Here is a 71656-nt window from a genome sequence, read left to right as displayed (position 1 = left end):
TTGTTGGACTGTACCATCAGCACTGCTCCTAGTAACCCCCCCCCCCCCAATGGACAATTTCACAAACTGCACTTTTACATGTCTGTGCATTTTACATTTTTTCATGTCTGTGCAATATAAGTATTTTAGATATACTACTACTTCAGTTCAACTGTTAAATATTATTATTAATTACAGTTCCATTCCATTTAGGTTTAAGAGGGACAGGTTCCTGCTATTGCTCAAGTGTAAGGGGAGGTCACACTTAATACTTGCCACTTAAGCCTATAGGAGTTGTTTTCTTTTTCTCCGATTTTTTAATAAGGCAAATACATTCCCTGTATTTTCTGGTTGTATTCTTATAAAGAGACTTAAAATATGATGTTTTTATATTTTTGTTTTTACTATTTATTTTTTCAAAAATGTCAAATAAATCAAATTAAATAAATGTTGACAGTAGCTGCGACATAAACACCAACTAACATTAGAAATAATAAGGAGGCAGTGACGTGGCACAGGATTCAGTGTTTTGAGTGGATTGCCAATAAAGTAGACAACCTTTCATTGTATATGTTACACACTGAATGTAGACAACTTTCATCCAGATGATTATATTGTTCTGAAAACGCATCACAAGGACAGTCTAAAATGAGTATTATCCCCCGTTGCTGATACTCTGACTGTCTTTACTGAGCTAACTTTCTTCAACAAAGGATTACAGCGCCAGTCACTAACATAAGAAAGCTACTACCGCCACCTAATGGAGAAAAAGAATATCGCTCAGAAAATCGATACAATAACACTTCTGCAACTAATAGTATCCTCTAAAATGTCCAGGGTGCTACATAGTCATTTGTACCAAACTTACTTGCTGTTAATTGAGCACTGCAGTGTTAGCTCGGGCATCCCTTGATACAACATCAGAATTGTGGGATTGGCTGTTATACAGCTGACGTTTTCTCATATGATATGAGACGTGAAATACGAAGGCAATAACAGTACTAACAAGCACTTCAACACAGAGTTCTGAGTCTACAGCCTATACACAATGGGAGGATCATGACTGTAAATGAGTAGCTATGTCTGCCTGAAGTACAGTGATGTGGGTAGAATATCACTAGGCTATGTGTAGGCTATTCTATTTATGTAGGGTCATTTTACAGACTTTTCCGACTCAGTTTGATCGTCCCAGTTTAAAAAGTATTTCCTTGTCGTAATGTGTGTCATAGAGGCTGTAGCCTAGTGGTCAACATGTTCGTCGAGTCGAGAAAAGAACTGATACATATGTTATGGTAGGATGTTAGGTTGTTTTATTAGTGAAACCAAAAGTAACCAGCTGTTTTGAGTAAACCCAAATCAAAATGGAACCTGCGTATCACAGGACGTGGCTCACACCATTAAGTTAGGTGGCTGAGTAAGTTTTTACTCTGGTATGATCGAATTTGACGCTCATTTTAATATAGCCTACTTTCATATGCAATCATATCTGCCGCTGTTAGGTACGGAACTCAGTTAGCTTGAAAGCCAGTTGGGACATAACACCAGCGTCTAAACAGCGAAAGAAACGCTCCGAGATGCGGTACATTATTGTCTTTGTGATGTTTGTATGTACTTGTCTGCTTCATGTTTAACAGAAGTTTGCTAAAGTAAACACAAAAAAACATACAACAGAGAGGAACGGCTTGAGCCTTTATTTGTTGATTGGTCACCTGAGTCTTTGGATAATCATGTTCATTATTGCACTTTAGCCTGTACAAGCCAATTGTTAATTTGTATCTTAAGTACGTGTGTGTTTTTTAATTGTTGAGTGTTTTTGATTATTATTAATGTTATTTATATGTGCCTGTCCTTGTGATGTGTGTATGTCTGTCAGCTCCATGTTTAACTAAATGTTTGCAGATGGTAGTAAATGTTTGTCTCTCGTCTTGTCTCGTGTTCTCGCTCGTAGATCTGTAACTTGTCGTGGTGAGCGAGCTTTAAACTAAACAGATCTTATTTACTTGTGTTTTATATGCATTGCCTTTTAAATGAAACACATTCTGGGTGAAAAATAAAAGTTGTAAACGTATTTTGGAGTCTCTGTGTGCTTGGGTTTCACAAAGGGTGGGAAAGTGTAAAGAAAAAACACACCAAAGCAAAAGTGAGAGTGCACTGAATACATTCTTACACCCTTTTTCTTAATTCGGCCCAAAAATGTAACAATTAAACACTTTTCCACTTGATTATATGAATCTCATCAGCTACATCAACTCAAACTATGAAAATAATAAACAAAACATTCAGCAGACCAGTGGAGTTTGATAAACTAGGCCTTGTACATGACATTTCTGGAAATAAAACCTCCCACCAGTGGCCAGCAGATGGAGCTGTCCGTTTTGATCCTTTCTGATCGATCTGATCGAAGTATAAGACAAACAGCAGAAAGAAGAAAAAAACATAAGAATAAGACAAACAGAAGAAAGAAGAGGTGGTGGTGGTGGTTGGAGATGTTCATATTTTTATTATTTTTAAGTTATTATAGTATCATATAATTTCATTATTATAACAAATATTTCAAATACTACTCATGTTATTTAAAAATAAAATACAAATTAAAAAAAGAAAAGGAAACTGATATTTATCATTGCCACCCAATGGATGATGCGCAAAGCAACACTGCCTGACCCAATATACCGAGGGGACCACATGAAGCCACCTGAGCTAAGTGTTATAAAAGCAGAACTGGTAGCAGAGATGACGGCGGCAGCAGCAGCAAAGTCTGAAGTCTTTTGAGGTCGAGTCCAAGTCGAGTCTGACGTCACAGTTTAGTGAGACTTAAGTGCAACTCGAGTCCGAGTCCCCAGCTCGGCTGCTCACTGCACACAGATGACTTCTGTCACTGTAGAGAGGAGGAGACGGAGGCACAATGACAGAATACACACAGGACAGAGTTTTTCCACCTGTGTTAATATGTTTGGAGTGGAATACTTTTGGTTTTACTAACAGCATTGACTTCGTCACAAATACTCTCCATATGTGGGTTTCTCTGGTAATATTTGTTTTTGTTATAACTCAATATATTAGTTAACCTCTTCCACTAGAACCTGATCACATTTCATTTTGTGCTTGCAGCTTTCTGCTCGTCCAAACTCTCCACAAAGACACAAAACCCTCATTTAAATACTGCTGTCTCCACCCTGTTGCACCTGTTTTCATTTACGCAATTATTCTTAGTAGATCACCCACAAAACGCACGCAAACGGCACACGCAATCTATTACACTGTGCACGCAATTTAGTACCCCCAAATGTTTCCAGCTGGGAAAATGTGTCTTAATTGCGTCCCAGCTATGATAACTTGAGTTAATGGATGGAAGGATGGAAACACTGTGCAGCATGGATCAGAGATGCATTTTGTCCTGGTGATCAAGAAAAAACTATAAACATGTAGCAACTCTCCTCAATTAGAATAGGCTATATTACTATTAATATTACTATTACTGTTTAATGTTGTGTATATTTCTGACTGTTATGCATCCACAAGATATTCACAAATGCTTTTCATTCATTTGTAAATTCATTTAATGTATTCACAGATATTATTTTTATTTGTGGAATTTGTTTGTGTATTTGCAGATCCGTTTTATATTTGCAAAATATTTTTGTGAGTATACAAATCTTTTTTTTATATTTATGTAAGGTGTTTATATTTACAGATTACATATTTACACACAGACAGTCGATCTGCACACACACATCATTATAAAACGAATTTAACTCCATACACCCTGCTCTCTCTCCCATGTTTCCTGTCTGTCTACTGCTAAAATAAATAAACTGCAGTATACAGATGTAGCCCAATGTGGGCGGCGTCAAATGTTTAACATTGTACTTGTAAGCATTGTACAGTAGGCTACTGTAGTACAGGGAGTGGCTCCAGTCAGGTGCTACTCGGCTGAAAACTGACGACGCAACAAGTGTAAGTAGAGAGACTTTCGTAATGTATTTTAATCAAAGTTATCTTTATGACTCGACATCGATACTATATAAGAACTATTAACTACACTGTGTATCGTTTAGTGTCGTGGAAATGTAAAGATAAATTCAGAGAATACACATTAGGCTCTTCTTTCCTAATTCCTGGTTTAAACCGAAAGTTCGTGTACCTAGTGTACACAGCAACCCCTTTTTTTTCTTTTTTGTTCGCTCTTCCTTCTTCAAAAAATCAAATGAGTTATTCAGAGATAATAAAAAAGTTTAATAACACTCGCTTCTTGAGCTCTGTTGTAAAATATGTATTAGCTAAATCAAATTGTACCTATTTTCTTTCTTTCTGAGCTTTTGAGTCACATGTCTTCTTCTTCCTCATACTTCTCATAACATGTTCTACTGTTTCCTCTTATCCAGTATTCACATCTGCCAGTGTCATGATTTCCTGTTATTGGTAGTAAAATCCTGGTTGTTTAAATCTGAGTCATCTTTTGAACTTCATAATTTTCTTCTCTCTTCCTTCCTTTGCTTCTTTCAATCTCTGCTTAATGATGCCATTGATTTTTGTTTTGCTTATGTAACTGTAGAAGCCTCCTTTACAACTTCATCTGCTATTTCATTTCCTTAATAATATCATCATAATAATATCACTGTCACACCCATCATTTGAATTGTGTACAGTGTTTGTTGTACTTGTATCAAAATGTCTGCTCTGCTAAACCTATCCTATAACTGAAACCAGTACCTCAGTTTTAAGAACTGACTCACACAAATCCTTGAAAGACATTTTCAATTTAGAATCTACCAAAGATTAATACAACTGAGAGTAAAACGTAAAAACCTATTTTCTCTATTTGTAGAATCTTTGCACTCTTCTCCATTTATTATTAGACTCATAATGAAATTCTTCTGCTCTCTGCTTTTTTCTAAGTTAGTGAAATAGGACTTTTTAGTTTGCCTGATGACACATTCACTGTGTTGTTTGTCCACAATTACTGTCATCAACATCATTTAAGTTAAAGTTCTGCTTTTTATATGTTCAGAGTGAGTGAAGGAATAAAGACAGAGGAGACAGAAGTGAGGAAGAACTGCGGGATGTATCATCAATAGTGTTGAAACCCCCCCAGACCATCCCCCTTCGTCTCACCCCGAATACCCCCCCCCCCCCCCTCTTTCTAATGTTCTCTCTTTTTGCTTTATTACAGGAACTGGGGATCTGCACCACGGACCAGACGCAGAGACAGCTCCCCCACCCAGAGTCTCATCCTTCCCCGGTTCCCTTCCTACACTCACCTAGGAGACGGGTACAGCATCCTGTGCCTCCTCATCAACCTAACACCCGGCTCCAACTCGCACCCACACTACATCCTAAACCTCTATTCTTTTCTTGTCCCCCTCCCCTACATCCCATCCCTTCCCCCATCCCCACGACCCTCACTTCTCCCTCCCTACCCTACGACCCCTCGACCCTAACCCCAATACATCCAACCGACCCTCACCCCTCATCCCACCTCTTCAACCTTTCGACCTTCATCCCTTTCGACCCTTATCCCCTCATCCCTACCCACCTACCCTCACCCCCCATCCCTACCCTTCGACCCTCACCCCCTCATCCCTACCATCAGTTGGCGTGGTCTTTGTTAGTGAAAGAAGAAAGAGAAACACACAGAGGCAGATGGCGTCTGATGGAGACATGAACATATTCAAAGCAGGAGGCAGAAAAAACTGGTACAGTCTGACTTACACCTGTATGTAGATGAATTAATGTTCCAGTAAATATTTTAAAAAGCACAATGTTTTATCCAAATGTGAACAAAAGTCAATGTACAAGATTAAAATCTGCTATAAAAGGACTTAAAGATCTTTTACAGATCAGTACTAACACTACATAACTACTCTATTAACATGATGTTTCCTTAAACTGTTAAAGGATGTTGACCTCAGTAACTTTAAACACAGAACTAAAACTGACAATGGTTTCAGTTATTAGAGAACACAAAATGCTGATTCATCATTTATCTGACTGGTTCATCTATAAATCAAACTGTTAAACTGTCTTAATTTAACTTTTAGTTTGAGTCAATTCATTTTCAGTTCAGGATGATTTGTACTAAGGTGAACTAGAACTTTTAATACAATGAATATGTTTAACTGCTGTCTGTTAACTAAATGTTAATGTACATGTTCTCTTCTTTGTTTCCAGGTGTCCTCTATTTGAATTAGGATTATAGGTTTCATCTCATTGTGGATATCACTTACAGTCTATGGAGTTGATGAACACTGCTAACATGTCATATGAAAAGTGTTGGAGAAGAAAACCTTTGAACACTGTTCTCACATTTCTGGTAAGAACATTTGTGTCAGAAACAACAATCTTCTTTTCTCTTACCATCAGTTTGTACATTACATTACTCATCTTAAAAATGTAGTCTTTTGTTTATGTTTCCCTCACACACACACACACACACACACACACACACACACACACACACACACACACACACACACACACACACACACACACACATATACAGAAAGACGCTCATTCAGACATAGAAAAATGAATTTTAGTGGGAAAAACATTAAAGGTTAGAAGTTAAAAGAAAGTTGTGCAATTCAAAGTGTTTCGTTGTGTACTGGAGAGGTAATGTTAATGTCTTGAATTACAAAAAGTCTAATGTTCATTGTGTCTCTGTTTACAGTTAATCATGATGAATGTCTTCAGTGTTCTTAGCCACACATGTCATCATGCTGAGTACTTAATTAACCAAAGATGCTGTCCAAAGTGTCCTTCTGGTAAGATAAAACTAAATGGAATTTTAACTTCTTCAGTTCTTTTTGTTACACTGTTTAGAGATTCAAGTACTTGGAATTATAAATTGGTGAATTATAAAGTACAAGAATCAGAAAGATGGAAAAAACTGACTTGATGGTTTTAATTTGATCTGAGAGAGAGAGAATGTTATTTCACATATAGTGCTCAAAGCATTATAAAAATTGAATTTGATCATCAATCCAATTAATAGACACAATATATCACACAAAATCGTAAAAAATGATTTGTTTTGGTTTGTTACAGGAGGTCGAGTTAAAACAGATTGTACAGAGTTCAGAAGTACATCCTGTCTGTCCTGTATTGATGGAAGATTCATGGATGAACCAACAGCACGTAGAGAGTGCTTCCCCTGTACAAACTGTGATTCAGGTAAACTTGTGTTTTCTATCATTAGTAACAGATACACATATAGAGACAGTTCAATAGTCTGATATTAAATATGATCCTTGACTTGAGATCAGAGTTATGTTTCTCTCTGCAGTTTAAATCTCCACAAATTATATTTTCAACTGATTAAAATGGATATGTACATTAATGTAAGCAGCGAGGACCTGTCAGGTGAAAATACTAGGAGTATTTTTTTCACTGTAAATACCCACAACATGTCCTTCCCTATCAGGATTTTACATCAGGTAATGATTGGGTAACATTATGTAGTAAAGGGTAATAATAATGTAACTATAGAGTTACCTTCTGGAGTGATGTTAAACTAACCAGGGGACTAACCTGTCTCTATGTGTCAGCTCTGTGATAAACTGCTAACATGTGTAGGATGTACTCATCTATCACCCAGTGTCAGCTGCAACCCTTTAAATGAATAAACTGTATAGCTGATGGATGGATGGATGAATAAACTGAATTGTCCAACACCCCAAAAGAGGATATGATGTCATGGTTCTGATATTGAGTATATATTGAGCAGAGAAATAACAACATGTAAACAATGTACATGAGTGATGCAGCACTTTATAGTCTGGTAGTGTAACTTTGTACTAAATATGATGATGGAACATTAATTAGAATTATTTAAGGCAGTTTTTATTTATATAGAGCATTTCATACACAGTGGCAACTCAATGTGCTTTACATAAAAACAATGACTGATTTCCAATTAATAAAATCATGTCACATTTCCTTTGGATGACATCATTTCATCATTTAGCTTTTCTCTAGTAGATGTATTAGTTACTTCATGTGTAACCTTGATGTGTTCACAGGTTCTGGTTTGAGGATAAAGACATCATGCACAACATTATCAAATACAGTTTGTGAACCTCTGGATGGATTCTATTGTACAGACTCTGATAAAGACAACAAACACAACTGTATAGCAGCACAGGAACACACAAGCTGTGAACCAGGACAATATATCAGCCACAAAGGTTGGTTTTCCTAAGTTTGAAATGATAACACCAAACATTCTTTAAAGAGCAACTTAACACAAGAGTAGAAATGTGTGCACTTTAATAGTTTTATGATTTCATAGAGGAATGATGAGTTATTATTGTGCACAACTGACACATGAAATGATTCAGCCAGCAACATAACTCATATTAGAGTAGGTATAATAATAATTAAATAGAGGTGAATTATAATTATGGTTGTTAATAATCTTAATAATGATTGTGTCAGGGTATAAAGTATTTTAAGGTTAAGAGACTGAGATGCAAACACAAGAAAACACAACAAGTTCACTTTTAGTTACAAACACATTTATTACTAATACTACATCTACAAGTACTAAACATTATAACATTTTACTAACAAGACACAAGAGAGAAAGAAAACTGATACACAAGGTAAGGTGTATCCTGACCTATCACCCCTGAATATAATGACTCCATTAAAGTCTGTCCAGTGATCAGTTCTTGTTACTGTTCTTTAATGATGCTCGTCAAAGAATTGAAATCTAAACAGTCAACAGTTTGTTGAAAGTGTTTTTTTAGATTCACTTCATATCTGTTGTATTTGTGCAGGAACGGCCTTCACAGACACTGTGTGCACTGACTGCAGTAGTGACACATTTTCAGATGGGACATCTACATCTTGTCAGTCACATACAAAGTAAGTGAAACAACAGATAGTCAAAGTTATTACAACTGCAGTAAATGTAATATATCTCTAACTGTTCCTGTGATGTGTTTCCCTCCATTATTCCAGATGTGAATCATTAAATCTTCAGCTGATAAAAGCAGGAACTGCTTCAACTGATGCAGAATGTGGAGAACATAGTTCAAACACAGCAGTAATTGTGGACCCTGTTATTGTGTTTGTTGTGTTACTTATCACCGGAGCATCTCTACTTGTATTTTTCTATCTCAGAAAAAAAAGTTCTCAAAACTCAGGTAAGATTTGTATGAATTAAATAAACATCATAGTTCTGTAAGATGATCATACTTTTTGTTACATCATAATGTTATTAAGATGATTTAATCATTGATATTGTTTTAATATAGGAGCAGGAAGAAATGATGCAGATGTTTCCACACAGGTATGTTCAGAATCACAAACAGGTTTATTGTTATGTAGGTTTGTACAAAGAATTTGACTTGATGTTGATGTGCATAACAATCAAAACATTGTATTACTCTTTTTAACAATGAATACAGTTTATCATGCTGTATGTTCTCTAACTGAGGTCACTCATTTATTATTTCATTCAAAGGAATCTCCGAGAGAAGAGGAAACAAAAATGTTATCATTGACAATAGATAAAGGTAAGACAGTGATGTATTCTTTGAAATGTTCCTGACTTACACTCTGTGATGTCTTTACAAGTCTGCATGATGCTTCTGCTTTAGATAAATGTATTTCTATCCCCAGGTTGAAATGTTCACCTGACATCACTGTCCAGGATACTGGAGCCTTTCCTCAGACACACCAGATGCTAACCTGTCACCAGTCTATCACATACAGAGCAGCTCAATCAATCTTTATGTATACAGTGCTAAATCATTACAAACGTCATCTCAAGGCACTTTACATATAGAGCAAGTCTAAACCAGACCCAACAGTCCTCCATGAGCAGCACTTGGTAACAATGGCGAGGAAAAACTCCCCTTAAATGGGAAGAAACCTAGAACCAGGCTCAAAGTGGATGGGGAGAGAGAGAGACAGAGAGAGAAGGAACGTTTTAAGCCTACTCTTAAACTGAAGGTTCTGCCTCCCATTCTACTTTTAGAGATACTAGGTACCATAAGTAGGCCTGCATACTGGGAGCGCAGTGTTCTAGTAGGTACATAAGGTACTATAAGCTCTTTAAGATAAGATGGAGCCTGATCAATAAGAGCTTTGAACGTGACGAGAAGGATTTAGAATTTTATTCTAGATTTTACAGGAAGCCAATGCAGTGAAGCTAAAATAGGAGTAATGTGATCTCTCTTTCTAGTTTTTGTCAGAACGCGTTCAGCTGCATTCTGGACTAGATGGAGAGTCTTTAGAGACTTGTTAGGACAGCCTGATAACAGACAGAATGTGTCTGATTTTTGAAATGTTACGTAGATGAAAAAAGGTAATGATGCATGTGTTTAGTCTGCAGGAGGAATCATGCACACAGACATAAGGAGGATGTACAAACTGGTTCAACACAAAACATGCCATTTCATTGTTCATGTTGTTGGTCTTTGTTAGCATAGTTTGTTTGCATGAGACAAAATCAGGCCTGCTTGCAGTCGCTCAGTCTGATGAAAGGCACCAAGTCAAACAAAAGGACTCCAAACCCAAACAACTCCCAATAAACTAGAAAAAAAAAAAATCCTCAACCTGTGCTTCCAGCTGTTCACAGGGCTGTTAGGAAGTGACCACTGTACATACATTAACTGTAACCAGGTCACACAGTCTGCTTTTTGTTCAGAGCACAGCAGATTACTGAGTCCATTCATTTATTCATATATTCATAATCAGTATTCTGACAAGAAAGTTTTTCAAATTTCTGAAATGAAATGAATTAAAAACACTAATTAATGAACTAATGACGAAAATGAATCATATGTGTATTCCTTGAATTAATTGTATGTATATGTGTAAAAAGTGTAAGATAATATTTATTTTTATAAAAACATGTATTATTTTTGTACTGGATTTTTTGAATGATTTGAATAAAAGTTAATGATTTGATAAATATATCCTTCATATGTTGTGTACATTGGGAGCTACATCCTAATATGTAGTTTGTAATGTTTACATTGCTTTAGATTGGGAGGAGTGATGCTGATGCTAGTGTAATGTGAACATGGAATTCAAAGAGAGCATAAATATACAGAGCAAAACAAATGAATAGAATGAGAAACACTAGTCTGTGTCATACTGAGAGAACATTTTTACAAGTCATAGTATTTAAATCCATGATATTCTGTGGATATTACTCCATGTTCAGCTGTTTCATTATAATGGTCTTCAGTGGGAAAAGGCTCAGTATAGATTTCTGTACTGTCATATCTTCCTCTACATAACCTGTATATTAGTTCTGTTTGGATCTTGCCTCTGTGTCCATTTTAGATCCTTTAACAAGTAAACGTTTCTGTCAAGATCCACTACATGTGGCCAGTGTAGCCTAGCAGCAGTTACATTTACTTTGTTTTTTATTTGTCTTATTATCTTATCTATTTAGCACTTGCTTCTAAATTTGAGCTGCTGGAAAACAAGTGAATTTCCCCTGTGGTGATCAATAAAGTTTCCTTCATTCAATCTAACCTGCATGGTTTCCACAGGCACAAACACTCCTCTGGCACCGGTGAACGTCTAGGTAATGGACATTGAGATGCACATTTTCAAAGAACATGTCTATGCAATATAGGTATTTTGAATATACTACTACTCCAGTTCAGTTATCTGCTGTTAATTGGGCTCTGCAGTGTCAGCTTGGGCATGCCTTGACACTACATCAGCATTGTGGCATTGGCTGTTATATAGTTGATGTCATCTCAAGACGTAGGCTACAACACGAAGGCAATAACAGTACTGACAAGCACTTGACAGAGTTATGAGTGGACTCATCTACAGCCCAGCAAACTAATTTTGGTTCTCTAAACATTATGAGAACGTTTGTTTTAAGTTGTAGGAACGTTTTTTGAACGTTGCAACACAACGTAGTATACTGGCATAAACGGCAAGTTTTTCTGACCTAACCAGAAGGTTGATCTGAGAATAAGGAAGCAGAAGCTGATACCCACAGAGCAGATAATGAAACTCTGTTCTTCTTTCTTTGGTATTTTCTTCCTTCTGTCTCTGTTTAATGTCTTTCTCTCTTTCTCTCTTTTTCTGTTTGGAGCAGCCTCTGTATTCTCCCGTTTTTTCCCCAAAAACATTTTACACAAAAAATGTAATGTTGTAGAACAGGGCCTTTGTGTGTGTGTGTGTGTGTGTGTGTGTGTGTGTGTGTGTGTGTGTGTGTGTGTGTGTCTGTGTGTGTGTGAATGTGTGTGTGTGATAGATAGATAGATAGATAGATAGATAGATAGATAGATAGATAGATAGATAGATAGATAGATAGATAGATAAATAGATAGAGGGAGAGAGAGGGAGAGAGAGAGAGAGAGAGAGAGAGAGAGAGAGAGAGAGAGAGAGAGAGAGAGAGAGAGAGAGAGAGAGAGAGAGAGAGAGAGAGAGAGAGAGAGAGCTCTTGTTTTTAAACACAGTGCACGCATTGATAACCTCATACACAGTAACATCCAACCACTGGAATGTCATGGTTAGTATATTGGAGTCTAGAATATATTGTATATAGTCTTACAAAGTGCTTCATTGGATATAGGTCATGAGTTATTGTTTGCATCACATGATCTGCTTCACATTTGATTGCAGCAGGTTGAAAGTACCAAAAGATATGAAGCTTAGCGAAAGTTCAGTCAGAAGACTCAAAACATACAGGCATAACTGGTAATCTAGTTAATGGTCAATGTTAAAGTTTTATTAGTTGTACTGTAATTATCATTGTATATATCTTAAGCTAAATTGATATAACCTGTTCGTAATTCTGTTATCGATTTTTAATGTCTCAATGATTGAAAAGAAAAGAGAAAACATAAGATAAGGAAGAAATCAAGTTTAATTTTGTTTAGTTTATTAAAATTTCAATCAAATGATAATTTGTAAATATAGAACAAGAGTGATTTTGAAAAAAGAAAAGTATTTGAGCTGTGTAGTGATTATTATTATTTTTTGGCTTTGTGGGTACAAGGCCAGATCCTCATCCTCATCTTCATCCTCGTCCTTGTCATCATCCTCCTCATCACCCTAGTCTTTTTCACACTAGATGCAAGTTAGTGAAACGTGGATGCTATTGAACAGCCTTGGGACTAAGAATTAGTTTATAAGAATGTTATTTACATTAGAATAGTGAAGTTATGACCCGCCCTGCTCTGCTGATCTAATCATAGAAAACAACCGATCTTATAACGTCAGGTCTGTAACTCGCTCAATGAGCCTTTTATTCATAGTCAGCAACAAAACTGTAGTTTTTTTTAATTAATTTAATTAACTATTTATTATCATGCGTGACATCTGCTGCAGGACAGCACTGTGTTCACAAAGTTGCTGCTATCTCATCGATTGTATAAGCTGCTGCTGAATTAAAGTTAACTATAAATGTAAAAACTGTACTGACCCTGTTTTATCTGTACTGATCATGATTTGCCCAAAACGTACTAAAACTTAAAACACTGTCTGCTGTAGTACACAGTCTGCTCACTGTGCACTCGTTAAAAATGAAAATGAAAAAAAAAATTTAAATTATAAACATACAATAGTCTACTGTCTGGTGTTTCATGCTCGACAGCCAAGATTAACTTTTGAAACAAAAACAAAATAATCATCAACCAATGCATTGTTTGAGGGCAGAGAGAGAGAGGGAGAGAGAGAGAGAGAGAGCGGGGGAGAGAGAGAGGCAGGGGGGGGGGAAATCAGCCAATCACAGCCTTCTAGCCAGTAAAAAGTCACGTTACTATCGTGCACTGTTGCTGATTAGTGATGGATTTCATGATTCGTTGTCGAGATTCAGTTCCCGTCGGTCAGTTCAGCTGGAAGAATCGGTTCATATAGTTCGTTCATTAGTTCGTTCAGTCGTATTTCCGGTACAACGTTGTTTAACAGTGAATCATAATGCACGGTTCTCAGCTCCTCGTTCTCAAACGATCGTGCTAACGGTCAACACAACACAGTAGTTCAAAGTAAATACATAGCTGCAACTTCATGATTATGTACAATACAACAGTGGCTAATGTGTTTACACCTTCACATTAAATGTACATGTATTGAAGGTAAATAGAGAGTAGACTCCGGCTAAATCAGCTAATTTATTGTCTTCATTTTTTGTTCACTTTTAGCAAGGGCTACTAAATAAAGAAATAAAGACCCAATATGCTGACAAACATGTTTAAAAGCTTGGCAGATATATTGTAACGAACTGGGCCACGTTACTGTTATGTGTGTTATTAAAAAAGAGAGATTATGCCCAGATACTTAAGTCTGTTCATATCTCTCCTGTCGGTCTCGTTCAGTCAGTCGCTCCGTTCAATCATCTCAGTCGGTCTCGTTCAGTCAGTGATTCGCTCTCAAGATGCGTTCAAAGACACTCAGGAAAGCTAGCATTTAGCTTAACATTCGCTAACACCCCGAAATAGTGTGCTTCAACAGAACAGTATCCTTCCTGAGTGTCTGTGAACGCAACTTGAGAGCGAGTGACTCAACAGACAACCTACGATTGACTGGCTTTCTCAGTCCCTCTTCACCACTCTGATAACTTAACAGTGAACATAGCGAACGAAAGAACGAGAGAGAAGTGAAACGGGGAATCAGGTCAGTTTGTTCGTTTTAAAGAGTCGTTCGTTTGAACTGATTCATTCGCGAACGGGCCATCTCTATTGCTGATAAAGAGGAGACTACGCCACAGAGTAAGTAGACACCTTAATAACGTCTTTTGATAAGTTACCTTCATGACTCGACATTAATGTATGAACTATTAACCACATATAATTAGTGTCGTGAAGTGTCGCGGAAATTTAAAGATAAATTCAGAAGGTTCAACTCAAGTCTCTTATCTTATAACTCCTAGCTTAAACCGAAAGTTAAGCCATAGCCACTTTCGCTCTCCTTCTTGTTCATGTTGTTGTTCTTCTTCCTCTTGTTTCCTTTTATGTTTATTGGTAAAATGTATCGGTGCATTACCGCCACCAACTGGTATGGAATCAGAATATAATAGTATTTACAATGATTTAAAAATCCTCATATCTCTTCAATCAAACGAGTTACTCTGAGATAATAAAGTACAGTTAAATAACATTCACTTATTGAGCTCTGTTTTAAAATATCTATTAAATCATATTGTGCTTTTTTTCTTTTCTTTCTGAGCTTTTGAATCATATCTTCTTTCTTCCTCACACTTCTTTCTCTTATCCAGTATTCACATCTGCCTGTGTCATGCTTTCCTGATATGACTAGTCTATTTAATCCTGTTTGTCCAAATCTGAGTCATCTCTCCTGTTCCTTCCTCCACTTTTGAACTTCATCCTCTTCTCTTCCTTCCTTTGCTTCTTTCAGTCTTTGCTTAATGATGCCATAGATTTCTGTTTTGTTTATGTAACTATTAGATCAACTTTAGCTGCCATTTCATTTCCTTTAACACAATAATAATATCACTGTCACACCTATCATTTGAATTGTGTACAGTGTTTGTTGTACTTGTAACAAAATGTATGCTGTGCTGTAAACTACTTAATGTTGAGCTTGAATCTGATCCAATGATTCCTTCTATGGTCATGTGACTTTAATGCTAACAGCATTTCTCCTGTGTGAACTGAAACTTCTTCACTGATCCTTGACCCTGCTATAATATGAAACTCTGACACAGTAAATGCTTCTTACTTTATTAACTGAACTCTTTGATGCATCTGTGTAGATCTGGAAATAACTGTGGTATCCGTCAATGTATTCCTGTATGTTATGTAAATGATGATAATGAATGAATAAACTCATTTCTCATTCAAGTACTAAACTTAATTTCTTTCATTTCTTATAACATTTTCTTTGTCTTATTAATTGAACATTAAAAATCCAATTAATATGACCAATGTTCTATCTTGCAGTATATTTATAATGAATTCCACATTTTCTTCCTCTTTTCCAGATTGCCCCATCTTCCACTCAAGGTAAATCCCTCATCTCATTCTTCTTTTAATAACACACTTCCCCAAGTAGTCCTTTCTTATTCTTACTTGTATGAATCTTCCTATAAAAAGTTCTTAATCCATCTGTATATTTGACTAATTAATAATACTTCTCCCCACAGCATTATATTTGCTGTCTCAAGATGTTATTACTCACTAATCAATAGTCAGTTCTAGATTTGCTCTCACTGTCAGGCTTAAACATGAGTAACCTTTTACACTGAGATTTGAACTTCTTCATACATATGCAGGTATTTGTCAAACAGGTAATATAAAATATAATATAACAGACTGCAGAGAGAAAACACTGCTGCTCTGTCAGTAATAACTGTGCACATTGATTAGTGTCAGCACACAAACTCCATCAAAGGTCACTGCAGCTGTTAAAGCTGCTGATCCAGCTGTGAACAGATGCAGCCGTCATCAGAAATATGATATTGCTTCACTTCATGTGACACTTCAGAGTTCAGAAGATCATGTTTGATATTCGTAGCATTAAATAATGCTGTTAGATAAAATACAACCATCAACATCATTTAAGTTAAAGTTCTGCTTTTTATATTTTCAGAGTGAGCGAAGGAATAAAGACAGAGGAGACAGAAGTGAACGGTCGAAGGAAAACAAGGAGAAAATAAACAACTGATTCAAGAAAGAAGAGAGTGCAACTGATTCTACATTTAAAGAAAAAGGAGAAAGAGAAACACACAGAGGCAGATGGCGTCTGATGGAGACATGAACATATTCAAAGCAGAAGGCAGAAAAAACTGGTACAGTCTGACTTACACCTGTATGTAGATGAATTAATGTTCTAGTAAATATTTAAAAAGGACAATGTTTTATCCAAATGTGAACAAATGCAAATCCTAACAAACAAAAGTCAATGTACAGGATTAAAATCTGCTATAAAAGGACTTAAAGATCTTTTACAGATCAGTACTGACATTACATAACTACTGTATTAACATGATGTTTCCTTAAACTGTTAAAGGATGTTGACCTCAGTAACTTTAAACACAGAACTAAAACTGACAGATGGTTTCAGTTATTAGAGAACACAAAATGCTGATTCATCATTTATCTGACTGATTCATCTATAAATCAAACTGTTAAACTGTCTTAATTTAACTTTTAGTTTGAGTCAATTCATTTTCAGTTCAGGATGATTTGTACTAAGGTGAACTAGAACTTTTAATACAATGAATATGTTTAACTGCTGTCTGTTAACTAAATGTTAATGTACATGTTCTCTTCTTTGTTTCCATTTGAATTAGGATTGTAGGTTTCATCTCATTCTGGATATCACTTACAGTCTATGGAGTTGATGAAAACTGCTAACATGTCATATGAAAAGTCTTGGAGAAGAAAACCTTTGAACACTGTAACGTTTCTGGTAAGAACATTTGTGTCAGAAACAACAATCTTCTTTATTACCATCAGTTTGTACATTACATTACTCATCTTAAAAATGTAGTCTTTTGTTTATGTTTCCCTCACACACACACACACACACACACACACACACACACACATATACAGAAAGACGCTCATTCAGACATAGAAAAATGAATTTTAGTGGGAAAAAGATTAAAGGTTAGAAGTTAAAAGAAAATTGTGCAATTCAAAGTGTTTTGTTGTTTACTGGAGAGGTAATGTTGATGTCTTGAATTACAAAATGTCTAATGTTCATTGTGTCTCTGTTTACAGATAATCATGATGAATGTCTTCAGTGTTCTTAGCCTCACATGTCATCGTGCTGAGTACTTAATTGGGAAAGAATGCTGTCCAAAGTGTCCTCCTGGTAAGATAAAACTAAATGGAATTTTAACTTCTTCAGTTCTTTTTGTTACACTGTTTAGAGATTCAAGTACTTGGAATTATAAATTGGTGAATTATAAAGTACAAGAATCAGAAAGATGGAAAAAACTGACTTGATGGTTTTAATTTGATCTAAGAGAGAGAGAATGTTATTTCACATATAATGCTCAAAGCATTTTAAAAATTGAATTTGATCATCAATCCAATTAATAGACACAATATATCACTCAAAATCAGAAAAAGGATTTGTTTTTTGTTTTTTACAGGAAGTCGAGTTAAAACAGATTGTACAGAGTTCAGAAGTACATCCTGTCTGTTCTGTATTGATGGAAGTTTCATGGATGAACCAACAGGACGTAAACAGTGCTTCCCCTGTACAAACTGTGATTCAGGTAAACTTGTATTTTCTATCATTAGTAACAGATACACATATAGAGGCAGTTCCATAGTCTGATATTAAATATGATCCTTGACTTGAAGACAGAGTTATGTTTCTCTCTATAGTTTAAAGCTCCACAAATCACTGTAGTTTCAACTGATTAAAATGGATATTTACAATAATGTAAGCAGTGCATCAATGGAAAAAATAGTTTTTTTTTAGTGTGATACCCTATCAGGATCTTACATTGGTGAGTTACTAGGTAAACATATGTAGTACAGGGTCATAATAATATTACTGTAGAACCAGCTACTGGAGTGATGTTAAAACTAACCAGGGGAGGATCTTTTAAATGACAAATGGCAACCAATTTCCACCATCTATAAGTCAGACTCATTGCTCATGAGTGTGAATGGTTGTCTGTCTCTATGTGTCAGCTCTGTGATATAATGCTAACATGTGTAGGATGTACTCATCTATCACCCAGTGTCAGCTGCAACCCTTTAAATGAATAAACTGTATAGCTGATGGATGGATGAATAAACTGAAGTGTCCAACACTAAACCCCAAAAGAAGATATGATGTCATGGTTCTGATATTGAGTATATATTGAGCAGAGAAATAACAAAATGTAAACAATGCATGTGAGTGATGCAGCACTTTATAGTCTGGTAGTGTAACTTTGTACTAAATATGGTGATGGAATATCAATTAGAATTATGACTGATTTCCAAACACAATGCCCTAGTGTTTCTATTGGCCTGCTGTGCACATCTACACAGAGAGTGAATACCTGCAGGATTCAGGTGTGAAGTGTTCATACCTTAAGGAAACATATGAAGAACAGCAGCTGCAGCAACATAGAAATGACTGCAGTATTTGGTACAGGGAGGAGTGTGAAGTCTGAATCTGCTTTAAGATTTAAACAACTGGTGAAGATCAGATGATTCTTTAAGATGATTTGTATTAAATGTTGAATTGCCATGAATTTATTAATTTATAAAATTGTGTCACATTTCCTTATGTTGACATCAAAACAGTTCATCATTTTGCTTTTGTATCTTCATGTGTAACCTTGATGTGTTCACAGGTTCTGGTTTGAGGATAAAGACATCATGCACAACATTATCAAATACAGTTTGTGAACCTCTGGATGGATTCTATTGTACAGACTCTGATAAAGACAACAAACACAACTGTATAGCAGCACAGAAACACAAAAGCTGTGAACCAGGACAATATATCAGACTCAAAGGTTGGTTTTCCTAAGTTTGAAATGATAACCTCAAACATGCTTAATGATTGTGTAAGCGCTATCTTTTCCAATAAAAGATGCTCTTGTCTCTCGGTTTTCATGCCTCCATGTCCGACGCGCTCCGTGCGTTGTTAAAGGGTTTTCCGGTTTCATGAAATCCAAACACTCTTCTCTGGTTCCATATATTTATTTTCAAAAAAAAACTTAAGTTGCTTACCGCAGCATGGAGTGACAGACAGGTCAACTTAATTCACTTCCTTCTTTTCCAATTGTTCAAACAAAAAACAAAAACAACACATAGCAGCGGTCTAAAACTGTATGGCTGCGTGCCTAAAACCGAGAGCTCCGCCGGCCCCACTAGCCAACACTAATATACCCAGGTGCTGCAGTCACCTGTCTATAAAGAGGAGGCGGAGGTGAGAAACGGCATCAATTATGCATAGTCATGCCGGCCTCAAAATAACCAGAATTAACAATAATCACAATTTCATACTTCTTACCAATTCAACTAATAATTCAAACCATAATATTTTATGTTCGTATCTCATAATTAATTAGATAAATAATAATAGTAGACCAGAAAAAAATCAAATATTCATCGAAACATAAATCAAGCATTTGGCTCCAACATTCCGGCCCCTAATTGGCATGTAGGAACAAATGTCAATTATCTAAAACAAAAAACGGAGGAGCCAAAGTCCTTTTCTTTTCTTTTTTTTTTTTACAATCAGTACAGTTTCAAACTTTTTTTTTTTCTTTTTTCTTTTTTCAAAAGTCCATTATGAAGTCAGTAGATCCTTGAAGACGATGTACATTGAGTATGTACGAGCAAAAAGTCCAAGGATGTGTGCATGTGTGTGTAAATGAATCATGGGGGGGCTGTGGGGGCATGTGTGTGTGTATTTCAGACTCTCTATGGAGCCTCCAGGATAAGAACAAGTTTGGTGATAGGCCTGCAGAAGGTGCTGGTCTTGGTCTGAACTTGCACTTGTCTTACAAATCCCTTGGAATCCGGTAAGGTTTCTGTGACTTGGCCCATAAGCCAAGAGCTTCTTGGGGCTGTATCGTCAATGATTAGGACGATGTCTCCTTTGTTAAAGTTTTGCGTTTTCCTTGTCCATTTGTGTCTTTGTTGAAGTTCAGGCAAATATTCTTTTACCCATCTCTTCCAGAACATATCTGCCATGTACTGAACTTGACGCCATCTCCTCCTGCCGTAGGAATCATCTGGACTGAAAACTCCAGGCGGTATGGAGGGTTTTGTTTTGAGAAGTAGGAGATGGTTTGGTGTCAAGGGTTCCAAATCCATGGGGTCGTTGGATGCTTTAGTGATTGGTCTATCGTTAATGATAGCTTCTACCTCACAGAGTAAGGTGGCAAGTCCTTCGTCATCCAACGTTTGCTGGTGTAGGAGAGTGCTGAGAATTCGTCTTATAGTACGGATTTGTCTCTCCCAGACTCCTCCATGGTGTGATCCTGCAGGTGGGTTAAACAGCCAAGAGATGCCTTTATTAAGAGCAGCAGTTTGAATCTGAGAATTGTCCAGAGTTTGAACAGCTTCCCGCAGTTCACGCTCTGCTCTGACGAGGTTGGTCCCATTATCCGACCTCATGACTTTGACAGGGCCTCTTCTGGAGACAAATCTCCTGATTGCATTTATGCAGGAATCAGTATTGAGAGTATGTGCAATCTCTATGTGAACTGCCCTGATATTGAGACATGTGAATACAACTCCATATCGCTTGACAGTAGACCTTCCACGCTTTATGTTGAATGGACCAAAGAAGTCTACACCCACGTTGGTAAAAGGTGGTTCATCTGGAGTGACCCTTTCCTTAGGTAAGTCAGCCATGAATTGCTCACCTTTCACAGCACTCATCTTCTTGCAGAGGACGCATTTGGAGATGATTTTTTGTATGGCTGAGATAGCTCCTGGTATCCAGAATTTTTGTCTCAAACGTGATAGAGTATGACTTCTGCCACTATGTCCAATATTCTCATGGATGTGTCTGATAATGAGTTTTGTCACATGGTTGATTTTTGGCAAGATGACAGGGTGTTTGGATTCTGATGGCATAGCAGACTTGCTTAATCTACCACCGACTCTTATCAGTCCATCCTGCAGAATTGGTGACAGCTTATGGATATGGCTGCTTGTTTTCACTGCGTTTCCTTTCTTTAAAGCGGTCATCTCATCTGAAAAGCTTGTTTCCTGGCAGAACTGAATGATTGCAACTTCAGCTTCTTGCAGATCTTGCACAGAGAGAGCTTGTTTGTCCTGTTTGTCCTGTTTGTCCTTTTTATTCCCAGGTAAATCCTTTTTCTTTGTAATTGCCAATTTTAGTGTAGCTTTGACACGAAGAATCCAGGCCACAGCTCTTTTAAGGCGGTGCCAGTCAGAATACCATAAGAGCATCCTATTGACGGTGTTTCCGCTCTCTTCCACAACAGCAACGTTTGATACAAGCACCTTAACCTCTGGATCCTCAGGAGTGAGGGTTAACTCTGAATCTGGTGTATTAGGCCATTCAGATTCGGGTTGCTGAAGAAACTCTGGGCCGGAAATCCAGGTCATAGACTTTAAGAAGCTGGGTACAGAAACACCTCGTGAAGCACAGTCAGCAGAATTCAGGCTGCTGTTCACATACCTCCACTGAGAAACATTGGAAGCAGATCTAATAGTTGCGACTCGATTGGCGACAAAGGTGTTAAATCTAGAAGTCTCATTCCTTATGTATTTTAGCACTGATGTGCTGTCGGTCCAGAAGACTGATGGCACAAGAGGGACTTCAAGCTCTTCTTGTAACATCCGATCCATTCTTACTGCTACAGTAGCTGCTGTGAGCTCCATTCTTGGAATAGTTATAAGCTTTAGAGGAGCCACTCTAGCTTTGCCAATAAGAAAAGCACAGTGAACTTGCTGATACTTATTTGACATCCTCAAGTAGGAGACGGTGCCATAGCCACTCTCACTCGCATCAGCAAAATGATGAAGCTGTGCTGAGTCAAGTTGTCCTAAACCATCAGGTTTGAGGCATCTCCTAACCTTGTAGTCTTCCAGCAGGCTCAAGTTTCTCAACCAGGTAGACCATTTTTGATGGAGACTTTCGGGAATTATCTCATCCCATCCAAGCTTCAAGCAGCAGAGATCCTGCAAGATCTGTTTAGCAGGAAGGATGACCGGAGCCAGCATTCCAAGCGGGTCATAAATGGAACTAACCATAGATAAGATCCCACGCCGGGTAAGTGGCTTGTCTTGGAGCTGGATTTTGAATTTAAAGGAGTCTGTCTCAATGCACCATTGCACACCTAGTGCTCTTTCGACAGGCAAGATGTCTTGGTCAAAATCCAGGTCTCTGACCTCCTTGGCTCGGTCCTCATCGGCTATGGAGAGAATTAACGCTCTGCTATTGCTGATCCACTTGTTCAATCTAAAGCCTCCTCTGGCGCACAAAGCAATTAGGTTTTGAGCAAGGGTAAGTGCTTCATCCTCACTCTCTACAGACTTGAGACAATCGTCTACATAGAAGTTTCTGAGCACTGTAGAGATGGTTTCTGAGTTGAATTCTGCCAAGTTGTCTGTTGCACACTGCCGCAGAGCGAAGTTCGCACAACTTGGAGAAGATGTAGCTCCGAATATGTGTACAACCATTTTGTACTCCTCAAGCTCTTTGCTCCAATCTCCGTCTGGCCACCAGAGAAACCTTAGAAGGTCAGAGTCTTCCTCTGGGACTCTGACCTGATGAAACATCCCCTCTATATCAGCCATGAAGGCAACAGGTTTCTGACGAAGTCTAGTGAGCACACCAACAAGACTATTGGTCAAGTCAGGACCTTGTAGCAGATGGTCATTCAGACAGGTACCCTGATAGCTAGCACCACAATCGAATACCACCCTAAGCTTGTGTTTTTTTGGGTGGTACACTCCGTGGTGTGCTATGTACCAAATCTTCCTGCTCTGGCTTGTCTTAGCTTTCTCTTCCGGCGTTAATTTAACAGCAAAGCCTTTGTCCAGAATGTTAACCATGAACGTCTTGTACTCTTCACAGAACTTATTGTTCTTTACAAACTTCCTCTTCAAATTGAGTGTCCTTTGTTCGGCGACACAGCGATTGTTTGGAAATTCAGTGTCTCCTTTCCTCAATGGCAGTCCAATACTATAATGTCCATTTACCAACTTGATGGACTTGGAGACGCTTTCCATGAACATTCTGTCCTCCTGTGACATTTCAAGGCGCTCTTCATGCCGACGCTCCGGGAAGTCTTGTTCGATTTGCTGCTGCAGCAATTCGTCTAGCTTGACAACAGAAATCCTGTAGGCCATTACAATCTGTTTTCCAGCTTTTGAGACACTGGTCTTTCGAAAAGGACCATTTACAGTCCATCCCAATGCAGTTTTAACAGCATATGGTCCATTTTCCTTGCTGCTTATCACTTTCCATGGCTCCAATGCCTTTGGAACATTGCTGCCAATCAGCAGACCAATATCTGCATCAATTTGAGGGAGGTTAACCTCTTTCAGATATGGCCATTGTTCCAGATCCTTTTCTGTAGGAATATTTTCCTTTTTTACAGGGATTTCCTTCTGCATGTAAGTATCAGGGAGACCAATGTATTCATTGCTGTCTAAGCTACATATCTCCAGATCAGACGCTGTAGCTGTCTTGACAACTTGCTCTTTATTCATTGTGCGTAGCAGTATGTCAGTTGCCCTTCCAGTCAGTTGTAGCTGCCTGAGAAGTGCCTTGGTACAAAAGCAATCAGTGCTGCCTGGATCTAGGAAGGCATACGTTGTGATTGTTTTGTTATTTCTTTTGTTTTTCACTTTCACAGGGACGATAGCCAGGACGGATTCAGATTCACCGGCCCCAGTATCACTCGATCCATGTTCTTTATTCTTTATTTCCACCAGACCACTTGTGATAGACTTTTCTTTGTTGTCTTTGAAGGCTGTTAATGCTTCGCTATTGTTGATATGTAAGGTGGTGGGGTGCTTGAGTAAACACACTTGGCACGTAAGCCTTTGAGAACATCCTTTGCTCATGTGCCCTGCCTCTAGACATCCAAAGCACACCCCTTTCTTTTTCAGGAACTCCAGCTTTTCTTTGTGGGCTTTCTTATTAAGTTGATAGCAGGAGTCAAGTTTGTGAGATCCATTACAAAATAAACAAAGCTTGCCAGGTCTTTTAGTAGCAGATGGACCAAGGAGAACAGTGCCCCCTGCTGTGGGCCCTGTAACTGGTGTCACGCTGGTGACAAAACCACTCTTGCTCCTATTCTCCCTGCTAGATCTTGGCACTGGTTGCACAGAGGAGCTTCCTCTTGTGGTTGGGGTAATGTCCTTTAAACTGCCAAATACTGGGTGCGACAATACTTGAGCCTGATTATCCACAAACCGCACCAGGTCTGCAAATCTAGCTCTTCTTCCACCCTGATCTTGTAGCTCACAAGCTTTGAATCTCCATTTTTCTTTTAGCTTATAAGGAAGCTTTGAGGTAATGGCTTTCATGTTGGCTGGATGATCCAATTCCTCCAAATAGTCTACTGTATTCATAGCGTTGAGGCAGCTATTTAGAAATAGTGAGAAGCACCTTAAAGCTTCCGCATCTTCCACTTTTATAGCTGGCCAGCGAAATGCCCTATCCAGGTAGGCTGTTGCAACTGTGTAGTCATCTCCAAAGTGCTTTTTTAGCAGTCTTTTTGCCTCCACATATCCTCTGCCTGGTGGCATGTACTGGCAGCTGCGTACCAGCTCTTGTGCTTGGCCAGTTGTAAACTGCTCCAAAAAGTGAAGTCTGTCTTTGTGGTTGTCAGTTCGCTCCTCAATTCCATGCTCGAAAGCTCTCATGAAAAATTGGTATTCCAGTGGATGACCTCTGAAAACTGGTATAGTGAGCGAAGGTAACAATGACATATTTTGTTGTTTTACAAGAGCTTCTGTTATCTTGTTTTGTTTTTCCATGATTTCTGACAAATTGTTTATGCTATTGTTTTCTTGTCTAGGCACAGTGTCAGGCATTTCAACTATGGCAGGTGTGTGCTGCTGCTGCTGCTGCTGCACACCAGATCTCCTGTGCGTTTGCATGTCTTGTCTTGGTAAGTACTGCATGTCAGGAGCTCTGCCAGGTTGTAAGGAGTATTCAATGCCAAGAGCTCTGACATGTGGTCCTTGTGTTGTTTTTGGTCTCACCACCTGTGGCTGCTGCACTTGTTCAGGTAAGTATTCATGAGCAAGTGGTGGTTGAACAGCTCCTTTTCTAAGATAAGAATTCATCCCATCAGATCCATCAGATGCTTCAGAGCCCTGTTTTGATCCCATGGTCTCCAGTACATTGATTTTTGCCATTGCTGCTGCAAGCTCTGTTTCCAGTTCCAGTTGTTCTTGCCTTTTTTTTAATTGTTCTTGTTGTGCCTCAAGGTCATGTTTTTTCGTCAGGGCCGCAACCCGCTCCATAATAGCAGCCTTTTCAGCTTCTGCCTTTATGCGAGCATATGATGTTGATGATGTGCTTGATGCACGAGACTTGGACTTGATCTTTGATTTTTGGGAATTTGAAACACTGTCACTAGGTCCGATGTCATCAGAGTTTACAACACTGGGTTGCTTGTCATCTCCAACAATGGAGGGTGAAATTATTTGATGTCCATTTTCAACACTTGTTTGTCTAATTTCACTCAACCATATTTGCACACCCTGTCCAAAAGCAGTACATTTGTCCATGTTTTGATTAAGCCACTGAGTTTGCTTTTCAAGTTCATTTTCAGGCAGAAAACTCTTCAGTGATTTCTGATATTCACATGCTTCCTCACAAAGCCTGTCCATTTCATCCAAGTGACCTCTTACTTTATTTGCATTTTCATTTGATTGCATGAGCTCTTTTATTGTTTCCATTAGTACTTTGGTTTGTTTGCATTTTGAGTTTCTTGCTTTTTGAGTGTTTGCCAAAAACAACTCCAAACCTTTTGCAGTGAATTTAATAACCCTTTTTTCCTTTTCAGGTTCCATCAAATGTTCATATTCCATTCCAGTTTGTGGCTCAACATCACCCTTTTGTGGCTGAGTATCAGAAAGACTCTTAACCATGACATCTTCATCCATTTTCCCTTTGTTCAAACGTCACAAGAAAACACATGAAATCCTCTTATTCCAGGTTTAATCATTAGTGATTTGTTTGATTACCACAAGTGTTTGTTTGAGTGCACACTCCATTTAAGTTGTAACATTATAACATTCAATGATGTATTGCCGGATCGTTCCCATTTTGAATGACGTCATGCTGCGTAGGCGTGTCCACACACTTCATTCATTCAATTTCCAGTTGACAGGTAGCGTAGTAAAAGCAGATAAACATTTGCTGATGCTCCGTGCACATAAATGTATTCCGCAATTGCAAATCGGAGATGAACCTTTATGTGTCCCGCTTGACTGCACTACAAGCTGCTGACGTTCCACATGCAGTTGAGTTTTAGACGAATGTAAGCGCTATCTTTTCCAATAAAAGATGCTCTTGTCTCTCGGTTTTCATGCCTCCATGTCCGACGCGCTCCGTGCGTTGTTAAAGGGTTTTCCAGTTTCATGAAATCCAAACACTCTTCTCTGGTTCCATATATTTATTTTCAAAAAAAAACTTAAGTTGCTTACCGCAGCATGGAGTGACAGACAGGTCAACTTAATTCACTTCCTTCTTTTCCAATTGTTCAAACAAAAAACAAAAACAACACATAGCAGCGGTCTAAAACTGTATGGCTGCGTGCCTAAAACCGAGAGCTCCGCCGGCCCCACTAGCCAACACTAATATACCCAGGTGCTGCAGTCACCTGTCTATAAAGAGGAGGCGGAGGTGAGAAACGGCATCAATTATGCATAGTCATGCCGGCCTCAAAATAACCAGAATTAACAATAATCACAATTTCATACTTCTTACCAATTCAACTAATAATTCAAACCATAATATTTTATGTTCGTATCTCATAATTAATTAGATAAATAATAATAGTAGACCAGAAAAAAATCAAATATTCATCGAAAAATAAATCAAGCATTTGGCTCCAACAGATTGTGTGAGGGTATAAGATATTTTAAGGTTAAGTGACCGAGAAGCATAAGAAAACACCAACAAGTTCACTTTAAGTTACAAACACATTTATTACTAATACTACATCTACAAGTACTAAACATTATAACATTTTACAAACAAGACACGAGAGAAAGAAAACTGATACACAAAACTGTGACTAGTGAATGATTTGAATGCATGATGCAGAGTTATCTATAGTGTAGTTGGTATGAGAGAGCTGATAAACACATGAGATGTTACCTGAGAAGCAGTGAGTCAAATCAACACCATGACAGTTTAGTTCTGAATTAACAACTGAAGATACAAATGATGAAAGCAGCAGAGTTTAAGTAAGCTGATGAAGGTTTTGTAGGAATACTTGTTTGCTCACTGGGGTGACTGACTGAGATCTGAGTTTGATATACTGGGATAAGAAGCTGGAATCTTGTAATGATGAGCGAGTCAGTCGGCCCTGATTTGAAGAGTTCCCATTGGAAGAGAACTTCAGTTTTATGCTTTCTTAGTCTTAATCCTTAACTCAATTTTTTTAATGTTTGACCTCATGTTGTTCAGAATCACATCTTCAGACTAGTAGAATCTCAAAGCCAGCAACCAGAAACCTGGATCTCATAAAAGTTTTAAAGTTTCAGTGTGCCCGCCTGAAGGTGTATCCTGACCTATCACATGTGTTGCACAGTTTGGGGGGCAGAGTCAGTCCTTTCCTGTCCATGGACAGACAGGTTTAACGCCTGAATATGATGACTCATTAATCAAAGTATTGCAACTATTGTGTGATTCCCAATTTGACATTTTTGATAGTAGCTTTAGCTTTCTGAGAGTGAAACAAGTAGAATGATGTGTGTTATGTTGATGACTTACACGTTGTCTAATGCTCTTATGCTGCTTTGTCCAGTGATCAGTTCTTGTTACTGTTCTTTAATGATGCTCGTCAAAGAATTGAAATCTAAACAGTCAACAGTTTGTTGAAAGTGTTTTTTTAGATCCACTTCATATCTGTTGTATTTGTGCAGGAACGGCCTTCACAGACACTGAGTGCACTGACTGCAGTAGTGACACATTTTCAGATGGGACATCTACATCTTGTCAGTCACATACAAAGTAAGTGAAACAACAGATAGTCAAAGTTATTACAACTGCAGTAAATGTAATATATCTCTAACTGTTCCTGTGATGTGTTTCCCTCCATTATTCCAGATGTGATTCACCAAATCTTCAGCTGATAAAAGCAGGAACTGCTTCAACTGATGCAGAATGTGGAGAAAAAAGTTCAAACACAGCAGTAATTTTGGGCCCTGTCATTGGGGCAGTTGGATTAGTCACACTTGTAATTGCACTTGGGATATTTCGATTTTGGTATAAAAATAAAAAAAGTTCTCAAAACTCAGGTAAGATTTGTATGAATTAAATAATCATCATAGTTCTGTAAGATGATCATAGTTTTTGTCACATCATAATGTTATTAAGATGATTTCTCATTGATATTGTTTTAATATAGAAGAAAGAAGAAATGATGAAGATGCTGCCAAAAGGGTATGTTCAGAATCACAAACAGGTTTATTGTCATGTATGTTTGTCCATAAAATGAATTTGCAGACAATCAAAACATTGTATTTTTTTTTTTTTTTTAACAATGAATACAGTTTATCATTTTGTATGTACTCTAACTGAGGTCACTCATATTTCATTTAAAAGGAACCTCTGAGAGAACAGGGCCTATCATCAGTGAGAACAGTTCCAGGTAAGACAGTGATGTATTCTTTGAAACATTCCTGACTTACACTCTGTGATGTCTTTACAAGTCTGCACGATGATTCTGCTTTAGATAAATGTATTTCTATCCCCAGGTTGAAATCAGTCAGCCATGATGTTCACCTGACAGCACTGTCCTCCAATGAGTCAGGTAACAGACCTAGTAGGAGGAATGGTAAATGTATATGTATGTATATAGTGTTTTTCTAGTGTTTTCTAAAGTGGTTTCACACTACATGTCTCATTCACCCATTAACACACTGATGGCAGGAGCTACCACATAGGGTAGGGTAATCAGGAGGGAGATTGGGGTTAAGTATCTTGCCCAAGGACACATCGACATGTGGACTGGAGGAGCTGTGAATTGAACAGCCACTCTGGACGACAGCTTGATCTCCTGAGCCACAGCCCCTGGAGGACATGCATGCAGACATGAGGAGGATAAAGCGGGACTGGCTGCAATCACTGAGTCAAAGTACTCCAAATGGACTTCAACTCCCATCATGCTCTGCTCAACTTCGTGCCTAAGCTGTTCACAGAGCTGCGAGGAAGAGATCACTGTACATACATTACCGGAAACCAAGTCACACAATTTTTTTTTGTTACACCGAGCACATTACAGGATCTTAAGACAACATCTACTGTACATCAATAGATCATCTTCATTTATTGTTGTTCAGTATTCTGACTGTGGGGAAGAACGCTTCTCCTCATCCTCTCTGTCTTTACTGTCAGGCTGCAGAAGATCTTCCTCATCTCAGCAGCCTGAAATGATCATTTCTATGAAATAAATTATAAAGATAGTAATTAATGAACTAATAAAGAAAATTAATAAAATACATTTGATGACTTCATGTTTCAATTCATTTTTTTCATTTGTGTATACATTGAATTATATATAATTCAATAATTCAGTATACACAGCAAAACAATTTACAGTTGGGGAAATAAGTATTGAACGTGTCAACATTTTTTTAAAGTAAATATATTTCAAGTGAGGCTATACACATGAAATGTTCACAAGACTTTGGCGTTAACTCAAGGAATCCATGAAGAAATCAAAACAAAAAAGTCCATAAATAATATTGTGTAATAAAGTGGAATGTATGACTCGGGGAAAAAAGCCACTAATAAAAAGCAGTACAAAGGCAAGGAACCAGCTGAAATCCAAACGTAGTTAGAAAGTAATTCTACCTCCGACCTGTGCACATTAATATCAGGTGGGTTACTACATATTGATGATCTATAAAAAGGTTTTTTGTCACCAAGGTGTCCCACAAGAAGCATCTCATGATGGGTAAAAGCAAATGATTGTATTGTGCTGAAAACACAACAAGACAGTCTTAGCATTGGTATCATCTCCCATTCACTATGACTAAGCCAACTTTCTTCAACAAAATATTACAGCCCCAGTCACTAACATAACGACACCGCTCGTGTGGTAGTTAAGAATTTTAAAATAATTTGATTTTCCAGAAACATAATTTGATTCCTTTTCAGCGTTATGCATTGTGTTCGACTTTCTTAACACATTATTTCATTGTTATTTCATTGTGTGTGTTCTTTGTCTGGGTTGATTATGCGTCGATCTATTGGTAATGCCTCAGGGCTTCAGTAGGGGGAATCGCGCTACTCTTCCTCATTCAATACAGACGAGTGAAGGCAAGAGCAGAGTGTGTGTTTATTCATCCCTCTTCCCTCACTATTTTCCCTGTTTAAGGTAATTACCGTACACAAAGCACTATAAATTTAGTGACAAACGTTGTTAATAATTGTTATTTTGTCATGGTTGTTCATTGTGAGAGAAAGAGGTGAATTTTGTACTTTTATGTTGTCAAAGAGTTTCTGGCTAACTTCGTCACCGTGTAAGCTAGCTACTGTTACTGTCTCGCTTTAGCGCCTGACTGTTGTTCCGCCATTTTCTATATTTGAGTTTGTCACCGAGGTATTTTCTGTAAGATGCTTAAAAATGGTATTTTATTACTGTAACAAGTCAGTTTATGTGTTAGCTAAAATACATAAGTTAAAAAGGTAAATGTATTTCATGTAAGTTGCAGTCTATGCTGGTTAAAATATAATTTACATTATTTAGAAAACCATAGAGGATAACTTAGTCATGGAAACTGTGGTCCTGAGACTGAGTGTATTCATACTGGGAAAATGTGTGAATTTGGTTGTACTGTATATAATTAAGATTCAATACAGACGAGTGAAGGCAAGAGCAGAGTGTGTGTTTATTCATCCCTCTTCCCTCACTATTTTCCCTGTTTAAGGGCACAACATTTGGAGGCACCGCTGGGATGTTCGGCTTTAGGACCATCCCTAACCTGTAAGAGAATCCTCTTGTCGATCATCCCTCCAAACTACCCAGGCATCAGAAAGGAGCTCAGCAAAGCAGTGGAGGTGGTTTTTCAGACAAAAATTGGTGGTTTGCATCCTGAAGTGAGCAAGGTGACCACTAGGGAGCAGCGAAAACCAATTAAGCCAAATAAACCCTCATTTGACTGCCTATGCCAACTCCTCTGATACAATGGAATCTGAATTAGAGAAGCTGCAGCTGGAGATTAAAGGAGCACTGTATAAACTGACTGTAGAGCAGCTGATTAAAGTATGTGATGCACTTCAAATCTCAGGACCAGGAAAAGAGCATGTGACTGGTAAGACACGCAGTCAGTTAATCTCACGTGTCATAAGGTACCTCGAACGGGAAGAATCGGCCAGCCTAGAGGATGAAGGTATGTCCGATCTCCTTAATGCTCAAGATGTCATAGACAAAATACAAATGGACAAAGGACAGAGTGCAAGTGAACTTCAAAATCAAATTGAGGAACAGGAAAGCCTCCAGAAGGAGGTAGAGGCATTAAGGCTGTCATTAAGTGAAAAAGAGAGTGCAATGCATGACCTGATGAAAAATAGCATGAATCTCCCTCTAAGTTCTAGCACCCCAATAAAAAACATGGCTCCAGCACTGCCAAATGGCTCTATTACCCCTTTTCCACTGAGCTGGAGCTAGAGCTTGCTGGGAGCTGGTGCTACAGCGAGTGCTCAGTTGGTGTTAACCCGAGCAACTCTTACGAACCTGTTGTGTTTCTACCGGCAAGGAGCTGGCAAGGAGCCACGCGATTACGTCACTGTATAACGTAGCCAGCGTGCGCCTTTGAAGCACTTCCATGATTCACCAGTGAGAGGCAGCAACATGCCGCAAGGCATCTAGCCCGCCGGAAACGAAGAAGAAGAAGAAAACAAAGAAGGAGAAGAAGAAAACAAAAGACAACAAAGAAGGAGGAGAAGACGACGAAGATGGAGGAAATTGCGGCCGCGATGCAAGTGCTGTTCATGTGTTTGCAAGCCTACATAGAAATACAGGAACGGTGTCGCGCCAAAAAGTGATCGTCTGCCAGAATCTGATTTCTGGCCGTGGGAGCACGCACAGCAGTCCGTTGAGCGGTAGCGCTAAAACGGTCATAATATGCATTTACATACAACTGTACGTCCGCAATTATAAATTAGACTATAATGAATGTGATTTATGGGTGTGTGCTCAGTAAAGAAATGATCACTTTTGCAATGATCCTCGTGACTCTGCGTTGTTTTTTATCTGATCTGGGCCCTACGTAGTATTTGATTCCCATGTTGGAATGTGTTTTATATCTAATATTATTGTTTATGCCTACTATTTGGAGACAAGACTATAAAAGACATGATTTATGGGAGGGTTACATACGCCAATAAAATAACGAACAGTTTTCACCTGCCAAAAATTGATTAAAGGCCAAATACAGTTACTGAAAGCTGACTTCTGCCTAAATATGATTTGATCTCATTCATAAGCTTCATAATATAAACACTAGAGCTCACAGGACAGTTTGGAACTCTTTTAAAGGACCATTATAACACAAAATAAGGCATTTTCACCTGCCAAAAATTGATTGGAGGCCAAATACAGTTACTGAAAGGTTATTTCTGCCTAAATATGAATTTATCTCATTCTTGAGTCCTGCTCACATAACCACGCCCCCAGTCCGCTGACGTAATCGGGTCTTGCTTTAGACCAGCAAAGACTTGGTGCTCGCTCTGGCTCCCGTTCTGAGGCTCGGGCCTGGAGCTTTGGCGGTAGAAAAGCAAAGAGCAGGTGCTTAGTCAAGCTCTAGCTCCCAGCAAGCTCTAGCTCCAGCTCAGTGGAAAAGGGGTATATGTGGCACAAAGATTTTAAGATATCAGGCCAAATAGGGGAGCCCGGACAAAAACATAGACTCACCTTTTCTAGTCTGGCTAGGAAAATTGAAAGTGGGCTCAGCAAAGGCTACCCAGAGTCAGAGGTCACTGATGCTGTAATCCGTGCCATCACACCAGGCCTGCAGTTAAGGAGTTACCTTGAAGGAAAAGAAAAACTCACGTTGCCTGCCCTGAGGAGAATCCTCAGATCCCATTACCAGGAAAGAAGTGCCACAGAGTTATATAAACAACTCACCTCTGAGGTCGAGAGTAGTAAAGAGACACCCCAAAATTTCCTGATAAGGGCAATGGATCTGAGACAGAAAATTCTGTTCGCTTCTCAGGAAGTTGAATGAAGTCTCAAATACGACCCAGCACTAGTCCAGAGTCTCTTCATGCATACTGTCCTGACTGGTCTGCAGAATGACAATATTAAAAGTGACCTGCAGCCTTACCTCCTGCAAACAAGTACATCAGATGAGCTGCTGCTGGAGAAAGTGAACGTTGCATGTGCATATGAAAAGGAGAGACAAGACAAAAAGAAACATTCAGCTCCATCACGAGTAACTCATGTAAACACAGTCCAGTCCAGTGAATCCCCAGTGGAAAAGAAAAACAACACCCAACAAAGTACAGCCATTCTACCCCCCGATCTCCTCTCAGAAATTAAAGAAATACGTTCTGACATGGTGCTACTGAAAGACCTGAGAGCTGAGGTTTCCCAAATTAGAGAAACCATTCAAAAGTCAGCACCTGCAACCCCACAACCCTCCTCATTTCAGGCTGAACAAAATTGTATGCAGTTTTACCACCAGCAGTCACCAGCAACGGTACAGGAGTACCAACCAGCACTTGGACCTGGACATGTGAGGGAAACAGCACAGTTCCAGCAAAGATTTGCACCACAGCAATATTACTCAGCACCACGCCCACGCCCTAGGTGTTTTGCTTGTATCCAGTCAGGTGAGGAATACTGTCAGCACTGCTTTAGGTGCGGAAGTAGTGAGCATTTTCGTGCAGGATGTAAGGCACAGAGACTGATAAAACCAGCTAGAGAGAGCCCTTTAAACTAAGAGGGGTTGCTCCCACGGGACATGGGGCAACCTGCAATACAGATAAGTCCCACGGTTGTGCTAGCTGTGGAAAAGAGAAAGAAAATAAGGAACTAAATTGTTGTTCTGTTTGTAAAACAACACTGTACTGTTCAAAATAATGCCAAGAGACCCACTGGCAGGCTCACAAAAGACACTGTAAGCCATACACATGTTCAGGCATTAAGAAACAGGAAACACAGACATATAAGTCCAAGTGTAAAAAAATTAGCGACCCAGTTAAAACACCTACTGTAAGGGAGTTGGTAGGAAAGAAATGTGTTATCAGGTGTTTTCTGCACAAACAGAGAATCCAGGCACTTTGGGACACAGGCTCGCAAATTTGTGCTATAGATGAGGTCTGGAAAGAGAGCCACTTACCTGATGTAAAACTAAGAGATGTAGCACAGTTAGTTGACCCACTTGACCCGTTGCACATTGAAGCAGCCAATGGAACGGAAATGCCGTACATTGGTTGGCTTGAGGTGAGCTTTAAACTTACTGCTAATGATAAAGAGTTACTGATACCCATGTTAGTGCTAAAAGGTAATCAACAACCTTGTCCCATCATTGGCTTTAACGTCATTGAGTACCTAGTGGTGAACAGTGTGCTGGATCGGACAAAGCACAGGGACAAAGAAAAGCTCTTGAAAACAGTAAGGATAGCTTTCCCTCAACTCAGGAAGGATAGAGCCAAAGCCTTTATTAAGGCAGTGAGCGTAGGGCAGCCATGTGAGCACAATGTGAGAACAGCAAATGAGAGAGTCAGTGTGCCTAAACGCAGCGCCCTCAAGATTGAATTTCGGGTGCAGGCTCCCCCCTTCAAGGAGGATAAGACTCTTATTTTTGAGCCTCATGAGAACCCACAGTGGCCTGAAGGACTTGAGTGTTGCGACACTCTTGTATAAGTGAAGGCAGGCATGACCCCAAAAATCATTGTCAGTGTACAAAATCATACCGGCCATGACATCGCATTGTCAGGAAGGACTGTTATTGGAACAGTGCAGTCTGTTAGATCAGTTTATCCTGCCAACATATTCAAGTCAGACCGCCTACCTACTGCCTCAGTCCACAAAGTCCAGGCTAAGAGTTCCAGTCAGGACACACCCACCGATGAGCAATGGGATCCTCCTGTTGACCTGACACACGTGACTGAACACCAAAGACAAGTTGTAAGGCAGATGTTAAGAGAAGAATCACAGTCATTCTCTAGGTCTGATGATGACATAGGCTGTGTGGAAAATCTGCAGATGAACATTTCACTAAAAGATAATGAACCAGTGTCACGGACATATCTGTCTGTCCCAAAGCCCTTGTACCAGGAGACGAAAGACTACTTACAGGATCTGATAGCGCAGGGGTGGGTGGAAAAATCCACTTCGTCCTATTCCTCCCCAGTAGTCTGTGTGAGAAAAAAAGATGGTACTCTGCGCTTATGTATCGACTACAGGGAGCTCAACAAGAAAACTCACCCAGATCGCCACCCCATCCCCAGAGTACAGGACATTATGGACAATCTTGGTGGAAACACCCTGTTTTCACTGCTGGACCAGGGTAAGGCATATCACCAGGGGTTCATGGGCAAGGACAGTAAACATTTAACAGCCTTCGTGACCCCGGGGGCCTATATGAATGGGCCCGAATCCCATTTGGACTCATGAACGCGCCTGCAGCATTCCAGCGCTGCATGGAAGAGTGCTTAGAGGGATTAAGGGATAAAATATGTGTGCCTTATCTGGACGATGTCCTAGTGTTTAGCAGGACATTTGAGGATCATGTTAACGATGTCAGGAAGGTCCTGCGACGGCTGAGGGAGCATGGAATAAAACTAAAACCCAGGAAGTGTGACCTCTTTAAAGCTGAAGTACGGTACCTTGGCAGGATTGTGTCTGCAGAGGGAAACAGGATAGACCCCGCCGACACTGCTGCAGTGATAGCTCTGAAAAACAAACAGCCAGGTACTGTTGGTGAGTTAAGAGCAGTGTTGGGACTGTTGAGTTATTACAGACAGTATATCAAGAATTTCTCAAGGATCGCCAGCCCTCTGTATGACCTGCTTAAAGGACCTGTGGAAACTGAAACCCTGCAAAACAAAAGGAGAAAATGGCAAACAAAACAAAACAGTAGAGTTCCATCGAGTACACCTATTCAGTGGACCGACATGCATCAGTCAGTATTAGAGCAGTTGATAGACTGTCTAGCTCAGCCTCCTGTTCTAGGCTTCCCAGAATTCTCGCAGCCATTTATTCTCCATACTGATGCGTCAAACCAGGGACTAGGTGCAGTATTGTACCAAAAGCAGAATGGAAAACTCCGTGTGATCGCTTATGGCTCTCGTACTTTGACTGTAGCTGAGAAGAATTATCATTTGCATTCAGGCAAGTTAGAGTTTCTAGCCCTCAAGTGGGCGATCACAGAAAAGTTTCGTGATTACCTCTACTATGCGCCATTCTTCACAGTCTATAGCGACAATAATCCACTTACCTATGTACTGTCTACTGCCAAATTGAATGCAACAGGGTGCCGATGGGTAGCGGAATTGGCAGATTTCCATTTCATGATCAAATATCGCCCTGGTAAGGAAAATATTGACGCAGATAGTCTGTCTAGGATGCCTATAGATATGGAGATGTTCATGAAAGGGTGCTCAGAGGAAATGTCATACGATGTGATTGGAGCAACTTCACAGGCAGTGGAAAATCAGGATGAATCCAGTGTGTCTTGGTCCATGGGTATCTCAGCCAAGTGTGCAACCATAACTACAGACACACCCATCATTCACCTGACAACAGGACAGATCAAACAGGATCAGAGGAGTGATCCGACTATTGGACCTATGATTCAGTGTAAACTATCAGAGCAAAAGCCATCAGGTCCACAACTGAAACAACTTAGCTCACAGATCATTTGTCTTCTGAGAGAATGGGACAAATTAGAGATTAGTGAGACTGGAGTCTTGTACAGAAAAACAGCTAGCAGAAAACAGCTGGTCCTACCAGAAAAACACAAAAGTACAGTGTTGAGGGAACTCCACGATAAAATGGGCCATCAAGGTGTGGATAGGACGACGTCACTGATACGGGACCGGTTTTACTGGCCCTATATGCAACGGGAGATAGAGGATTATGTCATGAGAAGATGTGTGTGTCTTAAACACAAGAAGCCGTGCCGTGAGACAAGAGCACCACTGACTAACATTGTCACGACTCACCCGTTTGAGCTTGTCTCTGTGGATTTTCTCCACCTTGACAGGTGAAAGGGTGGTTATGAATATATTCTCGTCATCATTGACCATTTTACACGCTTCGCCCAGGCGTACGCCACGACTTCCAAATCAGGCAAAACAGCTGCAGAGAAAATCTTTAATGACTATGCTCTAAGATTTGGCTTCCCAAGCAGAATACACCATGATCAGGGTGGTGAATTTGAAAATCAGCTGTTTGCGCAACTGAAAAACTACTGTGGAGTTGCTGGGTCGAGAACTACTCCCTACCACCCCCAAGGGAATGGACAGGTAGAGCGGTTTAATCGAACACTGCTCCAAATGTTAAAGACACTCACAGAAAGACAAAAAACCAACTGGAAAGACTCACTGAACAAACTGACCTATGCATACAATTGTACTCGTAGTGAAGTGACTGGTTTCTCTCCCTTTTACTTGTTACATGGGCGCTCTCCACGCTTGCCAGTTGATATGTTGTTCAACTTGACCCCAGAACAAGGTGACAGTAATCATCATCACTACATGGAAAAGTGGAAACAGGGCATGGAAGAAGCATACCAGATCACAAGAGAGAATGCTCACAAAGCGGCCACGAGGAGCAAAAGGCATTATGACAGTAAGGTGAAAAGCTCAGTATTACAGCCCGGTGATCGTGTTTTAATCAGGAATATGACACCTCGTGGTGGTCCGGGCAAGCTGAGAAACCACTGGGAGGATGCGGTCCATACAGTTGTCCGTCAAGTCAGTGAAAACATCCCTGTCTACGAACTCAGACCTGAGAAGGAAAAAGGACGATCAAGGATATTACACCGCAATCTTCTCCTACCGTGTGACCATCTGCCACTCGAAACGCCTGTCCAGCCACGAGCAAAGAAAAGAACTGTAGAGACAACTGAGGAAGTGGAGCAGTCAGAGGAAGAAGAGGACGATGAATACTATCCAGTGCCATTTCAGCCATGTCAACCTCAGACATTGAATCCTGAGAGGACGGATAAACCTGCTGAACAAATACAGTTGGAGGAAAATGCGTCACCTGAGTCAGAAATAGAACATGGAGTGATAAACCAACCTGAGCACTTACCAGACCAAGAGGACAGTTATGTTGAGCACCCACCTGTGGAGGAGGCTGTCCATTCACCTGTCCCAAGCGAGCACAGGACCATTGAGCAGAGGTCCCAGCGGCCTAGACGACAGCACAGGCGACCTAAGGTTTTCACATATGATCGACTTGGCTCACCAGCTTGCTACAATCTGAGAGCACTACCACATCATACAAACCTTAAGGTGCCATGGACACACATTGTGCAGCCATACTACTACCAGCAACTCTATGGACATGGGCGGTAGAAACATTGTGATCACACACACCACAGATCACTAAACTGAGTAAATGAATAAACATTACACTCTAGACAAAGCAAATGGACTGTCCAACATAGGATTTACATTCAAAGGGACTGTTGAACAATTGGTACACATATAGACTGTGATAACAGCTCACCACACACATCTAAAGTACATCACATGATTGCAGTCAATCATATCACTCTCATGGACCTTTATCAAAGGAGAGTGTAGTTGCTTTGGACATGCTGCAATAGCAGGACTCTGTTACAAGCCAGCAATGGACTATATTAGCTGTGTGTAAGTAAATGGACTCTCGGTATTAACCCATATGGAAGAATGTATGAAAAGAGTTGCAGCCTGTAAAACGACATTTGTAGAGCATAAGGCAAGTTGTAGCAACAGTAATAGTATGTAATGTTGCAGTGAATGTTTATAGATGGTATGTAGTTTAACCCCTTATATGCACTAAAGGTCAAATGTCAGGATGTTGGGGACAACATCTATTTTGAGGGGGAGTATGTGGTAGTTAAGAATTTTAAAATAATTTGATTTTCCAGAAACATAATTTGATTCCTTTTCAGCGTTATGCATTGTGTTCGACTTTCTTAACACATTATTTCATTGTTATTTCATTGTGTGTGTTCTTTGTCTGGGTTGATTATGCGTCGATCTATTGGTAATGCCTCAGGGCTTCAGTAGGGGGAATCGCGCTACTCTTCCTCATTCAATACAGACGAGTGAAGGCAAGAGCAGAGTGTGTGTTTATTCATCCCTCTTCCCTCACTATTTTCCCTGTTTAAGGTAATTACCGTACACAAAGCACTATAAATTTAGTGACAAACGTTGTTAATAATTGTTATTTTGTCATGGTTGTTCATTGTGAGAGAAAGAGGTGAATTTTGTACTTTTATGTTGTCAAAGAGTTTCTGGCTAACTTCGTCACCGTGTAAGCTAGCTACTGTTACTGTCTCGCTTTAGCGCCTGACTGTTGTTCCGCCATTTTCTATATTTGAGTTTGTCACCGAGGTATTTTCTGTAAGATGCTTAAAAATGGTATTTTATTACTGTAACAAGTCAGTTTATGTGTTAGCTAAAATACATAAGTTAAAAAGGTAAATGTATTTCATGTAAGTTGCAGTCTATGCTGGTTAAAAATATAATTTACATTATTTAGAAAACCATAGAGGATAACTTAGTCATGGAAACTGTGGTCCTGAGACTGAGTGTATTCATACTGGGAAAATGTGTGAATTTGGTTGTACTGTATATAATTAAGATTCAATACAGACGAGTGAAGGCAAGAGCAGAGTGTGTGTTTATTCATCCCTCTTCCCTCACTATTTTCCCTATTTAAGGGCACAACACTCGCCCCATCTACTGGAGAAAATGAATAAAGCTCAATAACCAAGGTAAAATCAGGTGAGTTTTCTCTTGTTTAAAAGTGACATGAAGCGTTTTAAATAATAACCAGAAAAGTAATGGTGGGGCACCATGGTAATGACACAAACTAATACAATAAGACTTCTGCAACTAATCTTATCCTCTAAAATGTCCAGTGTGCTACATATTGTCATTATCAAGCAATTTAGTTTGATCGTCACATTTTAAAAGTATTTCCCTGTCACATAATGTGTGTCATATGGGCTGTAATGTAGATTTACATGTACATGTTCGTAGAGTCGAGAAATGAACTGATACTCTTATAAGAGAAACCATAAGTAACCAGCTGTTTGGAGATCAAAATGGAACCTGCGTGTCAGATGTTAGTGCATACGTGGTAGACAACATGAAGTTAGGTGGCTGAATAAGTGTGGGGTTTTTGCTCTAGTATGATGAATCCATCTGACACAGATTATAGCCAACTTTCATAAATGTCTATTGTTGTTATGTTTTGTTATGTAACTGTGATATCGTCGGATATCAATTAATAGAAGTGCAACATATACTTTGTTGAACTGACTTTATTTGCAGGACCCATCACGGCATCGTACATCACCAACTGGTTAGTACCATTCTAGCATGTCTTACTGCCCATACACACAGACTGCATAATCAAAGGATACTCCCAATTCAGGTGCGCACTCTACAGGTATTCAACTGTAACAAAACACAATAGTCACTCTACAACATCCCCTCCCCTCTTAAATTCAAACTACACCACACTTTGTATGTAATCCAACACTACATAACTATAATAAATCACTTTATGCCTAAACCCAGCAACAAACATCCTCTTGTGACTTTTCTTCTAATCTTGTAAGAGAATAAAATACAGCATGCCCCAACAATATGCATGTATAAATCAGATAACCAATATATCTTGTTTTCTTTTTTTATATTCTCAGCCCAAAATATGACAAATGTGTGTTTAACATTACTACCGTACTCAACTTAAAGAAAACATAATCTTGTCTCTGCATCTTAAACATGCCTTTTCACTTAACAACAAAGTCTTTGAAATGGGCTGGTGGTCTCTTGTGTCTTTAAGATCTGAACAGCTCCTTAGTGGGCGAACCACCAGGTGTACTGTCCTCCTTGTTTTGCTTCACAGTAGGGGAAGCTTTGTCATCCACCGGTGTAGTGTTTGTGTCCTGTGGTCCTATGTTGGTTACTGTTGGTGGTACCACATGCTCCTCAGGTGTCATATCTGGTACCAGAATCGGCAGATCTTGCCCCTGTCTGCTGAACAGTTGATCCACGTGTCTCCTGACAACTTTACCATTTCCCAGCAGCACTGTATAAGAAACTGGTCCCGTGATCTCCTGTATCAGTCCTGGTATCCATTTAGGTCCACATCCATAGTTTTTGGTATAGAGTCTCCTTTTGCAAAGTTGCGCTCTTTTGCATGTTTGTCATGGTGGGTTTTTTGGCTTGCTTGTTTTGACTTCACCTTTTTTTTAAGTCAGGATGTATGAGATTCAATGTACACCTCAACTTCCGACTCATCATCATCTCAGCAGGTGAAAGTCCAGTAGTTGACTGTGGAGTGATGCGATAGCTAAACAGAGCCCTATTTAACCTTGTCTCCAGTGTATCACCGCTGCTCTTTTTCATGAGTTCTTTAAAAGTCTGTACAGCCCTTTCTGCTAAGCCGTTAGATGAAGGGTGGTACGGTGCTGAGGTGACATGTGTGATTCCATTCCGTGTCATGAACTCTTTGGTTTGTTCACTGACAAAACACTGTGCATTGTCAGACACAATCATTTCTGGAATACCATGGTTGTTGAAACTGTTTCTCAAGCAATTTAGTGTGTTTGCTGATGTAGCTGATGCTACTGGATACACATCTAACCACTTTGAGTGCGCATCCACAATGACTAAGAACATTTTATCCATAAAGGGACCTGCATAATCTATGTGGAGCCTCCTCCACGGCTTCTCAGGCCACTCCCAGGGGTGGAGTGGTGCACAAGCAGGTGCCTTTCTGTGTTCTTGGTATGTGGAGCATAACTTTACCTTATTCTCTATGTCATTGTCCATGTGTGGCCACCACATGTAACTTCGTGCCAGGCCTTTCAAGCGGCTGTGACTGGTGTAACTGTTCCATCATAGGAGCTCGTCCCCTCTCCGGTATCACTATGCGGGCTCCCCACAACACACAGCCATCCTGTACACTCAGCTCATGTTGTCTTTGTCGATAATGTACAAAGTCTCTGTCCTGATTCTTTGGCCATCCTCTCAGCACATACTCAAGTACTCGTGAGAGTATAGGATCCTTATCTGTCCATTTGTTTAGTTGCTCTGAAATCATCAGTGGTGGATGCTCCTGATCCAACATTAACACATGTTCCTCTAGTGCTGGAACCCTTGGTGTATCAGGTAGTGGGAGACAGCTAAGAGCGTCAGCGTTACCATTGTTTTTACCTGCTCTATACATGATAACATACTCATATGCTCTTAACAGTACAGCCCATCTCATTATCCTCTGGGAAGCCATCTGTGGCACCGCTTTCATCTCATGGAATAAGCCTAGCAATAGCTTGTGATCTGTATAAATCACACATTTCCTTCCATATAGATACTTGTGAAAGTACTGTACTCCAAAAATGACAGCTAGTCCCTCTTTATCGAGCTGGGAGTAATTCTTTTCTGCCGCTGAAAGTGTGAGTGATGCAAACCCTATAGGTTTCTCTGCTCCATCTGACATGCAATGAGCCAGCACTGCTCCAACTCCATATGGAGAAGCTTCACATCACAGTATCAGTTCTTTTGTTTGTAGTGCACTAACACACTGCTCGATTGCAAAAGGTCTTTTGACTGCTTGAAAGCTTTATTTTGCTCGAGTTCCCAAGACCACAGTTCATCCTTCCTCAACAGTTTGTGCATAGGTGCCAGTAATGTCGACAGATTTGGTTCAACAGTCCCAAATAAGCTTTTAGCTCCGTTACTGATGTGGGAGTGGGAGCCTCCTGAACTGCTTTCACTTTTGCTGGCAACGGATGCAACCCTGTCTTGTCCACTCGATGTCCTAAGAATGTCACTTCTTTCTCCATAAACTCACACTTGCTCCTTTTTAAGCGAAGTCCTGCATTTTCCAGTCGCTGTAGTAGTTGATCCAGTGTTTGCAGGTGATCTTTACCATCTTTTCCTGTCAGAATGATGTCGTCCAAATACACTGCCACATTTGCCATTCCCTGCAGCACACCCTCCATAGTACGCTGAAAGATGGCTGGACTGGAGCTCACCCCAAAAGGTAACCTTGTGTATGTAAACAGTCCCTTATGTGTGTTCACTGTGACATATTTTCGTGATTCCTCATCCAGTACTATTTGCTGATATGCATGGCTCATGTCTAACTTGGTATATGTCTCTCCTCCAGTTAAACAGGCTATCATGTCCTCCATTTTTGGACAGCTTTGACACTTTGTTTACAGTGAGTTTATAGTCACCACAAATTCTTGCTCTGGAATCTGGTTTTAAGACTGGTACAATGGGTGCAGCCCATTCTGAGAACTTCACTGGCTCTATGATTTTCTCATGTAAGAGCCTCGCTATCTCTCGCTCGACTTTCTATTTCATTGCAAAAGGCACTGACCTTGGCTTGTAGAAACAGAGTGTGGCATCACTAGCTATATGTATTTTTGCAGTGAAGCCTTTTAACATCCCTAGCTCTGCTTTGAACACTGCTTAATGCCTTAAAAGTACTTCCTGTAGATTGTTTTCTCTCTCCTCTATCTTGTGTACAGGTTGCCAGTCCACTTTGAGAGCTTTAAGCCAACCTCGTCCCAGTAGACTTGTCCCTGAACCTTTGACAACCACCACTGCTAACATCTTAGCAATGCCTTCGTGTTCAACTTTGACCTTTGTCGCTCCTAATACGGGCACTTTATGGCCACCGTATGTTCTCAGTTTTATCCTGCACTTGGCTAGTCTTGGTTTGTCACCCTCACTGAATAGTTTGTGTAATGCTCCCTTCGATATAATGGTGTACCCACAGCCAGTATCTACCTCATAGGTTACATTTTTCCCGTTTACTTTTAATACTTTTTTTAAGGGGCTCTTCTCTGGGGATGATTATCTTTTCATTTATGTTGTACATGGTCATTGCCCTATCCTTAATGTGATATGTAGTGGAAACATCCTCACTATCACTATCACTCCCTTCCTCTTGCATGATATTAGCCCTTTTTCCTTGCCTGCCTTTATCCCCTTTAAAGTGCTTAGCCTTTTCCTTTCCCCCTATTGTCATCCTGCAGGCCCTCTTTATTGTCCCACTTTACCACAACCGTGGCACTTTTCATTACCAAACCTGCAGTCCTTAGCCAGATGGTTGTCACCTCCACATCTGCAGCACTTGTTCATGTCCTGCTGACGCTTTGAACGCGTGTCGTTCACTTTGTTGACAGAGCCCGCCGCACGGCTCCATTTGCCCTGCTCCTTCATGCCATGTAAATCCACAATGTCTCTGTTTGCCGCCTCCATGGCCTGCGCAAACTTGAGGGCTTTGTCAAAAGTCAAACCATCCTCTGACAGCAGCAGCCTCAGCTGAATCCTGTCGTCATTTATGCCGCACACAAGACAGTCTCTCAGCATCACCGTCATAGATTCCCCATAATTACAGTCCTGCGCTAGCTTCCTTAGCTCTGCCAAATAGTCACGTTTTGTGTATTAAACTTCCATCTTTGCATTATTTCACTAGGTTTAGGGTGAAAATTATTTCTCAACAGCCTTACCAGGTCACTGTAAGACTTATCTAAGGGTTTGTCGGGGCTGAGCAGGTTTCTCATCAGTGCATATGTCTGCGCGCCTACTCCACTCAGCAGCACAGCTCGTTTCTTTTATTCATTGTCGATGTAATTTGCCACAAACAAATGGTCTAAAATCTCACAGTACCCTTCCCAAGTCTGTGACTTGCAATCAAAAGGTGACACCGACCCCACCGTGGCAGCCATGGTTTTTCCTTACAGAGAGTGCCCAGCTTTCTTCACGCCGTAGGCACAATGTCTGTAGTTCACGGTCGGACTGTTAGCACTAGCCTAGCTTCAGGTCACTTGCTAACTCAGCCAGCACTGCGCCCGCAGTCTTAACTCGCCGTTTCACTTCAGGCTTTTATCCTCGTCGCCATATGTGATATCGTCGGATATCAATTAATAGAAGTGCAACATATACTTCATTGAACTGACTTTATTTGCAGGACCCATCACGGCATCGTACATGACCAACTGGTTAGTACCATTCTAGCATGTCTTACTGCCCATACACACAGACTGCATAATCAAAGGATACTCCAATCCAGGTGCGCCCTCTACAGGTATTCAACTGTAACAAAACACAATAGTCACTCTACAATAGTAACCATATCCGTCGCTGTTAGGTACGGAACTCAGTTAGTTTGAAACCCAGTTCGGACATTACTGTTTAAGCGAGCTGCATCCCCATAGCCCCGCCCCCGTTTAAACAGCGAAGGAAACGCGCGTTCACAGAAAGCTCGCCTCCGAGATGCGGTACTTCTACACAGCCAGCAGAAAGCCCATTTAAAGCTACGCCTGGGCCCGTTATACCCGTCCTTGTCACTGAAGGAAATTAAATGGAACATTTCACACATTCTATTCACTGTAGACATAATACACGTCACATGCAGCGGATGCCACCATACCATCAGCCACATATACCTAATCTTGGCACTTTATTCCACATCATTCCTACCTACAGTGCCTTCAAATACTCATTGATATCTCACATATTTACCGTAAACTACCTATACTGTTCTCATCTAACATGAAACAGCAAGCTAAACTCGTTCCTTCAAAAAGTTTTCCTCCAATGAACAGATGATGTGTTGTACTTGGCAGGTACTTTTAATGAAGAAAAGGTAAAACTGAAATAACAAACACATAACAAAATGCAATAAATAAATTCAGCACAAAACAAATAATAATATTGTCCCTAAATTAGGTCTTAAGTTATTAAATGAAATATACTCACTGGCAATACTCCATGAACGAACAGAAGATGGGTGGATAATAGAGATGGCATTAACTACTACATGTGCTTCTTCAAAATGGCCACAACTGCAGCACAACAGGAAAAAACCCCACCCACAGGAAATCAGAAATACAAAATAAAACACACACCTTCAAAATAAAGGAATTTTGAATTTAACAGTCTTGGGTAATTTTCTTAATTACACCACACTACCTATTTGCCCAAATAATAATTATTTACTAAAGCACACAATCCTCCATTCTGCCAAGTGTGCAAAGGACAACACTTAATATGAAAACACATTCATAATAATGAGTATTAACATTTCTCTCTATCATTACCCATCCTTACCATGATATAGAAAATTATTACTTAGATTTTTGTTTTTAACATATGACTGTTTTCATTAGCAACTAGACTTCACAATGTGATTATGCATGTAAAGTCTAACCTTTTCATGCATTGGGTCCACTATATTACAATTTAGTCTGTGTGTCATAGCCTTTATAAACATTTTTCAGAAACCCCATTATCAATATATATTGACTCTGTTAACCAGTGGTGTGTCATTATGCATTATCTCATTTAAAAAAGCTGTCTTGACTTTTCAGCAGTGCGCTGTGAGGACAGTAGCCACAGAATGAAACAGCAGAGTTCATTGGAGCCGCCTGAGGCTACAGGTACTCATACCTTCTCATTAACCCTTTCATGCCTATATATGCATATGTTTCAATTAATGTACAAATAAACATAAACATACTGCTGCTTCACTTTCTTACCTAGCATTACCATGTTTCAAAACATGAAAACTGACCTTTAAGGACAGCACCTGGCCTGGATTTAATTAGTGAAAGTCACTCTGACAGTTAGAACCAGTTCCATTTTAGCATAGGAAATCATTTACAGTGAAGTACTGTATCTCTGTGAGAATGTGTGGCTGCATAAATACACTGAATTTTAATGGTGACATTATTTTAACTCTTCATAGCTCGAAGACATGGTGTTCATAATACCTAAATATGTGTAATGATACGAATGTTGACATATTTGCTGTTTAAGGCAGTGAATGACCTACACATAATTCTTTTGGCCTGACTCTTTTCACATTTATGTATTTAGGTGTGTAGGGGCGAGTTACACAGAACAAGTCTTCCACTGTTACACATGACAAAGCTTTGTTCAAAAAGTCAAAGTTTTTCTTATGGTATGCCAGTGAGAGTTGTGTTTGGAGATTCAAACTGACTCTTTAACCCCTGAGTAAACACTGTCTGTTTTGGGTCATTGTTGACCATTAAGCAACTGCATTTAACAATATGCACAAAGTTAGCTGCTTACTTTCAAACTAACATTGTGTGTGTTTTGTGTTTGGGATAAATTCCTTTCCTCTCCTGAAAAAATGTTCTTGATTGTAACAATGCTGAATTTTGCATCCAAAGTACAGATTTGTGGCTACTTTTATATGCCATATAATGCAATAAAGAAACAATATTTAGGAAGTAAATGGAAATAAAATAAAATGATGACTGATTTAGCCACATACTGACAATCCTGCTCTAATTGTTACCATGAATGCACAGTTCACAGTGACATAGACAAGAGTTATTTTAGTGGTTAAGTGAGGTAAAATATTCACTTATTTCGGCTGTAATCATGAAGCCCTTGGGATAGTCAAGTGCCAAAGGTTGCCTTGTCTGGTGTCTTGTCTGGTGTCTTGTCTGGTGGCGAGTTGTCCGTCTACTTGTAGTGTAGCTGTCATATGAAGATTTTTTTTCCAGTTTTAAAGGAAGATATTTTACACATATTGGGCCACCATGAAGTTTGAGAATATTCTCTCTGATATAAATGGATTTGGAAGATTTCAGAAGATGATCATTGTAATCAGCTTCATTGGCCGCTTCGCTTTGCCGTGCCACTTCATGTTAAACAACTTCATAGCAGCTGTTCCCTCTCACCACTGCGACATCAGCTCTCTGGATGATGGAGGTATTTTTAGCAAGTTATCCCTGCCGGAGAGGCTCGCTGTTAGCATCCCAGTCCAGGAGGATGGGACTCTGAGCTCCTGTATGATGTTTGCAGAGCCTCAGTATCAACTGCTGTCCAACTCCTCCGACATAACTGACCTACCTACAGTGTCCTGCCAGAATGGATGGGTGTACGATAACAGCACTTTCAAGTCTACTCTGACCTCAGAGGTGACTTAAATTTCTTTCATTTGTACAATATTAAACAAACTTAAAAGCACTTCTTCACCATCATGAGCACATTTTGAACTTTTCTGATCCTTTTTTCTTTCTTTTTTTTTGTTTTTGTACAAGTGGGACCTGGTGTGTGATGAAAGAGGGAAAAACAAAGTAACTACTACCATCTTCTTTGTTGGAGTGATGTTCGGAGCCATGTCCTTTGGCAGTCTGAGTGACAGGTATTGCAGCTTGGCTGTCAACCTAAATATTTAATTACCAAGTGTTTCAACCCATCGATAAATGACATTTGGAAATTTCCTGACTTTCTGTAGGTTTGGCCGAAGGATCATGCTGCTGGTGTCATATGTGTCAGGAATGCTGTTTGCTGTTGCGAGTGCTTTTTCTTCATCCTACGTGATGTTCATAGTGCTGAGGTTCTTCACTGGGTTTTGTATCACTGGCATTGTGATTATCTCATCAGTCCTTAGTAATTATATATATTTGAATTTCTGGGTTAAAGTGTAAATTCTATCGTGTTGATTTCAGAATTCAGGCTTACCAAATGCAGGCCTATAAATTCTAAAAAGCGTTGTAGTAAAGCTTTTCTCTGATCCTTGCAAAGTGACAAGCTCCTTGTTTTTTACAGGCGTGGAGTGGGTAGACATCGAGCACAGGAAGTTGGTGGGAGTGATTGACAACTTATCCTGGACATTTGGGAATACAGGATTTGCAGCTATTGCTTACTTCGTGACTGATTGGCGGTGGCTGATTCTTAGTGTCACCTCACCTCTAATCTTGGCTATCATCACCTGGAGGTAAGACTAAAAATATCAAAACGTTTAGTCCAACAGAAGCACTTGCAATAAGTCTTTATCTTGAGGGTTTGTACTTTGAGTACCAAGATTTAAGATTAATATATAAGAAAAGGGTAGGAGACCCCGGGGAAGACCCAGGACACGCTGGAGAGACTATGTCTCTCGTCTGGCCTGGGAACGCCTCGGGATCCCCCGGGAAGAGCGGGACGAAGTGGCTGGGGAGAGGGAAGTCTGGGTTTCCCTGCTTAGGCTGCTGCCCCCGTGACCCGACCCCGGATAAAGAAGATGATGATGACATATAAGAAAAAGAGATAGTTTGAATGCTAATTTTGTTATTTCTCTACAAGCATTGATGGGAAAGCAGGTGATAAATACAGATAAACACAGAAATACAGACAAAAATACATATTTTGATGATAGAAATGTTGCCTCATTAAACTTTTGGGATCTTGCAGAATTCAGTGTCGACAACAACTCTGTTTTTCTTTTGTATTCTTCGTTGTTTTGTTGTTATGCACAAAATCAACCCCATTTGTTGGTGATGTAACCCAAGTACAAAAAACATCTTTGCCTTTAACATCAGGTGGATGCCAGAGTCAGCCAGGTGGCTCATTGCCAACGGAAAGCTGGAACAAGCTCAGACCTATTTGAAAAAATGTGCCAAGATAAATCGAACAGAGGGGTTAACTGACAACCTTAATACAGAGGTTAGGATATTCCAGATGTTGAAGTCAGCAAATAAGAGTCAATGACATAATCTTGTGCCTGTAAATTATTCTTTTCTTCTTTTTTTTTTTATGTCAAATGTTTTAGAAAATAATGTTGCCTGGCATTCTTTCAGACATTGTCCACGATTGTGACAGAGAAAAGAGATCGGGTATACTCCTACCTCGATCTGATACGAACACCAAAAATGAGGAAACTGGCCCTGCGTACTGGCACACTTTGGTCTGTATGTTTTACGATTTTAAGTTGCAAAATGTTTGCGTTCATTTTTTTGGATTAGAGTCATTTAAAAAAAGGTTTGCAATTTCTCTTTCTTAAGGTTCTGTGTGGCAACATCATTTTATGGTATCAGCTTCAACATCACAGGTTTTGGGCTCAATATCTACCTCACTCAGTTTACCTACGCTGTAATCGAGCTCCCAGCCAAAGTATCAGTTTACTTCTTACTGGATAAGATAGGCAGGAGATGTACCGAGGTGGGAGCTCTACTGTTATCTGGACTCTGTCTCGGAATCAACATTATCGTACCTAAAGGTGGATATTCATTTATTTCCAGACTTACATCTAAGCCTTTGGTCATTTTGTTGTTTAAGATTATACAAACTCTAACAATACATTTATTTTTTTGTCCTCTCAAATATCTTCTCTCAGATATGTCGGTTGTAAGAACAGTGGTAGCAGTTATTGGCAAAGGTTTTGCCTCTGCATCGTTTGCAACTGTTATACTCTATAGCTCAGAGCTATATCCCACTGTAGTGAGGTAACTGTGCATGTTTTTCTATGAATCATTCTTCTGTCAGCCTAAAAACTTTTCATGGATTTGTAACCTAAAATGCATGTACTATATCATACTGTTATTGTTGTACATACTGTTATCTTTCTTGTTAACAGAGTAGCAGCTGAAGTCACACAGTTTCCTTTGTCTATAAATGTGTTTTAGGCAGAATGGTATGGGCTTCAACTCCTTCATGGCTCGATTTGGTGTAGCAGTGGCTCCTCTGATCCTTCTTCTGGATGAGGTGTGGAAGCACCTCCCGCAGCTTGTCCTGTGCTCTGCAGCTTTACTGGGGGCTATTGTAGCAAGAACACTACCAGAGACACGTAACAGGTGCCTGCCGGAGACCATACAGGATATTGAAGAGCAGTCACGGGCATGAGTGCATATTCAGCAACGTTTTTAATAAAACAAAAACAGTGATGACAATATGTAGCCCGCAGTCGGTTTTGTGTGACTTAATGTGCAATTTAAAGTTTGGTAGGTTGAAAGGGTGTTTAAGAGGTGGAAGGGAAAACCTAATCTGCTGATTTAACACTCTTTAAACCCTTTAAGCAACACATAAGTCATCTTTTAAAACCAACTAATTTGTAAGTCTTCTAAATGGTTTTATTTTGTGGTGTAAGATGAACTGTATACAAGATTTGCATTTGTGATAAAATAAAGTATACTTTAAATTACAAGTGCCTTTGACCTGATTTGTTACCTGAACACACCGTAACAGTGTCAATTTTATCTTTGTAGTAGATTGTTAAACTGAGCTTCTTAGGTAATACATAAAAGTTGAGTTGATCTGTAACAAATTGACTGCTGAGAACTTTTGAAGAATTCAAAAGAACAAATATGTTATGTATTAATAATACAAAGGAAAAAAGGAGGGAGACCTTAAATGCAGAAAAGTGTGAAAGTTTAATATGCTAAAGATGTGCATAAATAATCTGGATTGGAACAATGTTTGGTACGTTGCAACCCAGAGGAGTCCTTATTTTCTCAAGGATCTTTTTTTCTTTGTATTATCACTGACTCACTTGGGATGTCTTTTCCCAATGTTTTTGTGGATTTGGCAAGATAGCAAACATACTGAAAAAGTATTTTCATTGGCCGTATTAACCTGTGAATTCATTCATTATGAATTTACAAACAAATTGCATCTAGCAAATTAGTAATTCTGCCAAATTAGCAAATGATTAGTCAGCATATCAACACAGAAACAAAAACTCCACTGGTGACCAAACTACTTTTGCAATCACAGGGTTTATTAATTAATATGTACACAAAAACTAAGTCAAAGCTCCTTTATTAAAGAAACAAAGCAAGCACAAATCGTTTTATGACTCAATCCTCTTAAAGGAAAGCCAACCACATCTAAATGACATGTTACTGATATTCCTTTTGAAAATATTTATAGCCAGGTCTAATATTTGCCGCTGATATTTCATTTGACATTACATTTAGTTACAGAATTAACATTGATGGGAGAAAGAAAAAAAAGAAAGAAAAAAACAATCAAAAAGCAAAACAAAATACAATATAAAAATCTAACTCAAAATGTCAATACAATGATACAGAAAGATCTAAAACTATAATATGTGGCTGTTAGTGGGCTCATGACACCTGGTATTCCCAGGCGGTCTCCCATCCAAGTACTAACCAGGCCCGACCCTGCTTAGCTTCCGAGATCAGACGAGATCGGGCGTGTTCTTTTTTTTGTTTTGTTTTTTCATTATCAAAAAATAATTCCTGATTACATATTTACAAACATATACAAATGCAAAAAGAACATGTTAAGAGTTTCCTTCAGAGTCATACATTCCACTGACAATCCAGTAACAAACCAAAATAGAAAAAATAAAAATAAGTAAATAAATAACAACCAAACTAAAACTAAATAACGAAAAAGAGGTGATCAGTAACAGGGACTTGGCAGATGGTTGTGTTTTTACAGAATGTATCAGTAAAACAATCAGAGTCCATTGTGTACATTGTTTGCCAGTGTGCTTTGATATAAGAAATCCATAATTGTTTGACATCTATTGTTCGTTTTTCATGTGATGCGACATTTCTGCGATCCCAGATAGCTTTCCTTGCAAGTGTTAGTATGGTGTTAATAACAGTCCGGTTCTGTGACAATGTGTTTGTTTTGATTCCAAATTAAAGTGTCCATGTCCAATTTCCGTCAGAGTCACAGAATTTAACAAAATCCAAAAAATCAAATAAACATACACAATCAACAAACAAATGAAATAAATCCTCTTCTCCGGTGTTACAAATTACACACGTCCTACTAAATAGTTCTTTGTGGATTTGGTGCAGGACAACACCAGTGAATATCCTCCTGTGCCTCAATTTAAAATCCAAATCAAATGATGGGTGTGACATATACGGAATTTGTAGGGTTTTCCAGATTGATGTTGGGTCTCGGCTGGGAAAAGCCGTTTGCCATGCTGCCTCAGCAGACGGCCTCCTCACCAGCTTTGACAGGAGTAACTGATACCAGGTTTTTGTAGATACTGACGTTAGTGAGGTTGACTTATCTGGGAGGCACAGGAGGAAACCCAGAGGCCCATCCTGCACCTTGAAAAAGGCCTTCCTCCATTCAGGAAGCAGTGCAGCAGCTATTTCATTGCAAAGTCGTTCAATCTCTTTCCTACTTATCTTTAACCTTTTTGATTTAACCCCCACTAAGATTTTCCCCTTACTTATTTTCCCATTTTCCATAATCTCATTTAACGTATTAAAACCCGCTGCTGTCAGGGAGCTACGTGACAGGACGCTGCCTGAGTGTGTGAGCTCTGGGTTGTGAAAGATGGGGACCCGCATCAGCTGGGCTCTACTTTCAATCTGCACCTTGAGGAGTGGTCGTGCCAACCCCCAAGCCTCAAAGATTTCCTGTTCAAACGGAACAAGGTGAGTGTATTGTTTTCTTGAAAGATTTTGACATAAATTGTATTCCCTGCAGTGACCTATAGATAAGAGAGATTTGTGAAAGTAATCTTTCCATGCATAATTCAGAGAATCCTGTAGATATTTCTTGATTAACTTTATTCTTAATGTAAGTTTTTTTGTGGTGATATCGACTAATTTCAGCCCTCCATTCCCATAACTGTTGATTATCGTTTTATGTGCTATTAAGTTCTTCTTACTACCCCAAAGGAATGCCGTAATACTGTTATTGATACTCGTTAGTATCTGTCCGGGCATATCATGAACTGTTCAAGTGTGAATCAGCGTTGAGAGCACAAGGGAGTTGACGACAATCACCCTCCCTCTCAGTGTGAGCCCCCTCATCTTCCACAATGCCAGCCTGCTATTCATTTTCCTAAGCAGTTCTTGCCAAGTTTTGTCTCTTGCAGCTCCCTGATCCTGTCCCAGGTGCACTCCCAAGACCTTGACATCATCTTTTGCCTCTCTAAACTGCCATTTGCCCGGTGTACTCACAGCCCCTCCACAATACATAATTTCTGATTTATTTGCGTTAATTTTGGCTCCTGATGCTTTACTGTATGTTGAGAGTTGTATTAATGCTCTGTCCATACTTTCCTCATCCTGTAATGTAATATGTGTGTCATCTGCGTACTGCAAAATTCCGTTTTCTGTTCCTGAAGGAGATGCTACTCCTTTTATCTGTCTGTCCTGGTTAATTAAGCTATCAGGCTGTACAATAGAGAGGAGAGGGGACAGCCCTGCCTAACTGATCTTTGAATTGGAAATCTGCCTGTTATATGGCCATTACATTTAACACAACTGGTTGCATTGTCGTAAAGCAATTTGATCCAGTTTATGAATGTATTGCCGAATCCGAACTTTCCTTAACACTGCCCATAAGAAGTTATGTTCTACTCTGTCAAAAGCCTTTTCCAAATCCACTCCTAAATAAATTCCCCCCTGTTTGGTCATTTGATTAATAACTTCTTTGACAGATAAGATAGTGTCTGTGATGTCTCGCCCAGGAATGCTGAAAGCTTGAGACCAGTTGACTATGGATGCTATGACTGTTTTCAGCCGGTTTGCCAGTATTTTTGTGAGGATTTTGTAGTCGGTAATGGGCCTGTAATTTTCCAGCCGGGTTTTGTCCCCTCTATTCTTATACAAAATAGTTATCAGACCAAGTGTCAGGGTGTCAGGAGCGCTACCTGTAATTACCATGTTGCTATACACCTTGAAAAGGAGTGGAACCAAACCGCTTTTGAAAGCTTGGTCAAATTCTCCTGAAAAACCATCTAATCCAGGACTTTTATTCTTTTTCAATTGATCAATAGCTGATTCTATTTCTTTGATGTCTATTGAAGAATCACACCATTCTCTATCTTCTAATGATATTTTTTTCCCTAAACTTTCTATGGTTTCTTGCATTTCAGTTTCTTGTATCTTTTCACTAGTGAACAGATTTTGATAATACTTTTGTACTGTGTCCAAGATTTCTTCTGTTTCTGTTTATCATTATTTAATTCAGTAATAAATGTTTTTGCCTGTTTCTTTCTTTCCAGTCCTAAAAAATATGCAGTGCATTTTTCTCCCTCCAAAATATGTCTAGCTCTGCTTCTGACTATGGCCCCTCTACATTTCTTTATCTCCATTTGATCTAGTTGGCTTTTTAAGTTCACATATTTACTAATGTCATGGTTAGGTTGCTCTTCCATCTTTTCCACTTCTTCCCTTATCCCCTCTTATTTCATTCTCTTCTTTAGTTTCTAACCACCTTTTCTGCTTACTATAGTTTATACATACTCTTGAGTCTCTGTTTGGCTTCCTCCCACCACTGCAATAAATCATCTGCAAATGGCATTTCTTCTGACATAGCTTTGAGTATTTTGTTGACTTTCGTTTTAAACCTTTCTTCTTCTAGCAGGCCGCAGTTGAAACACCATAGTCCTCCATTTCTGGGCCCTCTTGGACGCCTCAACCTTACCTCCAGAAATGAATGGTCACTGAAACTATTTGGTGAATAAGTTATATTTGCTGTTTGAGAAACTATAGCTGGTGTGGCTAAACGCAAGTCGATTCTTGACTGTTTCAGTTTTCCTTCCACCACCTGTTTACGAGAAAACTCCTTTTTATTAGAATGTAATAACCTCCATAAATCAACAAGATTATTTTCATTCATTGATTTAAATCGAATCTGTCTGCTGCCATCTCTCTTAAAAACGTTGTTGACTGAAATATCATTTTTACCCAACGCCACGTTAAAATCACCTATTATGACCGAATTTTGCGTATACAATTTTTCAATTTGTTTGAAAAAAAGTTTCCTTTCTTTTTCTTCATTCGGTGCATATACATTTATTACTCTGTAAATTTTACAGGTTTCTTTTACATCCACAACCAGAAATCTGCCCTCTGGATCCTTATATACACACTCCACTTTTTCAAACACATTTTCTTTAATTAAGATAGCCACTCCACGTGCCAAAGCATTCCCATCTGCACAATGCACACTGCCTTTCCATTGTCTGGTAACATAATTAACAATGTTATCGTCCCATTTCGTTTCTTGCAAGCATAATATGTCACACTTTAAATAAGTAAAAATGCAATCCATTTTCTTTTTCGTTCGGGGCCCACGGCCATGAAGCGAGAGAATGACTGCCATCAGGAGATGGAGAAACAATATTAAACTACTCATACAACATTCCTTACGCCAGGTTTTTTCTTCCTATTTTCTGTTTATCCAGGTTTTGTTTTTTGCGCCATAGGGTAGGGTGACCAGACGTCCCCAATTTCCGGGGACATTCACTGTTTTGGGTGACCTGTCCCCGGTCAAAGCTGTCCCCGAAAATGTCCCCGATTTTGACACTGAATGGGGGAAAAATGTGCGCAGACTCAAACACCAGTTATTACGGTAGCCATTTAACGCATCGCCAGAGAAGACGTCATATGACGTACAGACGTTATCAGGACGTACGACCAGACGCAGCAGCGTCAACAACAACAATCTAGAGGCGGGAAAAAGGATAGAAAAGAAGACCAGCGGCCGCGATAAATGGTATGTTGTGTATGAACTTATTTATTTTGTGTGAATTGGCAGTAGACTTGGCTGTGTGTGTGTGTGTGTGTGTGTGTGTGTGTGTGTGTGTGTGTGTGTGTGTGTGTGTGTGTGTGTGTGTGTGTGTGTGTGTGTGTGTGAGAAGTGATGTAACGTTAAAGTAAGTATGAATTTGTTTATCTGAACTGCAGACCTAACGTAACTTTATAAAAGTCAGTGAATGTTAACATTATGACAATGTTTTCATATCTGTCATTAGTGAAGCTGTAACGTTAACGTTAGCATGAGATTACCAGGTGATGACATTGTATGTGGCTCTGTTTTGGAAGAGGGGAAGGTGGAAGACTGCTTTGGTAACATATGATTTTCCTGTAGGCATAGGGACCTGAGGCTCTGTTAAAAATAATAAATAAATTAATAATAAATCAATGGTTGATAGTTGTGTGTGATAGGCTAACTGCTGTATTTTGTGTCGGGCTGTGTGAGTAACTAATGACTATAGTAGTTATAAATGCAGACCATCTGATTAGCTGATGCACTGAGTCATGTATAATATTAATATACTCATATGTTTTGACTTGGTAATTATTATTAATTACATCTTGATGATATTTACTAGCTACTGGTCTGGTAGCTGTCTTTGCACATGACACTTAACTTTGGAAGAGATGTTTTTTCTCATGTATATATATATATTTAATATTTGTGTTTTTGACACTGCTGTGCGCTACTGATACATGATATTTGTGGGTGCTGATATTTTGATTTATTAACCTGGTCCTTTTGTGTAATAAAAGCTGGTTAAAATACATGAAAAAGTACTTGTCCCCATTTTTTATTTCATAATCATAATATTTAATGATTTTTCACCGCCACATTGAAAATGTCCCCGATTTTCATTTCAGAAATCTGGTCACCTTAGTGTACAGGAAAATCCTCTGCAGCCTGAAGGTAAAGACAGAGAGATTGAGGAGAAGCTGATTACAATACTGATTATGACACAGAATGAATGGAGGATTTTGTGGCTTAGAAATAATTATAATATGGGCAAATAGGTAGTATACGGTAAATATGTGAGATATCAATGAGTATTTGAAGGCACTGTAGGTAGGAATGATGTGGAATAAAGTGTAAAGATTAGGTATATGTGGCTGATGGTATGGTGGTATCCGCTATATGTGACGTGTATTATGTGTAGAGCGAATAGAATGTGTGAAATGTTCCATTTAATTTCCTTCAGTGACAAGGACGGGTATAACGGGCCCTGGCGTAGCTTTAAATGGGCTTTCTGCTGGCTGTTTCTTCGCTTACGGCCATACCACCCTGAACACGCCCGATCTCGGAATTTAAGCAGCAGGGCCGGCCCAAGCCTCCATGGGGCCCTAAGCAAAATTTGATTTTGGGGCCCTCTATTACTGCCAATAATAATGATTATTGATCATTCACACACCTACTATAAACATATTCTACTTATTCTACTCTGTAATTACGAATACACTAAATGTGATAACTTTTTGTTGTAGTTAGATTGTAATCCACAGTGATTAATGCCATGGAAGCAGACACCAGATTTGCAAATTTACAGAAATATCTTTCAATTAATATTTGGCAAAGCCAGCAACTCCCCCTACTGGCCACACAGAGAATCAATACAAAAAACCTCAAAGAGCAGCCTGGCATGTTTTACCCATCTATGGTTTTTAATCTGAAATGGTAGAAAATTCAGCTGCAAGAGCAGCCTGGGGTTGATTTACACTTAATATTCAAAGTGATATAGTACTAAGTGGGATACTGAATTTCATCTAGGCCAACTAAAAGTCACAAAATAAACCAATAGTTTCCTGTAAACACAATCTGCTTTATTATGTTTTGTTTTAAATAAACTGCAACAGCAAATGTACAAAAACAGACAGTAAATAAAATTAATTTAAAGAACATCAGACAAATACTTAAATAATGATGTAAATCAACAGAGGCACCTGAAACAAGGAGACACAAATGGTTTATAAATAAAATATAAAGTAGTCTGACAGGAAAGAGGGACACTCAGCTGGGTCTACTGGCGGTAGAGGTACAGGCTGCAAACTGGACGCTGAAGAAGTAGATGAAACATCAGTCTCGATGACCAAAGATGAAGGACCTATAGGGAAATTAAATTAATATTTTGGATAAAATTATTCATCTCAGAATATTCTGCAGTACACTGAACAATTATAAAGGCTGTTTTATTGTTAACTTACCAGGTACAGCTGAGGTTGCAAAAGACACAGAAGGGACAGTGGGTGGAGCAGAGGATAGAGATGGACCTGAGATGAAAAACAACAACATAAAAAGCTAGCTATGTTATAGTCATATTACACTTGAAAATTATGCATCTTATTTTCTAAATAAAAAAGTACAGCTATAGTTAATAGGAAAACAAACTGCCAGTGGAACAACTGAACATTGCTTGAGAGGTTTTGAAATAAAACGCATTTGTCTAAAAACATGTCCCTTGTCATATGATTATATCTTATATTTAAAAAATATTCTGCAGTGCACTGAGCAATTAAAGGCTGTTTTATTGTTAACTTACCAGGCACAGCTGAGGTTGCAGAGAGGACAGTGGGCACAGAGGATGTAGCAAAGGATAGAGATGGACCTGAGATGAAAAACATGTCCCTTGTCATATGCTATCAAACGTTGTAATCAAAAACGTTGTTTTGATGCCAAAAATCGACCCAGAATAAAACTGAGAATCAACTTATTCAAATTATTACACAAACATAAAAACGTTAGCTAGCTAAATTGCTATTAGGCTAACGTAGTTGGAACAAAATATCAACAATAATTAGGGACTTTCCTAATTTGAGGACACTTTTCAAACTCTCCTTTACACCAAATGTTACATTACCAAGACATACCTTTATCTTGTTGTTTTCCTCCTCTTCCTTTTTTTTTTTCTGCCCCAGAAGGGTAGATCCTTTTTTACAACATTATTCACCTGCCCCTAGCTCCTGGATGCTCAGTGTGCACTGCACACGTTACTAGCGCAGCTCTGACATTTCGAGCAGAGAGGCAGTAGGAAGTAGTTTCCTACTGCCTCTCTGCTAACATAATATTGTTGTTGTTTTTTTGTACAAAAATGCACATTTGATAATATATGAATCATCACCCATGGAAATAAAACACATGGAAATAAAACATTAATTACTTTTTTCTTTCTTAAGTCAATTGCTCTGCTCTTGGGGCCCCCTAGTGGTCACGGGGCCCTAAGCAGCTGCTTAGTTCGCTTATGTATGGTTAGTACTTGGATGGGAGACCGCCTGGGAATACCAGGTGCTGTAAGCTTTTTCCTCTCAGCTGTCACCAGAGGAGGGCGCTGTTGCTCCATCACCGCACACAGGGCGTTGAGAAACAAAGCTGCAATCATTCCAGCTGTGTGTGTATGCAGTGCAGAGAGGTGGCACTGAGACGCCTCACTTTCCAAGTAGTTTTGAGTGTTCCTGTTGTCACTGTTACACCCTTTTAAAAACCCGCAATCATCTTATAAGCGCATATACACAAATCTGCAAGTGTATGTCTACTAACAAAGGCACATTATAGTCTATTAGCTGTGATTGTGAGCCAACTTATATGATGTGTATATAAGTCAGAGCCACCTTTCCATCCTACTGTCAGGCTATTATTACTGCTATTTGTTCGTAACTGAATGGCAGTGGATAAAGTTTAGATTAAGTTACAAAAGTAATGTTAAAGTATAGCATTTGTCGATATAGATATGTACATATTATACTTTAGAGAAGCCTTTGTAATGACAGCTTCAAGACACTTCTTCAAAACAAAATCTGGTCTTAAACCAATTGAGAGTTTCCTTTGCTCTGTTTTTTTATCGTTGTCCTAGGTCCACCCACGTCTCATCCTCATCATCCTGGTAGATATTGCAGCCGGTACATGTCTCCATTTATCGTTCTTTCAATTCTATGAAGTCTGCCAATGCCATGAGATGAGAAACAGCCCCACACCATGATGCTTCCACCTACAAACTTTACTTTTTTATAGTGTTTTTCAGGTGATGTGCAGTGCCATTTCTCCTCCAAACATAGTGTGTAGTATGTAAGCCAAAAAGTTCATTTTGGTTTCGTCTGACAAGCAGAATTTCATAGGCGTGTCCAAAACAAACATAGAGGCCTTGGCGGTGGAGTGCATTACCATTAGTTTTCTCTGTAACAGTTGGACCCGTGTCTACAAGTCTTTGATCTACTCTTCTGACTATCCTTCTGATTCCCTGATCGGAAATCTTGTGAGGAGCTCCTGTGCGTGGCTGGTTGAGGGTGGAGTGATGTTCCTCTCACTTCCAGATAATGGCCACAATGGTGCTTGCTGGAAGATTCCGGAATTTTGAAATACGTCTGTAACCAGTTCCATTGAAATGTTTCGCAACAATCAGGTTGCAAGGGTCTTGGGAGTACTCTTTGCTTTTACCCATCATGTTTCTTGTGTGACACCTTTGTGACAAAAAACCTTTTTATAGATCATCATTATGTAGTAACCCAGCTGATATTAATGTGCACAGATCGGAGGTAGAATTACTTTCTAACTACTTATGGATTTCAGCTGGTTACTTTCCTTGCCTTTGTGTAGCCTACTGCTTTCTTTCTTAGTGTGTTCAATATTTTTTTTTCCTATCATTCCACTTTATTACACATAACTTTATTTATGGGCTTTTTTGTTTCTATTTTTTTTATATATGTGGATTTCTTGAGTTAACACCAAAGTCTGGTATATACCTCACTGGAAATATATTTACTGAAAAAAATGTTGATGCGTTCAATACTTATTTCCCCCACTATTAATTTTTTGCTGTATATTTATGCTCTTTGAATTCCATGTTCACATTACACTAGCTTATCATACATATTGTTCTTTTAACATATTCCTTTCTCTAAGGTTCAGTGTATCACTTATAACACTTGAAATGAATACAAAGAATTCAATGAATACACAAATGAAAAAAATGAATTGAAACATTAAGTCATCAAATGTATTTTTATTCATTTTCTTTATCAGTTCATTAATTACTGTCTTTATAATTAATTTCATAGAAATGATAATTTCAGGCAGTAAAGACAGAGAGGATGAGGGAGAAGCTTTCTTCCCCACACAGTCAGAATACTGAACAACAATAAATGAAGATGATCTAATGATGTACAGTAGATGTTGTCTTTAGATCCTGTAATGTGCTCAGTGGAACACAAAGAAAATTGTGTGACTTGGTTACAGTTAATGTATGTACTGATCTCTTCCTCGCAGCTCTGTGAACAGCTTAGGCGCACGAAGTTGAGCAGAGCATGATGGGAGTTGAAGTCCGTTTGGAGTACTTTGACTTAGTGTTTGCAGTCAGGTCTGCTTTTGCCTGCGAGGCCCAACAACATATACAACAATCCCACAGTTTGTACATCCTCCTCATGTCTGCGTGCAGGAGGTAGAGCAGTCTTCCACCAATTGGAAGAGTGGCGGTTCTATTCCCGGCTCCTCCAGTCCACATGTCCATGTGTCCTTGGGCAAGATACTTAACCCCAATCTGCTCCTGTTGCTGTCAACCTCCTAATGACCACCCTGTGTGGTGTCCTGCCATCAGTGTGTGAATAGGTGAATGAGGTATGTAGTGTTAAGCGCTTTCGAAAACACTAGAAAAGCACTATATACATACAAACATACACATTTACCATTCCTCCTGCAGACTAAACACATGCAGTTTCTCTGTGATAGACTGGTGTGACCTCATGACTCATGAGCCTGGTTCTGCCTGAGGTTTCTTCCCATTTAAGGGGAGTTTTTCCTCGCCATTGTTACCAAGTGCTGCTCATGGAGGACGGTTGGGTCTGGTTTAGACTTGCTCTATATGTAAAGTGCCTTGAGATGACTTTTGTTGTGATTTAGCACTGTATAAATAAAGATTGATTGAGCTGCTCTGTATGTGATTGACTGGTGACAGGTTAGCATCCAGTGTGTCTGAGGACAGGCTCCAGTATCCTGGACAGTGCTGTCAGGTGAACATCATGGCTGACTGATTTCAACCTGGGGATAGAAATACATTTATCTAAAGCAGAAGCATCATGCAGACTTGTAAAGACATCACAGAGTGTAAGTCAGGAACATTTCAAAGAATACATCACTGTCTTACCTGGAACTGTTCACACTGCTGATAGCCCTGTTTTCTCAGAGGTTCCTTTTAAATGAAATATGAGTGACCTCAGTTAGAGTACATACAGCATGATAAACTGTATTCATTGTTAAAAAAAATAATACAATGTTTTGATTGTCTGCAAATTCATTTTATGGACAAACATACATGACAAAAAACCTGTTTGTGATTCTGAACATACCCTTTCTGCAGCATCTTCATCATTTCTTCTTTCTTCTATATTAAAACAATATCAATGAGAAATCATCTTAATAACATTATGATGTGACAAAAACTATGATCATCTTACAGAACTATGATGATTATTTAATTCATACAAATCTTACCTGAGTTTTGAGAACTTTTTTTTTTTTCATACCAAAATCGAAATATCCCAAGTGCTATTACTCGAAGTGTCACAACAACTGCCCCAATGACAGGGACCAGAATTACTGCTGTGTTTGAACTATGTTCTCCACATTGTGCATCAGTTGAAGCAGTTCCTGCTTTTATCAGCTGAAGATTTGGTGAATCACATCTGGAATAATGGAGGGAAACACATCACAGGAACAGTTAGAGATATATTACGTTTACTGCAGTTGTAATAACTTTGACTATCTGTTGTTTCACTTACTTTGTATGTGACTGACAAGATGTAGATGTCCCATCTGAAAATGTGTCATTACTGCAGTGAGTGCACTCAGTGTCTGTGAAGGCCGTTCCTGCACAAATACAACAGATATGAAGTGAATCTAAAAAAACACTTTCAACAAACTGTTGACTGTTTAGATTTCAATTATTTGACGAGCATCATTAAAGAACAGTAACAAGAACTGATCACTGGACAAAGCAGCATAAGAGCCTTAGACAACTTGTAAGTCATCAACATCAAGAACTTACTGCACAACATGTCAACATGTCAACATGTCAACATGCCATGTCCCAGTGACATACATACACACTGAAACACCAGATCAATCCACACCAAACATGTTACACACACACACACACACACACACACACACACACACACACACACACACACACACACACACACACACACACACACACACACACACACACACTCTCTCTTAATATTGTATATTGATATATGTGTATATCACTGTGTGTTATCATGTGCTTTTATTTCACTGCCTTTAAGCTGAGAAATGTTCCACTAACATAATTCCATCATGTTTAATAACACTAACATCTGGTTTACAATCATTCTGCTTGTTTCACTCACAGAAAGTTTAAGATACTATTAAAATACAAAATTAGGAATAATATTGTTGTTAAATTGTAAATACTTTGATTAATGGAGTCATCATATTCAGGGGTGATAGGTCAGGATACACCTTACCTTGTGTATCAGTTTTCTTTCTCTCGTGTCTTGTTAGTAAAATGTTATAATGTTTAGTACTTGTAGATGTAGTATTAGTAATAAATGTGTTTGTAACTAAAAGTGAACTTGTTGGTGTTTTCTTGTGTTTGCATCTCAGTCATTTAACCTTAAAAGACCCTAGACCCTCACACAATCATTATTAACAACTATAATTATAATTCACCTCTTTTTACTTACTTATTATTATACCTACTCTAATATGAGTTATGTTGCTGGATGAATCATTTCATGTTTCAGTTGTACACAATAATAACTCATCATTCCTCCATATAATCATAAAACTATTAAAGTGCACACATTTCTACTCTTGTGTTAAGTTGCTCTTTAAAGAATGTTTGGTGTTATCATTTCAAACTTAGGAAAACCAACCTTTGTGGCTGATATATTGTCCTGGTTCACAGCTTTTGTGTTTCTGTGCTGCTATACAGTTGTGTTTGTTGTCTTTATCAGAGTCTGTACAATAGAATCCATCCAGAGGTTCACAAACTGTATTTGATAATGTTGTGCATGATGTCTTTATCCTCAAACCAGAACCTGTGAACACATCAAGATTACACATGAAGTAACTAATACATCTAGTAGAGAAAAACAAAATGATGAAATGATGTCATCCAAAGGAAATGTGACCTGATTTTATTCATTAATAAATTCATGAGACACTGTGTTTGGAAATCAGTCATTGTTTTTATGTAAAGCACATTGAGTTGCCACTGTGTATGAAATGCGCTATATAAATAAAAACTGCCTTAAATAATTCTAATTGATGTTCCATCATCATATTTAGTACAAAGTTACACTACCAGACTATAAAGTTCTGCATCACTCACATACATTGTTTACATTTTGTTATTTCTCTGCTCAATATATACTGAATATCAGAACCATGACATCATATCTTCTGATGTTGGACAATTCTGTTTATTCATCCATCCATCAGCTACAATGCCTTGCAAAAGTATTCATACCCCTTGAACTTTTCCACATTTTGTCACGTTACAACCACAAACTTAAATGTATTTTATTGGGATTTTATGTGATAGACCAACACAAAGTAGCGCATAATTGTGAAGTGGAAGGACAATGATACGTGGTGGTCAAGATTTTCTACAAATAAAAATCTGAAAAGTGTGACGTGCATATGTATTCAGCCCCCCTGAGTCAATACTTTGTCGAACCACCTTTCACTGCAGTTACAGCTGCGACTCTTTTGGGGTATGTCTCTACCAGCTTTGCACATCTACAGTCTGCAATTTTTGTCTATTCTTCTTTGGAAAATAGCTCAAGTTCAGTGAGATTGGATGGAGAGTGTCTGTGAACAGCAATTTCCAAGTCTTGCCACAGATTCTCAATAGGATTTAGGTCTGGACTTTGATTGGGCCATTCTAACACATGAATATGCTTTGATCTGAACCATTCTATTGTAGCTCTGGCGGTATGTTTAGGGTCGTTGTCCTGCTGGAAGGTGAACTTCCGTCCCAGACTCAAGTCTTTTGCAGCCTCTAACAGGCTTTCCTCCAGGATTGGCTTGTATTTAGCTCCATCCATCTTCCCATCAACTCTGACCAGCTTCCCTGTCCCTGCTGAAGAAAAGCATCCCCACAACATGATGCTGCCGCCACCATGTTTCATGGTTGGGATGGTGTGTTCAGGTTGATGTGCAGTGTTAGGTTTCCGCCACACATAGCGTTTTGCATGTAGGCCAAAAAGTTCAATTTTGGTCTCATCTGACCAGACACCTTCTTCCACATGTTTGCCGTGTCCCCTACATGGCTTGTGGGAAACTGCAAACAGGACTTCTTATTGCTTTCTTTCAACAATGACTTTCTTCTTGCCACTCTTCCATTAAAGCCAGATTTGTGGAGTACACGACTAATAGTTGTTCTGTGGACAGATTCTCCCACCTGAGCTGTGGATCTCTGCAGCTCCTCCAGAGTTACCATGGGCCTCTTGGCTGCTTCTCTGACTAATGCTCTCCTTGTCCAGCCTGTCAGTTTAGGTGGGCGGCCATGTCTTGGTAGGTTTGCGGTTGTGCCATACGCTTTCCATTTTCGGATGATGGATTGAACAGTGCTCTGTGAGATGTTCAAAGCTTGGGATATGTTTTATAACCTAACCCAGCTTTAAACTTCTCCACAATTTTATCTCTGACCTGTCTGGTGTGTTCCTTAGTCTTCATGATGCTGTTTGTTCACTAATGTTCTCTAACACACCTCTGAAGCCTTCAAAGAACAGCTGTATCTATACTGAGATTATAGTACACACAGGTGGACTCTATTTACTAATTAGGTGACTTCTGGAGGCAGTTGGTTGTACTGGATTTTATTTAGGGGTATCAGAGTAAAGGGGGCTGAATACATATGCACGCCACACTTTTCAGATTTTTATTTGTAGAAAATCTTGACCACCACGTATCATTGTCCTTCCACTTCACAATTATGCGCTACTTTGTGTTGGTCTATCACATAAAATCCCAATAAAATACATTTAAGTTTGTGGTTGTAACGTGACAGAATGTGGAAAAGTTCAAGGGGTATGAATACTTTTGCAAGGCACTGTATACAGCTTATTCATTTAAAGGGTTGCAGCTGACACTGGGTGATAGATGAGTACATCCTACACATGTTAGCAGTCTATCACAGAGCTGACACATAGAGACAGGTTAGTCCCCTGGTTAGTTTAACATCACTCCAGAAGGTGGCTCTATAGTAACATTATTATTACCCTTTACTACATAATGTTACCCAGTCATTCACTGATGTAAAATCCTGATAGGGCAGGACATGTTGTGGGTATTTACAGTGAGAAAAAAAACTCCTAGTATTTTCACCTGACGGGTCCTTGCTGCTTACATTAATGTACATATACCATTTTAATCAGTTGAAACTATGGTAGTTTGTGGAGCTTTAACTGCAGAGAGAAACATAACTCTGATCTCAAGTCAAGGATCATATTTAATATCAGACTATGGAACTGTCTCTATATGTGTATCTGTTACTAATGATAGAAAACACAAGTTTACCTGAATCACAGTTTATACAGAAGAAGCACTCTCTACGTGCTGTTGGTACATGCATGAAGCTTCCATCAATACAGGACAGACAGGATGTAGTTCTGTACTCTGTACAATCTGTTTCCACTAGACTTCCTGTAAAAAAACAAAACAAATCATTTTTCTTATTTTGAGTGATATATTGTGTCTATTAATTGGATTGCTAATCAAATTCAATTTTTAAAATGCTTTGAGCACTATATGTGAAATAACATTCTCTCTCTCTCAGATCAAATTAAAACCATCAAGTCAGGTTTTTCTATCTTACTGGTTCTTGTACTTTGTAATTCACCAATTTATAATTCCAAGTACTTGAATCTCTAAACAGTGTAACAAAAAGAATTGAAGAAGTAAAAACTTAATTTAGTTTTATCTTACCAGGAGGACACTTAGGACAACATTCTTTCCCAATTAAGTACTCAGCAGGATGACATGTGAAGCTAAGAACACTGAAGACATTCATCATGATTATCTGTAAACAGAGACACAATGAACATTAACAGAGACTTTGTGTAATTCAAGACATTGACATTACTTCTCCAGTACACAACAAAACACTTTGAATTGCACAATTTTCTTTTAACCTCTAACCTTTAATCTTTTTCCCACTAAAATTCATTTTTCTATGTCTGAATGACATAGATGAGTAATGTAATGTACAAACTGATGGTAAGAGAAAAGAAGATTGTTGTTTCTGACACAAATGTTCTTACCAGAAACGTTAAAGTGTTCAAAGGTTTTCTTCTCCAATACTTTTCATATGACATGTTAGCAGTTTTCATCAACTCCACAGACTGTAAGTGATATCCAGAATGAGATGAAACCTACAATCCTAATTCAAATAGAGGATACCTGGAAACAAAGAAGAGAACATGTACATTAACATTTAGTTAACAGACAGCAGTTAAACATATTCATTGTATTAAAAGTTCTAGTTCACCTTAGTACAAATCATCCTGAACTGAAAATGAATTGACTCAAACTAAAAGTTAAATTAAGACAGTTTGATTTATAGATGAATCAGTCAGATGATTGATGAATCAGCATTTTGTGTTCTCTAATAACTGAAACCATCTGTCAGTTTAAGGAAACATCATGTTAATAGAGTAGTTATGTAGTGTCAGTACTGATCTGTAAAAGATCTGTAAGTCCTTTTATAGCAGATTTTAATCTTGTACATTGACTTTTGTTCATATTTGGATAACACATTGTGCTTTTTAAAATATTTACTAGAACATTAATTCATCTACATACAGGTGTGAGTCAGACTGTACCAGTTTTTTCTGCCTTCTGCTTTGAATATGTTCATGTCTCCATCAGAGGCCATCTGCCTCTGTGTGTTTCTCTTTCTCCTTTTTCTTTAAATGTAGAATCAGTTGCACTCTCTTCTTTCTTGAATCAGTTGTTTATTTTCTCCTTGTTTTCCTTCGACCATTGATGATACATCCTGCAGTTCTTCCTCACTTCTGTCTCCTCTGTCTTTATTCCTTCACTCACTCTGAAAAATATAAAAAGCAGAACATTAACTTAAATGATGTTGATGACAGTAATTGTGGACAAACAACACAGTGAATGTGTCAGCAGTCAAACTATACAAACTATCAAGTTACATGAACATTACTGTTAATGTAAAGCAGCAGCAGATAAACCAGACTGTTAAACAACACTAATGTTTAAACTTTAGCTTCACTGAAGAGCTTTTGTAGCTTCATATTTGGCTTTTGTCTAACAGCATTATTTAATGCTACGAATATCAAACATGATCCTCTGAACTCTGAAGTGTCACATGAAGTGAAGCAATATCATATTTCTGATGACAGCTGCATCTGATCACAGCTGCATCTGATCACAGCTGGATCAGCAGCTTTAAAGCCCAATTTCCACTGGGTCCGTCAGCGGCACGTTACAGCTGCGCCGCGGTCACCGGAGCTGATAGGTACCACTATAATCAATGAGAGTATTTCCACAGGGAGCGTGTCAGCAACGTCTCAGCAACGTCCCAGCAGCGGCTCTCCGCGCCGCAGCGCCATCAATCCGCAGCGTTTCTATTTTTCACGGACACGTTTCTAACTCGCGACAAGCTCAACAGAGCAGATTGCACCAGACAGGAAGTCAGACACAGAATCGGCATAATAAAACTTCCGTCCCCTTTCAAAATAAAACACAATGCGCAGATCACAACCTCACATCCACATTACGTCATAACCGGTGGCCCCAGGTGAGCAGTCAATAGATCAGAGGGTCTCGTTTCACGTCCGGGAAGCAAAGAAACCAGTTTGCTATATTTGCTATATAGATCTCGCGGGAATACTGCTGGCTCGCAAGGCACCGCTCCGCTGCTGTAACGCTCCCGGTGTGAGTTGACGCTGGGCAGAGGACGGAGCTAAACTGTGGCGCAGCTGTAAGGTGCCGCTGACGGACCCTGTGGAAATCCAGGGTAATCAATGTGCACAGTTATTACTGACAGAGCAGCAGTGTTTTCTCTCTGCAGTCTGTTATATTATATTTTATATTACCTGTTTGACAAACACCTGCATATGTATGAAGAAGTTCAAATCTCAGTGTAAAAGGTTACTCATGTTTAATGATGCCATAGATTTCTGTTTTGCTTATGTAATCAATGTTATTACTTTTTGCAGCCTCCTTTACAACCTTATCTGCCATTTCATTTCCTTGAACACCTTAATAATATCACTGTCACACCTATCATTTGAATTGTGTACAGTGTTTGTTGTACTTGTAACAAAATGTCTGCTCTAGGGATGTCCCGATCCAGCATTTTGCACTTCCGATCCGATACCGATATTGTAGCTTTTAGCATCGGCCGATACCGATACCGGCCGATCCAAGCATGTATTAAAGATTAAAGATATTTACTTATTTTGTTGTTATACTCATGTTGAAAAGGGTTTTACTCTTAAGAACAACTAGCCAACTTAATTAGGTTAGTTTGAATAATCCACAATGGTTGGTAATGAGAAGCTGACGTGTTTATTCTTAACAGGGTTAAATAAACACAAAATAGACAAAATAATAAATAGTCAATTAACCACACAAACTGAATTGGCATCAGTGCTCTGCTCTTGAACAACACGAGTGTAAACCAAGGCTTCAAAAGCCATCAGTGCAAACAATATTGTAAACTGTATTAAAAAAGCAAAACACACAGAAAAGCTGAGTAGAAAATAAATAGTGGGATGCTGGACAGGTCGCTAGGTGTGCTGAAAAACGCGGACCGGATTTGGCGGGAAAAGCTGAAAACAACTGGAATGGATTACCTACATCGGTGCGCTGGTAAACACGGGCCGGAGTTTTGAAAACAAACTGGATCGGGAGTCCGGATCGTGATTTATTATCGATATTGATATGCATTTTTTTGCTAATATCGGCGGCCGATCCGATCCAAATATCGGATCGGGACATCCCTAGTCTGCTCTGCTGTAAACTACTTAACGTTGAGCTTGAATCTGATCCAATGATTCCTTCTATGGTCATGTGACTTTACTGCTAACAGCATTTCTCCTGTGTGAACTGAAACTTCTTAACTGATCCTTGTCCCTGCTTTAATATGAAACTCTGACACAGTAAATGCTTCTTACTTTATTAACTGAACTCTTTGATGCATCTATGTAGATCTGGAAATAACTGTGGTATCCGTCAATGTATTCCTGTATGTTATGTAAATGATGATAATGAATGAATAAACTCATTTCTCATTCAAGTACTAAACTTAATTTCTTTCATTTCTTATAACATTTTCTTTGTCTTATTAATTGAACATTTAAAATCCAATTAATATGACCAATGTTCTATCTTGCAGTATATTTATAATGAATTCCACATTTTCTTCCTCTTTTCCAGATTGCCCCATCTTCCACTGAAGGTAAATCCCTCATCTCATTCTCTATTCACACAAATACATCATTTATCTTTATAGAGAATAAAAAAGGGCTTGGTACTCTCTCTGGAGGACTTCCATTTTTAATAACACATTTCCCCAAGTAGTCCTTTCTTATTCTTACTTGTATGAATCTTC

At 39.1% G+C, this 71656-nt stretch overlaps 5 protein-coding genes and 1 pseudogene across 9 annotated transcripts in view; 4 read left to right on the top strand and 2 right to left on the bottom strand.

Moving 5' to 3' along the window:
• Positions 1-541, top strand: part of LOC133988246 (tumor necrosis factor receptor superfamily member 14-like) — a 10284-nt gene extending 9743 nt beyond the window's left edge. For 3 of the 4 annotated variants that reach the window (XR_009925605.1, XR_009925606.1, XM_062427822.1), the window contains one exon: positions 1-361. This exon is cut by the window's left edge. The gene's annotated coding sequence lies outside the window, so the exon portion shown is untranslated. The other variant, XM_062427824.1, reaches the window with a different exon arrangement.
• Positions 542-5593: 5052 nt separating this feature from the next.
• Positions 5594-9715, top strand: LOC133988245 (tumor necrosis factor receptor superfamily member 14-like). The gene is made up of 10 exons (XM_062427821.1): positions 5594-5675; positions 6151-6292; positions 6650-6743; positions 7027-7152; positions 8001-8165; positions 8760-8847; positions 8944-9128; positions 9240-9274; positions 9449-9500; positions 9607-9715. The coding sequence occupies exons 2-10, from the start codon at positions 6212-6214 to the stop codon at positions 9609-9611; spliced, it is 831 nt and encodes a 276-aa protein (XP_062283805.1). The 5' UTR covers positions 5594-5675; positions 6151-6211; the 3' UTR covers positions 9612-9715.
• Positions 9716-14523: 4808 nt separating this feature from the next.
• LOC133988244 (tumor necrosis factor receptor superfamily member 14-like) lies at positions 14524-29269 on the top strand. 2 transcript variants are annotated; one of them, XM_062427819.1, is made up of 11 exons: positions 14524-14672; positions 15905-15926; positions 16513-16711; positions 17216-17334; positions 17649-17742; positions 18026-18151; positions 19229-19393; positions 28482-28569; positions 28666-28856; positions 28967-29001; positions 29164-29269. In XM_062427819.1, exons 4-11 carry the CDS (start codon positions 17257-17259, stop codon positions 29242-29244), a joined length of 858 nt encoding a protein of 285 aa, XP_062283803.1. In that variant the 5' UTR covers positions 14524-14672; positions 15905-15926; positions 16513-16711; positions 17216-17256; the 3' UTR covers positions 29245-29269. The 2 variants fall into 2 exon arrangements, with proteins under 2 accessions (XP_062283803.1, XP_062283804.1); XM_062427820.1 differs by lacking the exon at positions 15905-15926.
• Positions 29270-41579: 12310 nt separating this feature from the next.
• Positions 41580-44367, bottom strand: LOC133987260 (uncharacterized protein K02A2.6-like; annotated as a pseudogene).
• A 3965-nt stretch (positions 44368-48332) lies between these two features.
• On the top strand, positions 48333-51510 carry LOC133988097 (solute carrier family 22 member 7-like). Its single transcript, XM_062427638.1, has 9 exons — positions 48333-48713; positions 48837-48940; positions 49034-49188; positions 49348-49516; positions 50100-50223; positions 50358-50464; positions 50562-50776; positions 50894-51002; positions 51183-51510. Exons 1-9 carry the CDS (start codon positions 48333-48335, stop codon positions 51397-51399), a joined length of 1581 nt encoding a protein of 526 aa, XP_062283622.1. The 3' UTR covers positions 51400-51510.
• A 10795-nt stretch (positions 51511-62305) lies between these two features.
• LOC133987258 (tumor necrosis factor receptor superfamily member 5-like) lies at positions 62306-69112 on the bottom strand. The gene is made up of 8 exons (XM_062426565.1): positions 68895-69112; positions 68334-68472; positions 67999-68092; positions 67591-67716; positions 64941-65105; positions 63801-63888; positions 63575-63704; positions 62306-62395 (listed from the first exon to the last, which is right to left on the bottom strand). The coding sequence occupies exons 2-8, from the start codon at positions 68400-68402 to the stop codon at positions 62306-62308; spliced, it is 762 nt and encodes a 253-aa protein (XP_062282549.1). The 5' UTR covers positions 68403-68472; positions 68895-69112.
• Positions 69113-71656: the final 2544 nt, after the last annotated feature.

This window comes from Scomber scombrus, chromosome 10, assembly GCF_963691925.1.
Source record: "Scomber scombrus chromosome 10, fScoSco1.1, whole genome shotgun sequence".
NCBI lineage: Eukaryota > Metazoa > Chordata > Actinopteri > Scombriformes > Scombridae > Scomber > Scomber scombrus.
This window is presented reverse-complemented; position numbering and strand designations above follow the sequence as displayed.

Bases quoted from the DNA above. Each gene is read 5' to 3' on its own strand.
- LOC133988097 (XM_062427638.1), top strand. From the start codon at position 48,333: ATGAAGTTTGAGAATATTCTCTCTGATATAAATGGATTTGGAAGATTT. The intron at 49,189-49,347 runs GTAATTATATAT...TGTTTTTTACAG, and splicing joins GATTATCTCATCAGTCCTTA to GCGTGGAGTGGGTAGACATC. The intron at 50,777-50,893 runs GTGGATATTCAT...ATCTTCTCTCAG, and splicing joins CAACATTATCGTACCTAAAG to ATATGTCGGTTGTAAGAACA.
- LOC133987258 (XM_062426565.1), bottom strand. From the start codon at position 68,402: ATGAAAACTGCTAACATGTCATATGAAAAGTATTGGAGAAGAAAACCT. The intron at 65,106-67,590 runs GTAAACTTGTGT...ATGTGTTCACAG, and splicing joins CTGTATAAACTGTGATTCAG to GTTCTGGTTTGAGGATAAAG. The intron at 63,705-63,800 runs GTAAGTGAAACA...CCATTATTCCAG, and splicing joins TCTTGTCAGTCACATACAAA to ATGTGATTCACCAAATCTTC.
- LOC133988244 (XM_062427820.1), top strand. From the start codon at position 17,257: ATGGAGTTGATGAAAACTGCTAACATGTCATATGAAAAGTCTTGGAGA. The intron at 17,743-18,025 runs GTAAGATAAAAC...TGTTTTTTACAG, and splicing joins CTGTCCAAAGTGTCCTCCTG to GAAGTCGAGTTAAAACAGAT. The intron at 28,857-28,966 runs GTAAGATTTGTA...GTTTTAATATAG, and splicing joins AAAAAGTTCTCAAAACTCAG to AAGAAAGAAGAAATGATGAA.
- LOC133988245 (XM_062427821.1), top strand. From the start codon at position 6,212: ATGGAGTTGATGAACACTGCTAACATGTCATATGAAAAGTGTTGGAGA. The intron at 6,744-7,026 runs GTAAGATAAAAC...GGTTTGTTACAG, and splicing joins CTGTCCAAAGTGTCCTTCTG to GAGGTCGAGTTAAAACAGAT. The intron at 9,275-9,448 runs GTATGTTCAGAA...TTTCATTCAAAG, and splicing joins ATGCAGATGTTTCCACACAG to GAATCTCCGAGAGAAGAGGA.